This window comes from Polypterus senegalus, chromosome 9 (assembly GCF_016835505.1).
Source record: "Polypterus senegalus isolate Bchr_013 chromosome 9, ASM1683550v1, whole genome shotgun sequence".
NCBI lineage: Eukaryota > Metazoa > Chordata > Cladistia > Polypteriformes > Polypteridae > Polypterus > Polypterus senegalus.
Window position 1 is genome coordinate 57,182,029 of NC_053162.1, and position 72,089 is coordinate 57,254,117.

Genomic DNA, 72,089 nt, shown 5'->3' on the forward strand with positions numbered 1-72,089 from the left:
TGATCAGCTGTCCTTCCTGTGTCCCTGTAGCGCTGTCTTAGGCGTCTCACAGTGCGGACATGGCAATTTATTGCCCTAGCCACATCAGCAGTCCTCATGCCTCCCTAGAGCATGCCTAATGCTCGTTCACGCAGATGAGCAGGGACCCTGGGCATCTTTCTTTGGGTGTTTTTCACAGTCGGTAGACAAGTCTCTTTAGTGTCCTGCGTTTGTAGAACTGTGACCTTAAATGCCTACTTTCTGTAAGCTGTTGAGGTCTTAACGACCATTCCACAGGTGCATGTTAATTAATTGATTATGGTTAATTGAACATGCATGGAAAACATTGTTTAAACCCTTTACAATGAAGATCTGTAAAGTTATTTGGATTTTTAAAACATTATTGTTGAAATACACAGTCCTGAAAAAGGGACGCTTCTTTTTTTGCTGAGATATATTGTGGTAGCCGGCCCGGACACAGACAGGCAAACATGTTCAGGTCACCCACAACACGTTTATTATACATACTATTATTTACAGAAGTGCACCACAACCCCAAAGTTCCCAAAGTCCAGGGGCTTCATGTATAACATGGCGTAAGCACAAAAGCTGAAATTTGCTTACGCACAGAAAAATCCAGATGCAGGAATCTGTGCATACTCTAACTTCCACGTTCTTCCGCTACATAAATCCCGATCAGCGTGAAAAGTAACGATCATGCACACGCTTTACGTAACGCCCCAACTCCTCCCAGAATTACGCCTCTTTGAATATACAAATGAATATAAATCGTCCTTAAGCTCAGCCTTCTGTGAAAAGACAATGGGAACAGCATGGGGGAAAATATAAGAATTTCAGTGAATACCAAATGGAGGTAAAGTAAAAACATACTATTTGTTCAAATAAACCGTGGTATAATCAACAAAAGGAAGTTGATCAAGTGACATAGCGTGTTGGAGAAACTAGAAAGCTCACGTTCACAAAATCGCACAGTGCCGGAAATAAAAAAGAACTTCAATCTCGACATTTCCACTATAATCATGTAGTTTATTTTGTCATTAAAGTAGAACATCATAAACTTCATCTTAAAATCGTTTAATTAACTAGTTTCTCAAATCACATCGTAATTAAAGTAGCACGTTAAATGCTTTGTTTTGTATTTGATCTTCTATGTGCTCTAAGTGTGTTAATCACTACTTGCTTCTTAAACCGTCTCTCTTCCTCCAACTGGACACAGAATCCATTACATTCGTGATATTACAGCTCTCTGAATAACTAAAATACTGAGATGTATACATGATATCATTTTTATGATGATAGGAGTTAAAGCACGTTATTAAACATGAGTTTCACGGCGCAGTGATTGTGTGCGACCTTCGATGAAATAATTTATTGCAGCAGTACTCTGGGGCGGCTCTAGGCTTGTGGTGGCACTGGGCAGAGGAAGAATCGGTGGCTCCTTCAGCCCGCCAATGTCAGTAAGGTAGCTTATGCACGGTGGATGGCCACGCCCGTTGCAGACACTGCATAGCCGCCTCTTGCTCATGACATAAGCATTTAACTTTTGCTGAAATTTGTCGCTGCGTTTTTAGCTGTGTTGTTATTTTCTCGTTCTGTTTTATATTCAATATATATTGGCGTAGCCGCCACTGCAGTCCTTGCTTTTCTTTCCCCAAATACCCAATCACCACACAATCAGCTCTGTAATAGAAGTTAAGTCATCTGTAAGCTTAGAACGCAGATTCTTCAAAACGTTTAAGGAACATTGAAATATCTTCGTAGTACATGTTTAATTATTCTATCCTTCACAATACTCCCAGTGAAGAATATAGATTATTTAAATGAAGTTAAAGTTTTATCTGTATAATATAATAAACATATTTTGCTGTATTTCACCTTAAAAATTATATCGTCATCATATGTAAATTTCCTTTATAAAGTGGCTCAGGTTGTGCAATATTATAACTTGTGCAAGTTTACAGTGAGGTAATTGTACTTATAAGTACAAACAGTTCTACAAAGAGCAATGATTGAGTGCGTTTATAGTTCTTGGGATGAAACTGTTTCTGAACCGCAAGGTCCGTACAGGAAAGGCTTTAAAACGTTTTGCGTGGCTGAGACAGCGTGTGCCTGATGCTGTATACCGATAATTCTCTTTCCGATCAGCTGCTGCTGTGATTCACACTCAGATACAGTGATATAAATACTCCGAGTGCTGCAGTGAGAGTAATATGGAAAAAGATGATCCGCTGTGGCAACTCCTAACGGGAGCAGCTGAAAGAAGAAGGTGCAGTGAAAGTAACAATGCTAAAGCAGTTATGGTATTTGGAATACTATGGATATACAACAGGAGGAAAGGTGTTGGGAGGAGAGCATGCTGGGAGAGAGAAGTACTGGCTAGGAAAATCACGGATTCTCAGCAGCGTTTGACGCAGATGGCAGCTCGTTAACAAACATTCTAAACAACTAAGACACATTTACGCCAAATTTATTTACTGACAACGCAAGTAATCCGGTAAGTATAACTCACTCAACCTGGAGGTAAGTGAAGAAAATTTGGAAAGTCTACAAAATTATATTGATCAAGTTTTTGAGTCTGTTGTCATGGGGCCTAAGAAAGCAGCAGCTGACACGGAAACACCTGCTACCAAGAGAAGCCGTCCTCAGGATTCCCCCGAGGTGACCTCATCTCCCCGCAAGGATATATTAGAATTATTAGATTCTATAGATAAAAGGCTTTTGGGATTTGAGGGACGACTCCACCTGCTCGAAATTCTACACCAGGAGTTCCAGAACCTCCGACAATCTCTGGAATTCAGCCAGGATCAGGTGGAGCGGCTTGCTGCTGAAAACGAAAACTGCTCTGTGGGAGACTGTGTCTTCCCTGACAGAGGGAATGACACGGATCTCCCAGGACAACAAGACCCTGAAGGAGACGGTTTTGGATCTTCTGGCCCGCAGCATGAGAGACAATCTGGTGTTCAGAGCCTGCCGGAGCAGACGGGAGGACAACCGGAGGATTGTGAACAAACAATCAAGAACTTTCTCCAGACCCACATGAAGATACCCGAAGAAACTGTAAAAAACATCACCTTTCACCGGGTACATCGCCTTGGAGCCAAGAGAGCAGACAGCAGAAGATCTCGTCTCATCGTGGCTAAATTTGAGCATTTTAAACAGAAGGATTTTGTTAAGAGCCACGGAAAGAGCTCAAAGGAAAAAATTTTAGCGTGAATGATCAATTTCCTAAAGAAATTTTGGATCGCCGCAGAGTTCTGTTCCCACTGCGTAAAAAATTCATCCAAGAAGGGAGCCGCTGTCATTTCTGTGGACAAGCTCTACGTCAACAACAGGCTGTACAAGGAGCGAGGAGTGACAGACTGGCTTTATTAGCCCAACATCAGGTCACAAGTTTATTATTCTTATCGGGATTCACTGGGTATGAGCATGTCAGGATATAAAAAAGCTGCTATATCCGTGTTTAGATGATGGGATCACCTGTTCTCTCACCACCCACACCTCTAGCACCTTTTCTTTTTACTTCTTTTTTTCTTTTTTTAACCTTTATCACTCTTTCCTTTCCTTCTTTTACCTGCTTCTGGAGCTTTACATCCGCATGACACAATCACACAACTTTCCTACACTGTGTCAGCACACACACAACGCGCGCATACAAACACTGGATTATAATTATTACATTTTATCATACAACCACAAACACTTTTGTTTCTGTCTGATTATTATTATTATTATTATTATTATTATTGTCTGATTATTATCAGCATTAGTATTATTATTATTATCAGCATTATTATTATTATTATTATTATTATTATTATCATTAGCACTATTATTATTATTATTATTATCATCAGCATTATTATTATTATTATTTTTTCATATTAATATTATTATTATTATTTTCAGCATTAATATTATTATTATCATCAGCATTAATATATTATTATTTTATTATTATTATATATATATTTTTATTTATTATTTATTTTTTTTTTTCAGATTAAATTATACATTTATTTACTTAACTAACTCACATGAAGGCACCATACATTAGCTAATCACACACACAACTATGGGTACACTAAGGTTTGTCAGTTGGAATGTTCATGGAACTGGCTCTAGAGAGAAGAGATTAAAGATTTTTGATCAGCTTAAAAGACTGCAGGCAGATGTTGTCTTATTACAAGAGACTCATAGGTCTGCCACAGTTGCAGATGAACTTAAAACATCTGAGTTTCCCAGACTGTTCTCTGCCCCTATAGCTATTTTAATACACAAAAATACAAATTTCAAAGTATTGGACACAGTCTCAGATCCAGATGGTAGATTTATAATACTAAAACTATCTATACAAAATCAAAGCTTATGTATTGTTAGCATATACTGTCCAAACATAGATGACCCGCATTCTTTCATAATTTTTCTCTGTACTCTCCGAACACTTGGACTGTCCACTTATACTTGCGAGAGATTTTAATTTTTGGATGGATCATTCTTCAGACAGGCTCAGTACAGCTGGGACTCAGCGCATTGGCATTCCACTAATATAGTCAAACAGTATATGAGTGATTATGGGCTTTGTGATGCATGGCGATCTTTTATCCCAGCCGTAGAGAGTATACTTTTTTCTCACATGTTCATCACTCTCACTCACGTTTGGACTATTTTCTAGTCAGCAGCTCATTATTGGCTGACATTTCAGACACTGAGATACACCCTATAGTTGTCAGCGATCATGCTCCAGTTTCTTTAACTCTGTTAAATAAGAAAACAATCCCATCAGGTAAAAACTGGAGGTTTAATACGTCACTGCTTAAAGATGAAGGTTTTGTGGAATATTATAAAAAAGAGTGGGCTTTATATTTAGAACACAATGACATTCCTGGAACATCAGCATCTGTTCTCTGGGAGGCAGGAAAGCAGTGATGAGAGGTAAAATAATTTCCTTCTCATCACATAAGAAAAAATAGAAAACAAACGTATTCAGGAATTAGAAGAAATCATTAAGTCTCTAGAGGCATCCCCAGAAGAAGAATTACAAAACAAATTGCGTAAAAGTAAACTAGAACTTAAAGGAATTATTGACAAAAACACAATTTTTAGCACAAAGACTACGAATAGAAAACTTTGAACACGGTAATAAATCAGGCAAGTTTTAGCCAACCAGTTAAAAATAAACAAAGAGAAAACTGCCATATCTGCTGTTAAAGACTCAACTGGGAATATAGTATATGACCCTGAAAGAATAAACAACACTTTCAGAGATTTTTACAAAACCTTGTACTCACCACAGATTAACCCATCAGATAATGAGATCAATGAGTTTCTAGACAGGATAATACTTCCTAAATTATCAGATAGCCAAGCTACAGTCCTGGACTCGCCATTAACATCAGATGAGCTTCAGGAAGCTCTTAACTCCATGCCTAATAGGAAGGCTCCAGGTCCAGATGGGTTTCCAGCAGAGTTCTACAAAGAATTCTGGATCATTCTGGCTCCAACATTCTTCAGAATGATGAGTGAAATAGAAGAAAATGGTAGACTACAGCCAAACATGAATTCAGCCAACATTAGTCTCCTGTTAAAACCAGGCAAAGATCCTATATTTCCTACCAGCTATCGCCCAATTTCTCTTATTAATGTTGACCTGAAAATAATTTGTAAAGCCCTTGCAAAAAGATTAGAGAAGGTAACCCCTTTCATAATACATCCAGACCAAACTGGTTTCATTAAGGGACATTCATCCACAAATTCACGTAGATTACTCAACTTAATAGACTTTTCTTATAGCAGAAACATGGAAACCAGTATATTATCTCTCGATGCAGAAAAGGCTTTTGATAGAGTTAACTGGAAGTTCTTATTTGCAACTTTACATAAATTTGGTTTTGGAAACTTCTTCATAAACTGGTTAAAAATATTATACAGTTCACCAACAGCATGCGTCAGGACAAATGACCAAACATCAGATAGCTTCTGTCTTCAGAGGGGGACCAGGCAGGGATGCCCCTCTCCCCTCGCTATTTGCTATCTTTATTGAACCACTAGCAGCAGCAATCAGGCAAACTACAGTTATTAAAGGCATAAAGTGTAAGAACATAGAACATAAAATCAGTCTTTATGCAGATGACGTGTTACTTTATCTCAGAATTCTCAATCCTCTCTCTCCCAGGCAATTGAACTAATAAACTCCTTTTCAAGAGTTTCAGATTATTCAATAAACTGGTTAAAATCCACAGTTCTTCCAATTAATTTCTCTTTGTCAATTCCCTTAATACACAATTGGAATCAGGGAATATTACATACCTGGGCATTCATGTCTCTCCCAGGCTGGCAGATCTAACTAAACTAAACTACATCCCACTATTAAAGAAAGTGGAAGATGATCTTGCTAGATGGAAATCCTTACCGATATCACTTATGGGGAGGGTTGCCACAATTAAAATGATGGTTTTACCAAGAATCAATTACTTATTTTCTATGATCCCAAACAAGCCATCATCTGATTGGTTTAGATCCCTGGACTCCTCCATCACTAAATTCCTTTGGAAGGATAAACCTCCACGAATTAGCTTAAAAACACTACAGAAGACCAAAGATAGAGGAGGGCTGGATCTACCCAACTTCTATCATTATTTCTTAACCAACAGGCTCCAATATATACCAAGATGGTTGCAACATAACCCGCTGGATGAGTCCTGGTTAGATGTAGAACAGACACTTTGCAATACTATAGAGCTTTCGGACCTACCGTTTATTAGCTCAAAAATAAGAAAGCATGAAAGCTTTAAAAGTATTAATATCAGTACCTCACTGACAGCATGGTGGGAATATCTAAAAATGAGTCTTCACTAATTCCATGCAGACGCACACCCATCTGGAATAATCCTGACATATTGCAAAACAATAAAATGATGAACCTCCCATACTGGAAAAGTAAAGGAATTCTATACATGGAACACATAGTTGAAGGATTGGATTTCATTCCATTTAACAGAATAGTCTCCCAATTTGGGATAGACAAGAATAGATTTTAGAATATCTCCAAATTAAATCAGTAGTTAAAGAAAAATTTAAGCTTAATAAAGTAGAATTACAAACACCATCAAGGGTATTAGACTTCTGTAATCTCAAACACCCCAAATTACTGTCTAAAGTATATAAAACATTGACCAAAATAGATGATACAATAGCAATTCCTATAGGCAAATGGGAGGAGGATCTATTAGTTAGCTTTGATCAGACTTTCTGGTCCCAAACTTGTTTAAAAACTTTTAAAACGATCAGAAACCCCAATTTACAACTAATTCAATACAAAATTCTACACAGAGTACACTATACAGGTCATCGGATGTTCAGGATGGGATTTGTGCCATCTGACACCTGCACACACTGCACAGACAACATTCCTGACAGTTATATCCACGCACTGTGGTCATGTCCACCTGTTCAGGGATTCTGGTATAGAGTATGTGAAGACCTGTCAAAGTGTCTGAAATGTGATATCCCAACTTCCCCCTCATTTTGCTTGCTGGGGAACCTAGAGGATGTCCCGATTGAAACAAATTTGGTTCACGTGGTTCTCACTGCCATATGCATCGCTAAGAAAACTATCCTCATAAACTGGAAAAACAAAGATAATCTTTGCATTAACCAGTATAGAAATCTTTTATTGGATCATATTACACTTGAGACAGCCTCTGCCTCCACTTCAAATCAATCTCTGGGCTCCTTTGATCGGTTCCATCACATAGCGATGATGGAGGGTCATTGATATGTCCTGCGGGATGCTGTGGTTGATGTGGTGGAGAGTCTGAGCTTGGAGTATCTGGAGGATCCCTGGGGGTGGGTTCACTAGGGGGGTCTTGGGCTGGGGGGCTGCTGCCCCACTCTGGTGGTGCTTGGGTTGCCTCGGGGGGTGGACTTCTGGTAGTTGTGTGTGGGGCCTTGGGGGGTCTTGACGGTGGCTGTGGGTCGCTGCCTGGTGGCTGCATGCCCTTGGGTGGGTCTGGGTGGCGGCCTGGTGGCTTGGGGTATGAGGGCGGCCGTCCCGGATGGGGATCTGGGTGGGGTCTTGGGGATTGGGTCCTGGCATGTACGCTGCGGGAAGAGGGCGGAACATGGGCAGTGCGGGCCCTGGCTCCGGGAGCTCAGGATGAGAACACTTCTGTTCCACCATGGGGGAGGGGGATGTCCGGGAGGGGGAGGATCCAGCTTTACCTGGGTGTCTTATGTCTTACTTAGTCTGAATGTTGAGTAAATGTGGGGATGGGAGTAAATATTCTGCTGGGGTGGTGTGGGTTGGTGGCCTCGACTCCGTGGGGCTCTGTGATGCTGCTGCTTTGGGCCGTGGCTAGATGGGCTGGGGCCTCCATGCCCGGGTGGATTTTGGGAGGGAGGTGCCTATTGGGCCAGTAGGGGAGCTGGCTCCCTGGAGGGCTCAGGCCCCTCAGCCGTTCCTCCCCATCCTCAGACATTTCCTCCTCCTGCTCCTTCACATCATCACACAAACATGCACATAGGGCCTTGGGGTGTGGGTAAGTCAGGGGGTGCGGGTATGGATCCCATTTCCACAGTCCTGTGGCAGCCTACCCCCCAATTTTATTTGCACATTAAACACTTCCACAAACAACATTCCACACAAATGCACACTTAGGGCCTTGGGAGTGAGCACACTCAACGGCATCCGGTGGGGGGAAATTTCAGCCTCACTCCGAGTGCCGGTGCCCACTTCCAATTTTAAACTGCACCTAGTCACGGAGGGTTTTGGGGGGGAAGTGGGGCTGTGTGTTGGCATCAGCTGGTGTAGGCCACATGATGCCAGCACTGCCGCGCCCCCAACCACAAAATGCACCTTATCAACACACATCAATATTACATTGGAGCCGGCGGAGGGAGACTAGAGGTCTTATCACACCTCTGTTCTCAGTTAGCTGCCCGGGCTGAGGCTAGGAGTGGGAGCTGGCCGTCTGCCTGTGGTCTGGAGTGGTGGGTTGCTTTGCTCTGCGTTGGACGGGGTGCCTGCTCATTATTACCCCAGCGGAACGGGGCTAACTCTGGCGTCCGGGAATGGTTGCCTCATGCGCAGCACCGGGACCAGAGTTAGTAGGGTGTATATGGGGAGTGTGAATGGGTGTCTGGCGTACATCCTTGTAAGTCTTGGGTTGTATGTGTATGTGAGAGCATGAGGGAGGGAGTGTATGACTGTGTTTGTGTGTGACTGTATATGTCAGGTGGGGTTTTGGACTCCTCCCCTCTCCTGGGACATCTGGCAATGCTACAACATCTTTGCCTACCCTCCCCCTGCCACATATTTTTTTTTAAGCATCTGTCTGGTCGCTCCTGGTGGCTGCCTGGTGGGATCTGGGTCCCTGGGCTCTGTTGGGTCCTCGGCGGGGTGGGTCGCCCTTGGGTCCCGGGCTGCTGGGTTCCGGGCCCGCCGACTCGGGGGTGAGCGGCTGCGGTGGGCCTGGGGTTTGCCGCTGATATCTCCCGGGACTCTGCCTGCTGCTGGTTGTGGCCCCCCGGGGTGATCCTCTGCGCCTCTGAGGGGGTTGGGGCTTCTCTGGTGACGGTCTCCCTGGGGTCTCCGCGCTCTGGGGTGACCTCTGGATCTCTGGGTTTGGAACTCCCTCCATCTTCTGCACGTTTTTGGGGGCAGGTCTGTGGCCCTTCACACTCACTATTGGACGCTCCTATAGAGAAACCTTACACATACAAGCGTGCTTACACACACAGGTGCTCACTTGGTGCTTTCATAGTATGACTTGGACGTCTTCAGCACATGACCTAAGGCTGTGGTTGGCCCTAAATGCCTTAGTAATAATTACTGTGTGATTGTCACCAAACATTTTTACTTTTATATATCTTCATGTAGCTGATGCAGCAATGTTTTTGTCTTGTGGTTTTTTCCCCCCCTCTCTTTCTGCAGGTCTAGAAGCGGATTCTGGTTCATTTATTGTTTATTCTATACGAAAACCCCCCCTTCCCCCTTTACCTCCATCTCCTCCTTTTCTCTCTTCTTTTTCTTTCACTTTTGTCTCCGTGTCCAGTTCGAATCTTAAAAACATCTGAAAATATTTCTGATAAAGTTTTGGTATCAGGCGTGACGTCAGCAGAAGCTGTAACGCTCCACCTGAGAGAAAAACTGTAAGGCTAGTCGCCAGCATTCAGACATCAATTCTGATTGCTTCACAGCCGAACAGGACACGGTAAAAAAAAAAAAAAAAAGGAATACTATGGATAGTCCCTGGACCATTATATTGTTACAGGTTAATTACAATCAGATGCATTACACTAATAAACAATATGCGGTTAGTTTCAGTGTATTTATAAAGCCGCGTCAGGAAAATAAGGAGTAACCACACAGGAACAGTAGCACTGCTTTGACGCTGGGTGCCGCCAGTCTGCAAAACCGAGCGGAGAACTTGCATACGACAAGGTATGAGGTACCATGGAAAAGTGCGTGGCTTTACGCCAAGTGTAGGTTTGAACGTGGAAAAGTTCTTACGCAACATTTCTGTGTGTACGCACCGTTTATACATGGAGGCCCCAGGCCACCAATCAAATGCCTCACTTCTCTTCAGGATGGCTCCACTCCAGTCCTCCAAGACCTCGTCCTTCTTCCACCCAACTCAAGTCATCAAAATCACCCGGATGTGCTCCATGTACATTCTGACAATCTTCCTCCGGCACTCCCCAGTGTAGGTGGGGGTCCCCCGATCCTCTTTCCCCCAGCACTTCCGGGTGTGGCGGAAGTGCTGAGGTCCAGGACTACCAAGGCATTAGGGTGCCCCCTGGCGGTGATCATGGGCCCCTACAGGGCCGAGCTTCAACCAGGGTGGTCGCTCAAAAAATTAAAGGAACACTTTTTAATCAAAGTATAGCATCAAGTCAATGAAACTCCTGTGCTATTTATCTGGTCAGTTAAATAGCAGAGGTGGTTGTTAATCAGTTTCAGCTGCTTTGGTGTTAATGAAATTAACAACAGATGCACTAGAGGGGTAACAATGAGACAACACCCAAAACAGGAATGGCTTAACAGGTGGAGGCCACTGACATTTTTCCCTCCTCATCTTTTCTGACTGTTTCTTCACTAGTTTTGCATTTGGCTATGGTCAGTGTCACTACTGGTAGCATGAGGCGATACCTGGACCATACAGAGGTTGCACAAGTAGTCCAACTTCTCCAGGATGGCACATCAATACGTGCCATTGCCAGAAGGTTTGCTATGTCTCCCAGCACAGTCTCAAGGGCATGGAGGAGATTCCAGGAGACAGGCAGTTAGTCTAGGAGAGCTGGACAGGGCCATAAAAGGTCCTTAACCCATCAGCAGGACCAGTATGTGCTCCTTTTGGTAAGGAGGAACAGGATGAGCACTGCCAGAGCCCTATGAAATGATCTCCAGCAGGCCACTGGTGTGAGTGTCTCTGACCAGAAAATCAAAAACAGACTTTATGAGGGTAGTCTGAGGGCCCGACATCCTCTAGTGGGCCCTGTGATCACTGCCCGGCACTGTGGAGCTTGATTGGCATTTATACCAGAATACCAGAATGACAGGTCCACCACTGGCGCCCTTTGCTTTTCACAGATGAGAGCAGGTTCACCCTGACCACATGTGACAGCCGTGAAAGGGTCTGGAGAAGCCATGGAGAATGTTATGCTGCTCTGTAACATCGTTCAGCCTGACCGGTTTGGTGGTGGGTCAGTGATGGTCTGGGGAGGCATATCCATGAAGGGACACACAGACCTCTACAGGCTAGAAAATAGCACATTGACTGCCTTTAGTATAATATCTTTATTGTTGTTTTAACAATGTGCGAGCTGAAATGATTGTGTCACATATTTTGCCCTGAAGCCACTCCTTTGATATCTTGGCTGTGTGCTTAGGGTTGTTGTCCTGCTGAAAGATGAACTGTCGCCCCAGTCTGAGGTCAAGAGCGCTCTGGAGCAGGTTTTCATCCAGGATGTCTCTGTACATTGCTGCAGTCATCTTTCCCTTTATCCTGACTAGTCTCCCAGTTCCTGCCGCTGAAAAACATCCCCACAGCATGATGCTGCCACCACCATGCTTCACTGTAGGGATGGTATTGGCCTGGTGATGAGCAGTGCCTGGTTTCCTCCAAAAGTGACGCCTGGCATTCACACCAAAGAGTTCAATCTTTGTCTCATCAGACCAGAGAATTTTGTTTCTCATGGTCTGAGAGTCCTTCAGGTGCCTTTTAGCAAACTCCAGGCGGGCTGCCATGTGCCTTTTACTAAGGAGTGGCTTCCATCTGGCCACTCTACCATACAGGCCTGATTGATGGATTGCTGCAGAGATGGTTGTCCTTCTGGAAGGTTCTCCTCTCTCCACAGAGGACCTCTGGAGCTCTGACAGAGTGACCATTGGGTACTTGGTCACCTCCCTGACTAAGGCCCTTCCTCCCCCAATCGCTCAGTTTAGATGGCCGGCCAGCTTTAGGAAGAGTCCTGGTGGTTTTGAACTTCTTCCACTTACGGATGATGGAGGCCACTGTGCTCATTGGGACCTTTAAAGCAGCAGAAATTTTTCTGTAACCTTCCCCAGATTTGTGCCTCGAGACAATCCTGTCTCGAAGGTCTACAGACAATTCCTTTGACTTCATGCTTGGTTTGTGCTCTGACGTGAACTGTCAACTGTGGGACCTTATATAGACAGGTGTGTGCCTTTCCAAATCATGTCCAATCAACTTACTTTACAACAGGTGGACTCCAATTAAGCTGCAGAAACATCTCAAGGATGATCAGGGGAAACAGGATGCACCTGAGCTCAGTTTTGAGCTTCATGGCAAAGGATGTGAATACTTACAGTATGTACATGTGCTTTCTCAATTTTTTTATTTTTAATAAAAAAAAACCTCAAGTAAACGTTTTTCACGTTGTCATTATGGGGTTTTGTGTGTAGAATTCTGAGGAAAAAAATGAATTTAATCCATTTTGGAATAGGGCTGTAACATAACAAAATGTGGAAAAGTGATGCGTTGTGAATACTTTCTGGATGCACTGTATATGTATATTACATTATTATATTATTTTCGATTTTGTGTCATCATGTTGTAGTTTTTGTATGTTTTTTACTATGGTTACTGACCAGGAGCATGGAGATATACATTGTCTTTGTGTAACAGTATACATAGTTCCTAACCATCCACTTTCATTCATCCAAGATCGAATTAAATGTACTTTAGTGTGTGGTATTCTTTACTTTATTTTTGACCTCCTATATAAAGACTTCTTGATTTGATTGTATTGACTTTGACTTTTTAGTTTCTTATTTAGGCATTGGCAAAAGATAAGAGCAGTTCCTGTTTACAAACTTTTGCTCTGATTTTGACTATTCTTCATTCCCAGTTTTTATTTAAATAAATCTTTGTGCCTTCTCTTTTAAAGGCGCAATACAGTTAATGTGAGTCTATTAAGATGTTAAAAGAAAGTTAGTTAGGGATGCAGGATTTTGGTTTGAACTTTTTAAAGATACTGAATTAACCACAAAATGTCTGATTGCTGAAGCTGTGTTGCATATTATTTTAACGTACATAGCATTTATGTGTCAATCATCATGTAAACAAAAAGAAAAAATTAAAAAAGGTGATCTCTAGAACACTTGTGCAGCTGCTGACTAGATCTGACTTTATTGAACAAAAATTGTGTTCAGCCTTTTTTCCTGCTCGGAATTTTAAAAGCAATCTGTAAGACTTGGCTCAGGTGAGGTTTTATTGGACTCTACAAAAAGATAAAATGTAATTTTTTGCAAACTTTTAGGAGTATCCTTTCAAAGATATTTGAAAGATAATTTGTAAATCTCCTTGACTGAATTGGAAATAAACTGGTTTGGAAATAAGTGAATGAATTGTTATTCCTATATTAAAACCTAAAATTAGCAATAACAATAGTAATCCATCCATCTTCCAAACTGTTGAATCCGAACACAGGGGTCTGCTGGAGCCAATCCCAGCCAACACAGGGCACAAGGCAGGAACCAATCCCAGGCAGGGCACCAACCCACCGCAGGACACACACACCCACCAAGCACACACTGGGGACAATTTAGAATCGCCAATCCACCTAACCTGCATGTCTTTGGACTGTGGGAGGAAACCCACACAGACACGGGGAGAACATGCAAACTCCATGCAGGGAGGACCCGGGAAGCGAACGCAGGTCTCCTAACTGCGAGGCAGCAGCGCCACCGTGCTGCCCAACAATAGTAATTATTCTTCTAATACCAAAAATAGAATAGGATAAAAAGGGATGTTTAAATAATTCAATATTTATATTTTTGATACCCTATAAAATAGGTTGGCTGCAACCTTTTAACAGGGGAAATATACTAGAAAATTGATGAATAAAGAAAAATGTAATTTTTTGGACTGTGTGATATTTTTTAATTCGTATGAGTTTATTTTTAGTTCAGCTGCACATTAGACTTGTTCTCAGTGTGTTCTTCATCATGTTACTGCTATTCCATTGAATTACTTAAGGGAATTCTGTTTCCAGTGTACAACATTTCATAAATGTACCACAAGGGCTGTTTGTGTGTGACTTATGATACTGGAATACTTGGTGTTCATAGTTGATGGGATATGCATTTGCTCTCTGTGATCCAAAAAGTACAGGTTCATAGGGGTGGATGGATATATTCTTATAGACTATACAATCATTTTTAGGGTTGTGGCAAAAGTTTGTCATTGTGTCACCAAGTTTATATTTATCACAAAGTTTTTTATTTCAATGTATAAAAAATAATCTTAGAAAGTTGATGTTAATGTTAAAATTCACATAAACGGTTGCTTAATTTGAATAGAATATAAGTTTTACATAGTGGCTTAGATAATGGTATAATTATTTACCCCCAACCCCATAAGTTCACATGTAACAGAACTTTCTCAGCTATTAAAATAATGTAAGTTAGCCAGTTCGGAAATAGTCCCTCTGCTAGAAGCATTGACTGTTAGATTATCTTACAAATTAAACAACAGCATACAGTTTGTGACTGCTTTAGTCATGTATGACCAAATGACCAAATATATAGAGACAAAACAAGATATTGAAGTCTTAAACAGAACCTTTTTTATACAAGAACATTTTCTTTTTTGTGATATAAATTTTTCTCTTAAATTGGTGTGAACTGCTTTTGCTTTGAACCTTACTAAATCTTTTAAAGTGAAGATACTTTGACTGTGGAATTTTTAAATTAGGAATGTGCAATATGTATCGTCTGCTATAATATCTTAATTGTTGTTTTAACAATGTGCGAGCTGAAATTATTGAGTGTATCACACATTTTGCAAAAAACAATCAAAAACACGTCTTGAGAGACCATGTAATCACTGTCTCATGTAATCTAACAGGATAGACTACTGCACATATGCAAAGCGAGTATATAGGCATGCACGGTCAGTGCACCACAAGTTAAGCTAGCGTAGCTGTCTAAAAATGAGTGAGCAAACAGCACTAGAGGATTAAAAGGTCTCGTAACCTACTTTGTTAGATTTAATTGCAAGACGTGGATCATCCTCACTCATGTGGAAGTGGTTTGGTTTTGAAAGTCTGATTTTGCTCAAAATACGGCAATCTATAAACTACGTTGGAGACAGTTGCCATTAAAGGCAGCTAGACAACTAATTTGTTTCACCATCAGCGAACTAACTGCTGCATAGAATATGAAGAATGCAAAGAACTTCAGCAGTCAGCTGTCCACGACAGGTTTAAATCACCCAAGGTACAAGCACAAAAACACACTCTGCAAACATTAGCCAAATCATTCTGCAGAAAAGTGTCATACGACAACAAAAGCGACAGATGGCATGACATAACAAACGTTGTCACCGATTACATCATAAAAGATAGGGTGCCTATTCAAGCGGTTGTAAGGGATACACACTGCCTGGCAGACAATATTTCAGTCAAACACCTCTGCCTATATTATATGATTCATGTCACCAAACTCTGATGAATAAACTATGTAAAGTTTCATATTTTGCCACAACAACAGATTTATGGTCAAACCAAACATCTCAGACATACCTCTTCTTGACAGTGCATTTCATCTTCAAAACCTGGCAACTGCAAAGCTACTTTTTGCAAACATCCTACTTCCCAGGAGACCACAAAGATGACATCATTGTGTAAGGTCTGAAGATGCGCTGACACCACTTGTCTCTTTGATAAGAGATGGTTTGCATGACAACAGACAGCAGGGCTAGTATTGTCAGTGCACTATGCATTAACAACTGGAAGAGGCTTCCTTGTTTTGGACATAGGCTTCATATTGCCTTTGGTAATTTGAATTCCTCAATAAAATGCAATTTAAGTTAAATTGATCTTGTATAGTTGAGTGTATGTGCCCAGCAAAAAAAAAAAATCCATTCAGATGAATTATTAATCTATTCAAACAAAATAAGTAATTTGTTAGAATTGATTATTTTAATTTCTGTAAGAAACACATGCCTGTTGGGTGCATTTTATTCCACAAGCTGTCATGGTTGCCAGTCCTTGATTTCAAAGCAAATTTTTTTCTGTCATTATTTCAAACACCTGCACAGATCCCCACTTCCTATGGCTACAGAAGTTAGAGCAGGTGATAACACAAGGGAAGGAGCAAAAAAGAAAAAAAAGGCTTTGGCAGCTGTCTCAAAAACACAGGAATTCAGAGAAGGTGAGTCTGTGCACACTGCCATTGAAAAAGAGGTCAAGAGCTACTTGAAGATAAGGTGTACAGTGAGTGGAGGAAAACACAAGAAGTACATTTTCCCAAATTGAGGAAGCTTTGCTAAAACGTACCTGTGCATCTCTGCCTCAAGTTGTGGACAGACTGGTGTTGCTGTCACACAACTTGAAGTTAGTACAGGACACTAGATTTTTGTTCTTTTTTGTGTGTTGCACAATTCACCTTATAACAGAGCAGTTTATGTTTATCCAGATTGTAATGTTCATGCCCTGTAGTTCAATTGTGATTAGTATTTTATTCCCAGTGGATTCCTATCTTGTTTACATTAAGGCCGTCTGTTTAAAATGCTCTCATTATAATAGTTGTGTTGGTCTTAGAGCAATTTTGTGTAAATCCTGTAGGCCAGTATGAAATGGTTCACTCATAGAGTACTTCCACTGTTTGATCTCAGTAATACTTTGTCTTGTGATTTTAATGTTTTTGTGTTAATATACTTCAGTTTTAAATAAATAAGACTGTTTTCCTTAACTGTTATTTCAATTGATCTCATTAGTAAGCTACAATTTATGTCCTATTAACAAGACCAATGTAGATCAATAAGACTTTTACGAACTGTTGTCTAATTATTGTTCTCGTCAAAGTCCCAGAAAATACCGAGATATCATTTTTTGCCAATATTGTACACACCCTTAATTTGAACATGTGTGAGACTGTTGCCTGAATCATTTTGTGAAGTAAGCTGAAGCTGCAAAATTTTGGAGATCATTTGCAAATGCAACTGCACCATTATTATTGTGTATTAGGCAGACACCTTTATCCAAAAAGATTTACAAGATCACGATAAATTTCAATTGTTTACATGTGCTTTGACCAATTGTTGAAAATAAATGAACAAACTAGTGTTTTTTATGTCTGGACCCCAAATCACAACAGTTCATTGCCAGGAATCTTTTATGCAGAGTATAATACCAAGTATTTTCTCATTCACACCAACTGTATGCCCTGTATCAACACAACCATGTTTTTTTTACCTGTATAAGACAGCTAGAAATATTTACCTTTTCTATAGTTTTAAATGCTTCATTCTGTTTATTTGTTTGTTATTAATTTGTCATTTTTTTGTGTAATTTGCTCTACTTAACTGTATCCTAACAATGACAATTAACAATGGACAAAGGAAACACTTGGGCACACAAAAACTGCAACTACTTCATCATTAGATTCACTAACTTGCACATTCGTATTTAATGGGTTAAATAATCAGGCTACCAGGAGGGTTAGCATGTAAATGATTAAGACAGTGATGAAAATCTTAAAAGCCAAGTTAAAAAACAGTGAATTATCCCTATGTAACATACATAAATTTTGGTACATACTTAAATTTCTAGAAAAATGTATTTAAATTTATTTATTTAATTATGCTAGTTATGCTAGTTTGGAACAAAAACCTGCAGCCGAGAACTGTGTTTATGAACCACGCATTATAGGGTTATCTACTGTATAGTGGGTGTTTCTCAGAGCCTAGGATGGCATGTCAGTCCATTGCAGAACCTTCATACACCTTTATGTTACCCATGCAGGGACAGCTTAGATTCAATATTAAACCAAACGTGTCTTTCTTGAAGATGGGAAAGGAAATCACAATCTCTGAAGGAAACCCATGAAGAGACAAGAAGAATGAAGAAACTCAACAAAGAATAGTGACCAGAAAAGGAGTTAAACATTATTCCTTAGGGCCTTGAGAAGGTGTTAATTAACATTGTGCTGACTTAGAAATAGTATACAGGATACCAAACTTTAGGCATAATTTAAAAAGAGAGTTTGAATCTCCAATAAATGACATTCAGTAAAAGTTTACTCAAAGTGATCCAGAAGACTTTGTGTTTATGATAGTTAATTTCTAATGAATAAATCCAAAACTGATCTTAAAGACATCAAGTGGTGTAATTTACTACTATAACAAATCTTGCATACAGTTTTTAAAAGTAGAATGTTGCTGAAAGTTCATTTAACTTAAATGAATGAAATCAGTGTGACTACTGTATTTACTGCACATCATGTTGAATTTTGAGCTCATGCCCTGTCTTTTGGGTGAATGAAAACCAATAGCAATGTGTGGTTGAACCAGTGGGCTTCTTGGGATGCATCAACAGACACCGCGGCTAAAAAGTCTCTCCAAACCCGTGACAGTGTCTGATTTATGGGTTATTTTCTTCAGACTATTCTTATGTTCTCATGATCTTTAATAATAAGTTCTTCACAATTATAAGCCAAGCAAACTGTAATCACACAATATAGGATGGGTTCAACTCCACCTTTATTTTAGCTAAATGTGTTTTTTATAAAAATGGACATTTTTAGATGTTTGCATTTTTATCCTTAAAAGCTAGTAATTAGAGATTTCTCTGACTTTGTGTGTATATACAGTATATATATACTGTATATATATACTGTTTATACTGTGTATATATATATCTAGTTTATTTATTGAAAGCTTTAATAAAGTTTCACGTTTTGTTCTATTGAGAGAGTGCAGAAAAAACTGTATCTTTGTTTCATTTATTTGCCTATCATACTAAGAACTCAGTTACATGCAGTTACAAGCAGTTTAGGACCATGTTTAAAAGAAAGAGTGACCTATTAAATAAATGACCTTTTAGTGCTATCTGAACAAAAATGTGCAGAGTTACACAATATTTTTTTTCAGAGCAAAAGCAGTTTATTGAAGGAGGACAACTGGGGACGGTGGGAGGCACTGGCACACTGCTATAGGCATAGAAATGCTGATGCAGCAACATGTTTGCTGCCACTAGAAAGGACAGCAATGCTTAGAATTTAGACTGTTTCCAAGTAAGGTCTCCTATTTTGCAGCCGCTTTGCATTTCAGAAATGCTTACATGTCTAAAATGCAAAAACCAGTGTCATTTTGTAAGCCACAAATACCTTTAACGAATGACTAAGTAAATTATAAAAGCATTTTTCTAATTATCTTTAGCCCATTGCAATCATGTTGCAATGACCAAAACCATCTAGTAATTTAACTCTGTATTGAATTTACAAGTTTTTTTTTCCAGTCCTAGAAAATCTTCCTATAAGCAAACAATATTTTTTTTGTTTAACTGGTTTGAAAATTTTGTCTAACGTGCCTTTGCATTCATTATAGTAAAGAACTGTCAAACAACTGTTCTTCTCAAGTGTTTAAAAGAACTTGGATTCATATATATATATATATATATATATATATATATATATATATATATATATAGTATATATATTATAATTACATATGCAATGTACTCTTGTACTCTCTCTCTCAATGTGTATATATATATATACATACACACACATTGTAATGAATACAAAAGACAAGCATAATGATTTGGGGTTTCTAGCCCCGTATACTGTAAATAAAGGTCAGTAATTTCAAGTCAAAATCAACAGACAATGAGAGTGGATAGACAAACAACTTATAGGGTCAGACAGGAAATTAAACAGTGGGATGGTGGGAAAAGCATGGTGATGGATGAGTAGCTGACGCCATCAAATGGGGCCAGAGGGTAGAAAGGGACCCGGAACTGCTTTTAGTCATCTGGGTGAGATTATGGCGACGGTGCTTCGTTCTTTCTGAGAAAACAAAAAGAGAAAGGTTAGCACCCAATCGTTTTCCCCAGGAACGACTTGTCGTGGTGCACATCGGGTCCTTAAGCTGGTCCCGATGCACTCGTATGTAACATGACCCCCCCTTTCAGCCCAGACCCATCGGGTTGGGTGGCCCGAACCTAGAGATCATGAACCCGTGAGAGAGCATCAACATGGCTTGGAGGTTACCTCGGCAATAAGTGACGGTGAACTTGTACAGCTGCAAGTCCAAAAACTACCTAGTGACCCGAGGATTTGAAACCCTGTAAAGGGCCATCCAATGGAGGGTGGCATAGTCCGTCACCAGGGTGAGTCCCGGCCTAGCAGGTAGTAGTGCAGGTGAGTTACTGCCCACTTGATGGCCAAGGCTTCCCGTTCCACCACTGCATACCTTGTCTCCCAGTCCAACAGTTTCCGGCTCAGGTAAATCACGGGGAGCTCGACACCATCAATGCTTTGGCTCAGCACGGCACCTAGACCTGTGTCCGAATGCATAGGTCTGGAGGAGGAAAGGAAGAGAAAAATTCAGAGTTGTCAAAACAGGTGCTGTTGTCAGGGCCGTTTTTAAGTCACTGAATGTCCATTCCGTCAAATCGTTCAACAGCACATGCAGAGGGGCTCTTTTCTTTGTCAGATCTGTAAAGGGGGCGGCCCTCTCTGAAAACCAAGGTATAAACCAGCGGTAGTAACTCACTAATCCTAAGAAGGTTTGCACTTGCTTCTTGACTATCGGACGGGGCCATTCCAGGATGTTTTTTATTTTGGAACTCTGTGGTTTCACCAGTCCTCCTCCTACCTGGTAGCCCAAATATTTGGCTTTGTTCAACCCGAAGTAACTAGCGTCAGGAGGACAGCATAACCCTGCAGTACATGCTCCTCCCAGGTGCTGGAAAAGATGACAACGTCATCAAGGTAGGAGGCACAATAGGACTGGTGGGGCCTTATCACACTATCTACCAGGCGCTGGAAGGTTGCTGGTGCCCCGTGCAGTCTGAATGGAAGGACCTTGTATTGCCAGTGTCCACTAGAGGTGCTAAATGCTGTTTTATTCTCTTGCTGATGCCGTTAAGGGAATTTGCCAGTATCCCTTCGTCATGTCAAGAGTACTCAAGTAATGGGCTGTCCCCAGCCTCTCAAGGAGCTCGTCCACTCGGGTCATGGGATATGCATCAAATCTGGAGACCTGATTAAAATGTTGAAAGTCATTACAGAATCTCCACGACCCGTCTGGTTTAGGTACGAGGACAAAAGTACTGGACCAGCGACTATGGCTTTCTTCGTCCATGTCCAACATCCGTTGAACCTCTAGCTCCACCTCGCCTCTGGGAGACGATAGGGCCGTTCCCTGACTACCATCCCTGGGTCCATCACGATGTCATGCTGAATCAGTGAGGTCCGGCCTGGTGCTTCACTGACCACTTCCGGGACAGACAGGATTTCACTTTCGAGCTCCTGTCGCTGGTACAGAGTCAAATTGTGGCGAGGTTAAGTTTGGCTTTTTCTGAAAAAAGGGAGAGGGTAGGGCCATAGAGAGGTTGTTCTTCGCTGTCCCTCCACGGCTTTAATAAGTTAATATGATATACCCGTTCGCTCGGTCAACGGTTTGGATGACTTACCAAATAGTCAACAAGCCCTCTTCTCTCTTTAACCTGGTACGGGCCTTGCCAATGGGCCAGCAATTTCAATTGAGAAGTTGGCACAAGCACCATTACACGATCTCCCGGCAGAAATTTGCCCAGGAAGGAGTTTTTGTTATAGTTCCGGGCCTGCACTGCTTGAGCCCTGGACATGTGTTCTTTAAACTGGGGTCGAATTTTCTCTAATCTATCGCATAACTGCGCAATATGCTCTAGGATGTTAGTGGAGGGAAGTGCCTCCCCTTCCCAACTTTCTTTTAGCACGTCCAAAATGCGTTGGGTTGGGGTCCATACAGAAGTTCAAAAGGGGAAAATCCTGTGGAGGCTTGTGGCACCTCCTGGTACGCAAAAAGCACTAAGGGTAACAGTTGATCCCAGTTCCGAGCGTCCGTGATGACTACCTAGCGGAGCATCTGTTTGAGGGTCTGGTTGAATCTTTCTACTAATCCATCCATCTGCGGATAATAGACCGACGTTTTCAGATGCTTAATGCAGAATAACTTGGCGACCTCCCTGAACGTATCCAAAGTAAAGGGTGTACCTTGGTCCGTAAGGACTTCTTTAGGTATGCCCACTTGGGAAAAAAGCCCTACTAATTCACGTGCGATATTTTTTGCATTAGCAGCTTGCAGGGGAACCGCTTCTGGATATCGCGTTGCATAATTGACCATAACTAATATGTATTTATGGCCTCTCACCGAAGGTTCTAGGGGTCCTACCAGATCGACACGATCCTCTCAAAGGGTACGTCTGTAAGGGGAATCAGGACTAGAGGAACACGATCCCTCCTGGGTATCTGACGTAGCTGACAGACTGGGCAAGACTGACAGAAATGTCTGACCTCCTCGTTGATCCTGGGCCAATAGAACCGGAGCTTTACTCTCTGCAACGTTTTCTCGGCCCCAAGGTGGGAGCCTAAGAGGTGGGTATGAGCTAGTTAGCAGACCTCCCGCAGGTCCGCAGGACTAACAACATCTTCCGTACCTCACCTTCAAGTTCCGCAACTCGATATAGCAGCTCATTTTCAAAGTAGGGTCCCAGTGGTGGGGAATCTACTGACAAACTTCAGGGAATTGTCATTTCACTGTTCTCTTTTAAAGGACACCAGCGTAGACCGAAATTGATAGCCTATGCTGGCGAGCAGGTCAGGTGTCTGGTCTGGGGTAGCACCCATTCGACCCTGAACCTAATCCGGTTGAACTACCAGGTCAAGGTCCGTTGATGAAGAGGGCTCCCCCTGACCGTCCACGTCATCAATAGTTGCCAAGGAGCACGGCGTGGGAGCAGCTGGGAGGGCCCCTTGACCTTCCATAATCAGACCTAACCTAGGTTTAGGAGTGATTGCTGCTCTATCGCACTTACTTTCTGACCAGTCTTGTCCCAGTATAACCGGAAAGGGGAGCTCAGGCAGCACAGCGACGAGCAGTTGTTTGGGATTCCCCTTCCAGGTTATGAAGCACTTTGCGGACCTGTAAGACCTGGTCTCTCCATGCACACAAGTTACACTCGTTCTTTGAGCCAACCACTGTTAAGGTAGAACATAACGGCGAGCAACAATGGTAATGTTACTCCCAGAGTTAAACAATGTCACAACTGAGTGCCCGTTTATCAACACCACTCCCATATTGGTGACTGCCAGAGGGTTCGACAGAGCACAGTACGTCTCTCCTTTGGCCCAGCTGCAGTCCATCGGCTCGATGTTAAGGGGACAGGTGGTGAGGATATGCCCCACCTCGCCGCACTTGAAACAGTGTTGCAGGGCGGGCACCCTGTCCTTCGGCTTTGCCAGAGCCTACGCAACGCGACGGGTGGGCTCAGGGGTGGCAACACGTCCCTGTCAGACCCCACAAGCCGGCTTCTCAGACCCCCGAATTGGGACACCGCCAGTTGGCGCTCTAGGACCTCCAGAAGACCATTCATATCCTTAAAGGCGTGTCACTGGACCTGCTGGGCAAGGTAGTCCAGCATGGCGTTGACTAACTCCTCGCAGGCTACCTGTTCGACCACCTGGATAGCCTGGTTGACATCTGGCCTTAGCCAGCACCCGAGCTTGCCCCAGAATTTGAATGCCTGGGCTCTAGCCGGGCAGTCGGGGTTAAATTTCCACAGCCGCCATTCCCTTGCCTGCTGGCCGGAGGTTACACCGTAGCATTTAAATATTTCGGCCTTCAGAAGGTCATAATGGGCAGCTTCCTCTTCAGGGAGATCATGATAGGCCCGCTGTGCAGGGCCCTTCAAATACGGCACCAGTATGGACGCCCACTCTGTCCGCGGCCACTGATTCTGAGAGGCAGTCCTCTCGAAAATCGACATATAAGATTCTATATCATCCGACTCTGAGAGAGGGACAATAGGAGGTGGTGGAGGCCGTGTGGGCGCCGGCTTTACAGCTTCCAGCACCGCCAGCCGTCTCTTGGTCTCTGCCAGCTCTGTCTTCATGGCTACCCGGTCCAGCTTGACAGCCTGGAGCTCGTTTGCCAAAATCGTCAGAACGGTATTTAGGTCCTGCCCTTCTGACATCTTTTTCGGGCCTTTATCCTGCCGGCTGCGCCACTGTAATGAATATAAAAGACAAGCATAAAGGTTTGGGGTTTTTAGGCTTGTAAACTGTAAATAAAGTTCAGTAATTTCAATTCCAAATCAACAGACAGATGAGGGTGGGTATACGCACAACTTATAGGGTCGGACAGGAAATTAAACAGTGTGATGCTGGGAAAAGCATGGTGATGGATAGGTAGGTGATGTCATCAAACGGGGACTAGAGGGTAGAAAGGGATCCAGAAGTGCTGTGGTTCCTTTAGTTGTCCGGGCGAGATTATGGCGGCGGTGCTTCGTAATTTATAAGAAAACAAAAAGAGAGAGGATATTACCCCGCCGTTGTCCCCTGGCACGACATATCACGGCACACTTCGGGTCCTTAAGCTGCTCCCCACGTGCTCATGGGTGACAACATATATATATTAGGGCTGTCAAGCAATCAAAAAGTTTAATTGCGATTAATCGCATGTTTTTGTGTAATTAATTGTGATTAATCTCAAATGTATTTTTTTGTATGTTGAAAATTTACCACAAAGATTTATAAGCGCAATCAGTCCATATTAAGAAGAATGGACACAACATAATGACATATAAATGTACTTCACGTGTTCAGGTAACTGGAACAAGAGGAAATAAAGACAAAACTTCAACTGTGAAGAGGTTTTATCCACTCATACACTAGGGCTGTGCAATGCTGAACATAGAAAACAAACAATTGGACTTATATTGTAAAACAGATGACATATATTTAAGGCATGTAGTCTCATACTGCAGTCTCCATGTATTTCTCAATAATCTATACTAATAAAAGGCAAAGCCCTCACTCACTCACTCACTCACTCACTCACTCACTCACTCACTCACTGACTCATCACTAATTCTCCAACTTCCCGTGTGGGTGGAAGGCTGAAATTTGGCAGGTTCATTCCTTACAGCTTCCTTACAAAAGTTGGGCAGGTTTCATTTCGAAATTCTACGCGTAATGGTCATAACTGGAAGCTGTTTTTCTCCATTTACTGTAATGGAGATGAGCTTGAACGCCGTGGGGGCGGAGTTTCGTGTGACATCATCACGCCTCCCACGTAATCACGCAGTACATAGAAAATCAGGAAGTCCTCCAAAAAGTGCTGAAGAAAACATGCATTATATAATTGAGAAGGCAGCGAAACAATAAGAAGTGAGCGAGTGACATATACAACCATATTGATGAGTTCTGCTACTTCGGAAACAAAGCACGATGTAAACCTACACTTTAAATTAAGTTCATAGACAGGCTGCGCTGGCGTTTGTAATTTAGTGCCTGCCCATATAAGGCCGTCCGTCAGCGGCAATCCAATAGCAAACTCCCACTAAATATTCACGGGTTAAGGACTGTGCTTATGCAGAGGAAGATGAGATGGTCAGCGTGGTGTTTGGCACAAACTCAGCGAAACTGCGAGAGAAAGTTTTAAGTGCCAGGACTAAGGTAACATTAAATACAGCCATGGACATAGCACGAGATGGCACCAGCACAACTGGGGAACTTCGATGCATGTACACCGAAGCTCACGTGAACTGACGCAGTGCACAGATAAAAGCAACAGTTCCAAAGCGCTGAACAAAAACCGAATTACACAATTGAAAAGGCAGCAAAAGCATATTCATAAATGCAGCTACTGTGGAAACAAAGCACACGGTGGAAAAAGTCAATGTCCCGCTAAAGGAAGACAGTGTAAAAAAAAAACCCGTGCATGCAGTGTGTCAGGTCTCGGATAAAGAAGAAGACGAGCTGTTTATTGATGCAGTAAGAAATGAATCGATGAATGAAACCTGTCATCTTTACAATGATTGACAAACACGGAATGTAACTTGAACACAACACATACAAATACGAACCTGATTGAAAGAAATAATGATAATCAAATCATTGATGACAGCAACACTCAGTAACACTCACAAAACAAATACTGTATATTGACAGTCATGTTACGTTATTTTTAAAATGTTCCCTTTTCTTTTTCTAGCTTTTTTAACACACTACGTCTCCGCTGCGATACGCGGGTATATATATGTGTATATATATATCCCGATCTACATACTCAAATAATGGATACTTTATTCGCCATCAATGATTGTTTTGGTAAAGCCATACTCAGTGTATTCATTAGATGAACGGTAAAAAAGTAAGAGCGAGGGGAGGATGACTTATTGAGGCATGCAGGCTGTAGTGCGCCAACTCTATCTGAATTGCGCGATCACATTTGAAAAATATATCTTTTCAAGTTCTATTTAGTCCATATGTGTCAAACTCAAGGGCGCGGGCCACATCCGGCCCGGCGTGTAATTATATCCAGCCCGCGAGATCATTTTATATACTGTATTATTGTTATTAATGGCCCAGGTATATGAAGCGCTGGTAACACAATAAACTACAGATCCCATAATGCAGTGCTTCAGCTGCCTTGCCGAACACTTACCGCGTTAATCAAGTCTAGCTTATGATGCTGCAAGTTATTGCGAAGCTAGCTCACACGATGCTGAAGAGAAAAGTTGATTCTGAAAATAGAGCCTTTAAAACCGATGGGAGGCTGAGTATATGTTTACTGAACCTGTGTGTCTCATTTGTGGAGCTAATGTGGCTGTAATTACAGAATTTAATCTAAGACGGCACTATGAGACAAAACATCAGGGAGTTCTGTGTTGTGGAGATTCTCAGGATGGATTGCAGGTGCTCATCAGTGAGGCTGAAAGACCTGAATGCAATGCAGAAGATACAGAAAGCAGAAGAATTAAATAAGAATCTGACACTTCAGCGGACGTTTTTACCCGTGCACAATCACAAAGTGATTTCAAGTGAAGTTGCTTTTATGGGAGACACAAATGCACCAGTGCAACTTTCCCTGTTGCCAAGTAATGTTAAACCAAGTCGTCACTACGGTGTTCCCAAATCGCACTTTGCTGATAAACCGAGCGCACTGAGTTTGCATGGCGCTTTGGTGACTTTGAAGAACAAAAAAAGTCCATCTACATGCGGCTCGAACCTTGTGCATGTTTGGTAGCACATATCTGTGTGAGAAGCTCTTCTCAGTGATAAAGAATAACAAAACAGCACACAGGAGTCGCCTCACTGATGAGCACCTGCAATCCATCCTGAGAATCTCCACAACACAGAACCTCACATCAAACATAATGAACTTGTTGCCAAAAATAGATGCCAGGCGTCCAGCTCTAAAATGACATATGAGCAAAGACAACTGAATGATTTGATTTGTTATTGCTGAAAGGAACACATTTTATTTATATTTCCAGGTTTTGTTATGCAGCATGTTCATATTTGAATTTGTATAATTTTGAAAGGATATATTTTTATGGAGAGCAAAATCTTTTGGGATATTTAAAATCTAAGTTTATTTTTTATATAAATTTACATAAGAGTAAAGAAATTTGAATGTTTGTTCTTTTAAGTTATTTAAGGTTTGAGTTGATTTATTCACGAATAATATTCCTGTCTGTTTTTACCATTCCTACCAAAGATATTTCTGTCGACTAAATAAAAATTCCTTCTATTTAAAATTTAAATAGAACTTGAACAAATACGATAGTTCATAATATCCACGTAAGAGCGGGAGTTATCCGTTTTAACAAGCAGCGTATTGCACTGATACGAAATAGCTGTGTGTGTATATATGTAGATATGTATGTATATGTATATATATGTTTATATATGTGTGTGTGTATGTATATATATATATATATATATATATGTATGTATATATGTGTATGTGTATATATGTGTATATGTATAGATATGTATATATATATGTTTATGTGTGTGTGTGTGTAAATATATATTTGACAGCAACACTCATCACTCACAACAGTGACAAAACAATTACATTGACAATCATGTTACGTTATTTTCAAAATGTTTCCTTTTCTTTTTCATTGCTTCTTCAACACACTACTTCTCCGCTGCGAAGCGCGGGTATTTTGCTAATGCTTAATAAATCTCACTCAAAACCAATACAAAAATTCCAGAAACAGGATTTTATAAACAGAATACAATTCAAAATTGTTAATCTAGCTAGCCAAGTTCATTTCTCAGCAGAATCAGCAGGTTGGACTTTTGGGTTATTATGAATAATACACTATTTCTATTTTATTAAACCAAGCCAGTTGCTTAAATATAAAAATTTGGTCACATTTCCAGAGGACAAGGCAGCTCTCTTTTTCTGCATGATATGCTCAGAGAGTGAAAACAACACCTCGCAAGGCACTGATGTGGCAGGTGTTGCCAAGTACTTGTGAGCAAGGCAAGCTAGCTCTTTGTATACCAGAGCATGTGTGGACCCCCACTTTAGGGGGCAATTCTCCATGCTGATGACAGGCTCTGCTTCATACCGCTTCAGACATTTCTGAATACAGTCCTCCTCTAAAAGAGATGCTTTCTTCTGTGGGGTTTCTGATGTTGCACCCAGCACTGGTTGCTGTATCTCTTCTTTGAGGATGCCAGCAATCAAAGACCACACCTCAACTCTATTTGTTTTTTTCATCGAATTTGCAATTAAAAACATTCTTTGTGGATGTACTGTAATATTATATCACAACATTCACAGAAGAGAATAGGCAACGAATAGAGGATGGCAAGCCCCCCTCCCAGTCCAACTTAAACTCTGTCCTACTACAGTTGCGTCATGTGAGTAGGCGGCCCCTACCATTAAATGTCTCATTATCTGACACAAAAAACATACCAGTTTAAAGCACAGTGGCTATAAGATTTCCCAGTCTTTTTTTATGATCAAGCCAATGTTTTGCAGGTAGTGATAAGCATCGGGAGAAATGTTGCCAGGCACAATGCCGTACATTACTGGAAACCCGATTTTAAAATGGAATAACGTATAAGCATAGCTTTTCAGAAAACAAAGTAAATAAAAAAACCCACGTGGCATTTCGTCATCTGTGACCGCTGCTATTGAAACACAAAAAAAAATTGAAAAGTTAATGAGAAGGTTCTTAAAATCAAAGTGAACATTGCGTACTGTATCACAAAAGATGAACATCCCTTCACAAAATTTGGCCCACTCATATTTACTGTATAAAAAATGGCATAAACATGATAGCCGACAGTATGAAAAAAGAACTTGCTGCTAAAGTAAGAGACTTCACACTCCCACTACGTGTATTTAATGATTGATGGAGACACACAAATTTCAATAACAGCATGCGAGATTGCTAGAAGATAAAAAAAACGGGTGTATTACCTGCTGGGCTCGAGCAATGACTCCAGCTTCTGAAGTTTCTCCAGCTCAGCATTTGTTTGCTTGACCACATTAGTTTTAGGTAGGGCTAGTGTATCTCTTAGTGCTTGTTCATTTCTTTGCACATGCTTCACCATCTCCAGAGTTGAGTTCCATCTAGTCAGCACTTCTTGTATGAGTGTCTCAGTCTTCAGGCCATGTGCGACTTGCTGTTTCTTATGTTCTGCAGTACTGTATTTGATGGACTGTGCTTGAAGTGCCCCACCACCTTTCGGCATTTAGAAAGTCCACCGTCAAATCCACTATTCTGCAGAGACACTGTGACATAATGTTGAATGCTGTGGTTTGAAACTGAACTTCCCATTTAATGGACCTATTTCCATCGCTCAACAATTAGGAATATGGAGTGACTTCTACGAGAAATAACTGGAAGACTAGAGTGGCATGCATTCAGTTTGCAGGCTCAGCTTGAACTACGGGAATTTCACAGGGTCAAAAAGAACCCGCGTTAATGGCACTATTTTTTTTAACGACGTTAAAGTTAGAGTGCGTTAACGTGTTATTAACGCGCTAACTTTGACAGTCCTAATATACTGTATATAAACAGTATTTATTATATATATAAACGGTATATGTAAATTATATACCGTTTGTGTGTAAAAACCAAATGGCTACTTTGTTAGGTACACCTTCCTAGTACAAGGTTAGTTCTCTTTTGCATCATAAATTGTGTGAGGTGCTGAACATACTCCTTAAAGGTTTTGGCCCTTGTTGAGTTGACAGTATCACATAAATTTCTGCAGATTTTTCAACTGTATATTCTTTCTGCAAACCTCCCACTCCGCCTCATTCCAAAGATGCTTTATTAAATAAATACCATGTTGTTGTGTGTGCAACTGTATATGACAGTGGTGTTTACATGTTAGAGTAAGAGAGTAGGCTCTGGCAATAAATATATGCACAAAGGTGAGGTACAGTAAACACAGGAAAGCATTGCAAAGTGTTTGGGCAGCACCTACTTATTACATAGGATGCATACTGTTCAGTTTTTTTAGACTAGTCACTAGTGATGAGAACCTTATATTAAGAGTAGGGTTATATGGTAGCTAGACCAGAAGAGGTGTGTGGTAAGGTGGGTCTTTAAAAACATTACATGTTATTAAGGTCTTCCTGGCTGTTAAAGCTGTTATCATTCTTCCACCTCTTTCATTGTCTCTATTTTACCTCAGATTCTGGGAGTGTGTGCTCCAGCCTCCCTCAGCTCTGACCTAAGAGGCAGAGCATATTTGACCAACAAAGTCTTGGACTCCAGAAAGGGAGTCTGCTTAGGAGTGCAGACTGACCTTCTGTTGTTTTACAGTAAACTTGTATTGCTGCAGTTCAAGTAAACCAGCAGGTGAGCTTTCAGTTTGACCACCTTCTTGGCTGTGATCACATATGGCTTTAGCTAGGACCAGCTTTAATGCAGACATTTTAATCATTCAGAGGAACGCCCTTTCTTGTTCTTTGACAGAGAGAGCACAGATACCTGAACTGGCGGGACTTCTTGGACTTTCCACAGTAGGTTCTTTAACCTCCGACAAATGCCATGATAAAAATAAGAAATGGAACACCACAGGCAATCACATTTAATGAAGGTGTTTTTCTTTTCATTGCTTTTTACAAAAAGCATTACAAGAATTACACTTCTTTTGGGCTTGTCCCAAATTACAGTCTCCTGCTAGTTCTGCACTGTTCTATTAATAAATTTTGAGGGAACCCTGATTGGTATCTCACATATGTAGTGTAAAGAATCCATAATCCAGCACACAGACACATCCTTACTAGAAATGCAGGTATGTGTACACCACAAGAACCTTCTCTCTTTTGTTCCTCAAGGACTCACACCTGCATAAAGTGATTGTGATCTTCATAGTCCCACACGTGCCCTTCATGTAGCAATCACTGTAGGTCAATTAAGATCAGTTTCTTCTACAAGCAAATTCAATGTTAAGATGAAAGTAAAAGGTCTATTATGGTATATGGGGGGATGAGAGAAAGAGAGAAGGAAATCCACAAAATGATAATCTTAATGTCTAATGCCCAGTAACTTGTGTGTGTGTGTGTGTGTGTGGAAATGCCACCAGTAAATGCAGTATACAGTCCCTTTCAGTAGTATAAGCCAAAGGATTGCTACCCATCACCCTTGATGACAGCTTGGAGTGTCCACATGGCAAATGCTGCGAGCCTAGAAGTAGAGCAGCCTCCCCAATAGCTTTGTAGGGTAACACAGTAATGTGATAATATACAGGCCCAGAAACAGAAATGAGAAGTGAGGTGGATTAAAAAGGCAGATGTATGGTCAGTATAAAGAAAAATGTAGTTTATAATTACTTTTCTGCTTAGCAAATCTCAGTTCAAATAAAAATATAACACTTTTCATTTATAAGACCACTAACTTTCATCTTTGCCAATAATTCCTCTACAATATTAATTAAAAAAAATTAGTTATGTAAATAATCTCATTAAGATAATAACACAGCCATACTCTTTATATAGTGGGGGCTGCCAATACTGAGATAGTGATATTTCAGTTTTTTTTTCTATCCTGTCATTAAGGGTGAAAACCACATTATTACTTGTTAACAAATTGAGCATTCTGCTGCCCGGAATTGGATCATTGTAATATACTGTATATAAATGTAAAAACATAGCTTTGACAAAAAGAGAAAATTCCATCCACCAATTCATTTTCTTGACTGATTTTTTCCTAGTGGGGATTTGAACAGTGCAGGTGCCTGTGTCAGTTTCAACAGTGCAATGCAGAAATTATTACAGGATGGGATATCAACTTTGCTGTAAATCTATCAATTGTATGAGGAAGCTTGGATCTTTGTGGAAAATACACATAAACACAAGAAGAACATGTAAGCTCCACATAGTAGGCATGTTGCCGAGTCATATCAGAACTAAATCATTTAGAAGTTGAGAAAAGCTGTAAATGGGCGGCACGGTGGCGCAGTGGTAGCGCTGCTGCCTCGCAGTTAGGAGACCTGGGTTTGCTTCCTGGGTCCTCCCTGCGTGGAGTTTGCATGTTCTCCCCATGTCTGCGTGGGTTTCCTCCCACAGTCCAAATACATGCAGGCTAGGTGGATTGGCGATTCTAAATTGGCCCTAGTGTGTGCTTGTGTGTGTCCTGCGGTGGGTTGGCACCCTGCCCGGCATTGGTTCCTGCCTTGTGCCCTGGGATTGGCTCTGTGACCCTATGTTTGGATTTTGGGTTGGAAAATGGATGGAAAAGCTGTAAACTTCATGTTGAGCATTGTTTTAATTTGGCAAAAGAAAACAAAGGTGCTCATAAAAACAGTGACTTTGTGGAAAATCTTAAACAAAACTGTGGAGGTATGACATTACAAAAAATAAAAGTGTGAAATAGTGTAAGACACCCTAATTCATTAGTTGCACAGAATATTTGAAATTTTAAAATGGTGCCCTCAGTTAAAATTTTTAAAGTCTAAGTATTCTCGATTGTAATAGAAATGTGTAATTTTCCAACTTCTGGTAGAGGAATAGATCCCTGGTAAAGGATCAAAAATCAATCTGTCCTTCTGATCATTTTTGCAGAAGACATCTACTGTTTAATGGCATAAGAATGAAAGAGCCAAAAATAGGGGGAACCCCATTAAGGCTGATGTCTTGCATAACTAGACATCAAGATAAGTCAAATGGTATAACATATGTGGGTTTTTTTCAAACAATTGAGTCAGGAGTTACTGGCCTCGAAAAAACTGATTTCAAAGTATCCCTATGTAATCCTTATTAACACACACACAAAAAAAAGAAATGAAACAATCTTAAATGTACTTCTGTTTCATTTCCCATGGTCTTTTTGAATAAATGATTCACTAGGAATGTTGCTGAATCAATGGCCAAAAGTATTTGGACACTCCTCCAAATTACTGAGTTAAGTTGTTTTAACCCAACCAATGATAAAACATTGTTAACATTGTTACACAATACAACCACATTTCCATGAAATGTCAATTGATAGACATTGGAATTAAATTGGATTGTATTAAAGAGCTCAGTAACTTCAAACATGGCACTGTTATAGGATGACACAAGTCAAAATGTGAAATTTCTGCTCTGCTTGATCTACCTCGGTCAGTTGTATGCCCTATTATTGGAAGTAGAAGTGCCTAGGAGTGTGACGATGTGGGTTCTGGCTCCACACTCCCTTTGATGTTTGGAAGCACTTGAACCCAACACCGTCGATAACGTAACCGAGTGAGCTAGTCAGTGAAGGCAAATAAACCCTTGAGCAAGGGGTGGTGCAAAAAGTGAATAGTGCTTTTATTTAAAACAGTCAACAAAACAGGTGTTCAAATAGTGCAGTTCTCAAAGTTCTTTAAATAAATAAATAATCCATTAAAAGAACATGGAGGTAAAACCAATAAATAGAAAAAAACAATCCTTAAAACCAAAGGTTAAAATCTTCTCATGGAAGCAGTCTTAAAAACAACAAACAAGCTCGGTGCTTCTTTTCTGTTAGCGTCTCACCTGCTTATCCCGTTTGGGCTTAGCAGCAGGCACGACGCTCTCTGCAGCTGCCCTCCTCTACACACTTAAGACTGGAGACCTCCCGATCCCTGGCTTCGGTATGGCACTCATCCCAGTCCCCGAGACTTGATTACCCCAATGGCCAGGACGCACACATTGGGGACTCCACCACCAAGCCTCCCGACTTCCGCTGCCTTTCCGCGGCCTTCTGCGGCTCATCGCTTTCACCAGGTCACTCCCGCTACATGGTCGCTCAGCGGGAGCAATATCCACTCAAACACCCGGGTGACGGCCTTACACCCAGCTTCCTCACAGCTGCCCTCGATCGCGCGCTCACCACACGCACGCACCGCCTGCTTCCTCGCTCCCTGTAACCTCCGTCCTCTTTTCCTCTCTCTCTCATTTCTCCTCTTTCCATTTTTCCACCCTCACAACCGACTCGCACTTCTTTTTAAATGACGAGGGCCACAGCAGCTGCAGCATTAGCCACGGGACAATCACGAATGTGGGCAGTTCCTCACCTGTGAACTAGGTGAGAAACGCCCACACCCTATGGATCGCCCCGCGGCTCGCTATGGCCCAACGACTCCTCGCTAAGCCGCGAGCGCGTCGATTATTTATTTAAAAATGGCCTTTACTCAGTGAGCTGTGGCCCCGCTATACCACAAGGAGCAACAACAACTCAGCCATGAAGTGTGAGATTACAGACACTCACAGACCGTGGCCACCATGTGTTGAAATACATAGTATGTAAAAATCATCTATCTACTATTGCCTTACTCACAACAGAATTCCAAACTGCCTCTGAAAACGGCATTAGCACAAGAACAATGTATCCAGCATTTCATTAAATGCGTTGCTATGGTCAAGCAGCTGCACACAAGACTAAGATTACTATGTGCAATGCCAAGTATCAGCTAAAGTGATGTAAAACACACTGCTATCAGACTCTGGAGCTGCAGAAACGTGTTAACTGGGGTGACAAACCATGCTTCACTAATTTGGCAATCTGATGGACTAATCTGTATTTGGTGGACGCCAGGTAAATGCTACCTTCCAGACTGCATAGTGCCTGTTGTAAAGTTTGTGAAAGAGTATAAAGGGTTGGGGTTGTTTTTCAGGCTTTGGGCTAGGCCCCTTGGTTCCAGTGAAGAGTACTGGTAATATTATATCATACAAAGACATTTTAGACAAGTGTACACTTTCAACTTTGTGACAACAAAATACCCTTTTATGTTCCACTGTGACTGTGCTCCTATGTATTAAACAAGGTTCATAAAGACATGGTTTTACAAGTTTAGTGTGGAGGAACTGGAGAGGTCTGCACAGAGACCTGAGTTCAACCTTTGCTATGAAATGGAATGCATCTTGCAGGCCAGGTCTTCTCCAACTTCAGTAGTTGACCACACAAATGTTCTTTTGGCTGAATGGACATACATTTACAAAGATGTTCTCCAAACATGTGGAAAGCCTGCCATGGGGATTGGAGGGTGTTATAACCCTAAGGGGTTTGGGATTAGGGGGAAAATGATTCCTGGTTTTGGAATGGAATGCAATGGTCCACAAAGTTTTGCCCATATAGTTTTTTTCTTGTAATGTCATTCCTATGACAAACTCATTTCAAAACATGTTTCATTGACTTATTGCTGACACCAAGTAATAAATATAATAAAAGTATCTCCAAACTAAGCACATTACATATGTGATTTATTTTGCTTTTTGCTAATTTTGCAGTTAATAATAAGAGCGAAGTGACACAATCTAGCCTTATCTTTTACATATTGTCCATGTTCAATTTATCGACTCAATTCTGCTTATTCATTGTGTATCCATTCATCAGTTTTCTCGGTCCATATTACTCCAGAGTCTGTCTCATCTAAAGTGGTTGCAACACAGTAGTAAATCCTGTACAAAATGAGGGTCTATCACAAGGCACACTTCCACATATTACTATACTCATTCAACTCAAGGTCAGTTTGCAGTCTCCAGTTAATCTACTATTTTGAATGTGAAGGAAACAGGAATACCTGGAGAAAACTAAGGTGAACATGTAGAGAGTGTGTATGTCATATATTGTAAAATTAAAAAACTATGTCACTATGGTAGCTAGAGCATTTGAGACAGACATAGGAAAGTATCCAATTAATGGACCCATTAACATTTCTTATAAGATTACTGTATGAGAGTGAAACTTAAATATCAACAAGTCTTTGATATTAAAATTACATTTGTTCTTTAACTTTTTATTAAAAATCAAACTGAATTATCAGATATTTTAGCAACATTCTTTTTATAACAGTTTCAATTCTGCTGTTGGAAAGATATCCAATATTGTAATCCTAAGCACTTTTAAAGAGTGCAAGTAAGCAATATTTCTGTAACAATATTAATGAGCGGAAAGCTCAATCCAAAGCTTTAAGAAGGTGTTATCTATTCTGGTTAGCATGGATATTTTGGGTGGCTATTTCACTGAGTGAGATATAAAGGTCTCCTCACCCCAAACCACAAAGGCACTGCTGATCTGTGCACGCCAACATCCATCTCCATTGTCTAAAGTTAGTGCCTGGAAACTTGCCCCATCTCTACGCTTAAGGTTTTTACAATGCATTGAAGTGAACTTGTGACCTTCCATCAAAGGCAGTCAGTATCATATATTAAGGCTGCAAGTTTGTTCTGCTGTTGGGGCAGGGAATCAAATGAATACATCTGTATCTGAAAATCAAAACAAAAATCCTCTATGTCTTTAGAGGAAGAACACATTCATTGATCATGTAGTAAAAGCTTAGTTCCTCCCTCAGAATACAACAAAATCTTGACTTTGAATATTTTACAGTATCTCATATTTTAATTTTGTAGTCGCATTGCAAAAATAACATGCACAAATACTACCTTTAAATGAATACTACTGTGTAGATAAACATTTGTCCAACAGTTATAAATATGCTTTATAAACACTAATGATTACCATGTTGCCACTCAGAATACAACAAAATCTTGACTTTGAATATTTTACAGTATCTCATATTTTAATTTTGTAGTCGCATTGCAAAAATAACATGCACAAATACTACCTTTAAATGAATACTACTGTGTAGATAAACATTTGTCCAACAGTTATAAATATGCTTTATAAACACTAATGATTACCATGTTGCCACTCGAGTTTATGAACCCAAGATTTAGAGAATCAGGTCACTCTTTTAAACAAACCGGTCAGATGAGAGTAATGTTTATAATCATAGATGGACAGATGCTTCCTTGGGTGGCTTTTACACTTATAATGACCTTCTTTTTTTCCTCTTTCAGTGTTGGGGTCAAGGTCAGAGAATGTAAAGAAAACAAAGAATAAAAAAGATTTGTAGTGCCTTATCATTTTTATGGTGACATAACGGTTTTGACCCAGCAAAAAATTGTCTGCCTGTGAAAATTGCTTTTGATCGTCATTCTTTGGAGCAGATATATGTCCATTAAAAGTGTCTGAATATTTTAAATCTTACTGAACTACCTACATAATGTTAATTTCAGGAGGAGAGATGTTTATCACTGTCTTGTAAATAAAAAGGAGACCATAAAAAACCTTTAAGTTGTTTTACTTTTGAAAGCATCAGTAGTGATCACCACATGACAGTAAAAGTAGTGCTTACAGCAGTCAGAAGCTAGTTGGATGTTTTTTGAAGGCTCTCCAGTAGATTTAGCATGACAAATCAATCATTTTAAAATGTATTTTATGCAAAACACTTAACAAGCACTTTCCAAATGTGAGTGCTTTCTTAGAATGGTATTCTTGGTCAGAAGAAATGGATTAGCTTACAAAATTAATGCTAAGTTATGTACAGTATATATATATATATATATATATATACACTGTACTGCTCTTGTACAGTGCAATCAGAAAGGGATGGGCATGGTCAGCAACAATACTTAGGTAGCCTGTGACATTTAAACGATGCTCAGTTGGTACTAAGGTACCTAAAGTGTGCCAAGAAAATATCCCCCAAACCATTATATCTTCACCACCACCATCTTGAATTGTTGATACAAGGCAGGATGGATCTATGCTTTCAAGTTGCTGATATCCAATTCTGATGCTGCCATCCAAATGTCACAACAGAAATTGAGGCAATGTTTTTCCAATCTTTTGCTGTCCAGTTTTGGTGAACCCGTGTGAATTGTTGCCTCAGTTGCCTATTCTTAGCTGAGAGGAGTGGCACCCGGTGTGGTCTCCAGCTGCTGCAGCCATTCTGCTTCAAGGTTGGATGTATTGTGTGTTCGGAGAAGCTCTTCTGTATACCTCGGTTGTAACGAGTGGTTATTTGAGTTACTGTTGAGTTTTTGACAGCTTGAAGACAGTCTGGCTATTCTCCAATGACCTCTGGCATTAGCAAGGCATTTTCGCTCAGAGAACTGCTACTAACCAGATATTTTCCGTTTTTTTGAACATTCTCTGTAAACCCTACAGATCGTTGAACTGTGGTAACAGACCCCCTTCTTTTTGACATCCACTACACGCCCAACCTACCTGGAAAGGGGTCTCTCTTTGAACTGCCTTTACCAAGGTTTCTTCCATTTTTTCCCTACAAGGGTTTTTTTTGGGAGTTTTTCTATCACTTCTTAGAGAGTCAAGGCTGGGGGGTTGTCAAGAGGCATGGCCTGTTAAAGACCATTGCGGTATATATATATATATATATATATATATATATATATATATATATATATATATATATATATATCCTCCTTAATAAAACCCCTGTGTGTGTCCAGGGTGTCCGTGTGTGTGTGTCTTCTGGAGAAGTGCGCATGCGTGGGGCCACACGGCACGTGTTCAGTCTCATCCTGTGCATTCCCCTATGCAGAGAGAGAGACAGACACACACACACAGGTGCACACGAGACAGACACACACACACAGGCGTGCGCGAGAGAGAGACAGACACACATGCACACAGGCGAGAGAGACACACACACACAGACACAGAGGCATGCGCTTAAGAGAGACACACACACGCAAGAGACAGACACACACCCACATGCAGGCCCGCGACAGAGAGTTGCACACACACAGGCACGCGTGTGCATTGTTGCAATGTTACTTTTCTTGGTTGTTTATTAAATTACGGATTCATTTTTTTCCCTGTGCTTAAAACTCATTAAAAAAGAGTGTTTTTAGCAAGCGGGTTGTAAGGCTATAGCGCAAACTCTTGCAGTGTTAGTTTTCTCTGTTGTTCAAGGTTTTCTTAGTGTTATTCAATGTTTCTACATTTAGTTTACTATTACGCTGTGCATTCAATGGTATAATTAACTATATTTGTGCTTAAAACCTTAAAATAAAACATATTTACATACAGTTCATATGGTCTGGAACGGATTAATTATATTTATTATAACAGGCTTAATATATATATACTAGCAAAATACCCGCGCTTTCCAGTGTCAAAGTACTGCCTTAAAATTTTTATTAAGAAGAAAATGAAACCTTTTTAAACTGAGGGAAAATATACTAATAATTATTTGTTACGGATCTCTTTGTATACCACATTATCATTTCGGCCCTCCGGTTGTAATATGACCTGTTGGCCATGTGAACAGTAATCTTGTTTCAAATCTCACAGCTTGGATTGCTGCTTTCATAATTGGTTTGAGTTTCATGGTTTGTTTCAATTACGACATTATTTGCAGGACTTGTGTTGAAGTGACATTCGGCATCTGTCAAGCGTTGTAAGCATACAACCGGTTTCATCAATAACTTTGCATCCAGCTTTTGAGAGTTTAAACATTTATAAACATCAAAGTGTCCACTACTCAAATCGTCACCTGTGAGTCTAAGATGTTTAAGAAGCATTGGCGGTTGTCGAAAGGTGTAAAATATTTGGCCATTTCGGTACACTTGTAAGTGACCACCGAACAATTTAGCTGCAGCCATCAATTCACATGCAGAACCATAGGTGAAGGGCTTAAGTATTTCACTCTTATAGTGCTCCTGTGTAGTATAATTATCTTCCATACCGTCATCAGTCCACACTTTGAACCTGTCCCAGTCATTCAATACATAAGACACAATGTTCCTCCGGATATCAAGAGTGAGCCTGATATGGCCGTGCAATATGTAACAAAGAGAATGGAAAAGGCAGGTGCCATCTCCAGGCATGGAAACCACTCGATAAGTGACAGTTCTTTGATTGATGGTGATCACCTCGATAGACATGTTAATGGGGGTACGGTTGGAATGATAAAGGAAATGGGTACCTGAACAATGTAAAGTAAGTCTAAAATACCTACACAATAACTATAATCGTAATAAACGAACAATAAAACAGCAGAGAAGCTGTGGATTAAATGAAAAGGCTGTAGTTATCAGCAGGGAGACGTGAATCCCGTGGCGAAGCAAGGAAGGGAATGTAGAGACCGGAGCAACGGACAGCCTTATATAGGCAGGCAGCCAACAACGTGGGAGGTGTTGGGATGGGGGACCCAACGCCGCCTCACACGGTGACCGAGCTGCAGGCTATGGACGTATATATGTATGTAAGTAGGATTCAGTTAGCGTTGGGAACCCGCGTACCAAATTTCTTGAAGATGGACCCATAAGTAACAAAGGCCGTTAGAAAGTTCAATATGGCGGCCAACAGTGGTGTCATACCACCGAAATAAGTATGTACATTGGTTTCGGTTAGCGCAGGGAAGCTACCTACCAAATTTCATGAAGATGGGGCCATAAGTAAGAAAGTTCAAAATGGTGAACATTGTCGACCGTTATGATTGTTACACGTAGAATTTCAAAATGAAACCTGCTTAACCTTTGTAAGTAAGCTGTAAGGAATGAGCCTGCCAAATTTCAGCCTTCTACCTACACGGGAAGTTGGAGAATTAGTGACGTTGGAAAGTTCAATATGGTGGCCGACAGTGGCGTCATACCACCGAAATAAGTACATACATCGGTTTCGGTTAGCGCAGGGAAGCCGCCAACCAAATTTCGTGAAGATGGGGCCATAAATAAGAAAGTTCAACATGGCGGACGTTGTCGACCGTTATGACCATTACGTGTAGAATTTCGAAATGAAACCTTAACTTTTGTAAGTAAGCTGTAAGGAATAAGCCTGACAAATTTCAGCCTTCTATCTACACAGGAAGTTAGAGAATTAGTGATGAGTGAGTCAGTGAGTCAGTCAGTCAGTGAGGGCTTTGCCTTTTATTAGTATAGATATATATATATATATATGTATATTTTTTTTCCCAAAAAGGCATCTATTACTTGTCTTCATAATAGCCCTTACCAAGCGTAGGTAAAGTGAGTATTAACGTGGTCTAAGTGAGTCGTATTTTGATATTGCATACTTCAGAGTAAGACTTTTTAATCCTTCATATTCACAATTAATCTTTCTAGCATGTCACAAGCTCTTAATATGCCACATTGCACAGAAATTAATTACAACTTTTTTGATGCTTGTAAGTGTTACAAAGACCAAATGAATTTTGTTAAGGTCTTATTACATAGTAGTATGTGAGTAGGAGACAGGTTGTGGAACAAATTAAAAGTTAGGAAACTGACTGGGTCATCCCACTTAACGAAAGTAGGCCAACAAAAAAAAAACTCTTGGCATCACTGTAAATAGCTTCTCTGGAAAAATAACATAATATTTGTCTCTTTGCCACAGAGTAAGGGGTTGATCACTGGACTTCTGTCCAATGGGTTACTCTTTGTGCAAAAGATGCCTCCTTCCATGCAGCTGGGCTCCTTATATCACACAAACTGGAAGGGCAGGGCTAAGTGACCTCATTGGGTGGTTTCTTAATGATGCGGGGAGGGAAGGAGAAGAGAATGTTAGCAGCAACACCCCTCTCGCACCAGCAGGTTATCATATACCTCGATCAAACCCATGAGATGATCCTCTGATGCGCATACGTGACTATCCATTGTTGTGGTATCTAAAGTCTTACCATATGTATTTATACAGTATACTGTATATATATATATAAATTAATCCAAATGTGGAATAGTCAGGATCAACATTGACAGTTGTCCTAAACAATGAAAAATTGAAAATACACTAAATTATAAAAATATGGAAAACATTACAGAACTTTAGCATACTACATTTTTAACAACTATCAGCTAATGCAGAGTAACCATTTTAGGTTTATTAAACAAAGCTCTTAGAAGCCTGCTTCTTGTACCTGTATGCAGAGTAAAGGATTGCAACAGCCATGTCACTACCATGATACTGATAAGTGGATCTTTGTGCTTTCAAAGTTGTATCAATTGCACAGCTCCCAAATGCTTAACAATATATAATCTTTCAGAAAAATAATCCACTGCATTCATCAAACATTGAGCGTCTCATTTTTCTTAAAAATATGCTGCCAGGATCACAGAACAATTTGTTCACAAAGACTGAGTCAGTTTTCATTGGGATTAAAATTCAAAAGTGTTTTACTAATATATTTTTTAAGTTATCCAACACAAATTAAATCATTTTATTGCGCATCTTATTGTGCTAAGTAAAATTTATAAGTACATTTATTTCAGAGTAAAAGGGAAATGGTATTAAGTTTAGATTGGTTTAATCATTAATAATTATTTCATTAACTATTATTTACTAAAATAGTTTAAACATTTAAGAAAATATAGACCAGATTAGGGCACAAGACATGGTTATCGTGCCTGCTGCCTGGTTGATCCATGTCTATATTAACCTACTTCAGCTTACCCTGAAAGATAATTAGAGACCCCCAATAGGCTCAGTCCAGAGTTGGTTTATACCTTGCTGGAAAAGGTTTCCTCCAACGGTGTAATACAAAGTAGGTTAAGGAAATGGGTGGTGAAACCAGAACTGACCATCTTTGCTATTGGCAAAACATTAATCACAGTTACATGCCAAGGCACAACTTTGGAAGATTTTTTGGCACTTTTGGCTTATTACCCCTGTCATACTGCTCTCCAAACTGAAGCACCACAAGAAAAACAAAACATGCTGGATTTTTGTAAGGTCAGCCTTGTGCAGAACTGCTGTATATATTCAAAAGTGGCGACTGTAACATGAACTGCATAAGGTTACTGTAGTTATGCTTTGTAGCTTGTGGATTCATCCATCCATTTTCAAATGTGGTTCAATGAAACAGTTTTTTAGAAATTCAAAACCTAGCAGTATTAGAATCAGAATACAGGAATGAAACTCCTACAGGGTGGCAGTCAACTGAAGAGTTACTCATAAAATACAGTAAAACTGCAATGGCCAAAAATGACCATAATAATTTATATAACACATCAGTGTATTGTTTAGCTGTAGAAAGTGAGTAAAAATGTAGCCTTTCTTGTGCCACAACTTGTTAGGCTACTGAAGTAACAGTTTTGACCAAAAATATTCTTAATTACATGTCTGCTGTAATCAAAGTGTTTTCTAGCAGTCTATGCAGAATCTATTCCACCAGTTTAGAGTATAAAGAAGGAACCAGCTATAAGCAGGACACACATAGTGTTTATACACACACACCTACACTCACGCCTACAAGACCAATTTAAAGTCACCAATTAATCGATCATGCAATATTTCTCTGTGGGAACATACCTGGAGACAATTCAAGTGAACACAACCAGCGAATGAGCAATGTAAACAAATACATGATAAAGTATTTACTGTTAGAAAACATAAAATCTCTAGGCAGCTGCTGAATTTACTTTTACACTAGTACGTACAAATGCTTGTAAGAAGTTTCATTTGGTGTACAGAGCGATTTGGAGCATACTATGGAAGTGGCAAATGAAAAAGAAAAACATGGTCACTTAATTCCCCACCACTTTTAAAGAAGTTGAGTTTACCCCATCCCTACAACTCCTAAAATGCACAAAACAAATATGAAACTGGATTTACACATGAATAGTTGGCAGTTAACACATAATTGTGACATTAAGAGCACATTGCAGTGACTCTATCAGATGTTTGAACACTTTCCTGATGTTAATAAAACTAAATTATATTTTCACTGCAACAGATCAGAGCAATATTTTGTTTAGACATTAGACATTTTTTGTTTATGCCATTGTATATCATAATTTTAGGATTTGGATGGTACTGAATACATTTTTATTCTTTCATTATTATTAATGTTGTCTTTTTTATGAGATTATTGCAACAAAAACATGTTGTTTTTGAGTACATTGTATGTTTCTAAGTGGTTGTGCGTTTTTTGTAAAAACGTCCCATTGACATTGTGTGCTTACTAGAATTTACAGAATGTGACGCCACTGTTCTGCTGCTATTTATGATAATGGTGTGCTATTTTCAGCATTAACATTTTTAGTGCAATGTCAAATTTCTACTGATTTAGCAGTTAAATCTTTTCAAGGAGTTAGTCCTGTTTATTTGACTTTCGATTTTTGGTTAGCATTTTGAGTCTGGTTGCCTAGTATTCTTTATTCTTTTTGCTTTTGACCCCCTGCTTCTTCTTTTGTTTGATTAACAATTTTTAGGACTTCATCTTCTAAGTCCTGGTGTTATTTTATCCTATGTTTTGCCACTTTTACCTTGCAACATTACATTGTGTTGATGAAATGGTGATAATTGTTTATTTGGATCACAAGCCCGTTTCAACCAAATGTTAAGTAATTTTTTTTTTATTCCTATTTTATTTTATTTCTATGGATAATAGACTATCTTCAGAGCAGATCTCAGTTTATGAGGCTCAAGGACTGTCTCTGATATGGAAGTCCTGTCTCCTTTGCTTTTTACCCAATACTGACTATAAATCTAACTCCAGACCATGTGACTTCCAGAAATTCTCAGATGAATCTGCACTTATGGGGTGTATCAATAAGGAGGATGAGACAGATTACTGTATAGGAATCATATTTATTTCTTTGTGCAGAAAAATTTGTTTACATCCTAACATCAACAAAACCAAAGAAATGTTATTCGGATAAAACCAAGGAACTGTTTAAATTTTTACCACACTAAAAAGCCTCTATGTGTGGTGTCAACATCAGTGATAGGCTGGGCAGGTCTTCTAATACAGAGAAACTACATAATAAAGGGGCGAATTGACTCTTTTTTATTAATGTAAGTAATGACATCCTTTACATATTCTACAATTCTGTGATGGCCAGTGCAATTTTCTGCGCTGTGGTTTGCCGAATTGGTAATTTCAAGAGAAGCTCACCAAACCAACAACCTAATTAAAAAGGAGAACTCAGTTGTGGCAGTCATTCTGAACCCCTTAAAGATGGTAGTGAAGGAGAGAATTAAAACAAAACTGTTGGCCATTATAAGACATGATGCACATCCTATTTCTGATGCACTAATACTGAGGATTTTCAGCCAACAAATTATTCAGAAGACGTGTCAAGAAACGCTATTGGGCTTTTTTATGCCAACAACAATAGACCTTTGTCATGCCTTAATTTGACTGAATTTTTAATAATTTTGGTATACAGGTATATTTGAGGAGCATTGTTGTTAACTGTTATTCCCTATTTTTTGCATTTACTGAGCTTTTATAAAAAGGATAGTATCTATCTATCTATCTATCTATCTATCTATCTATCTATCTATCTATCTATCTATCTATCTATCTATCTATCTATCTAATGTCACAAAAACCAGATACATGAGTAATAAAGAAGGTTTGGGACAGCCACCCTTATAATATTCCCTGGCTGAAAAAAGGGTAAATTAATAGCACTGATGTGCTCAGAATGTTGTCCAAAACCGAACTGAGGAGGGAGGAAGCGGAAGGGTCCTCTTCCATAGGCTCAGACTCAGACATGACGTCATCAAAAGTGCCGGAACCGGAAGGCTCTATGTCCATGGGCTCTACACCGGAAGTGACGGCATTGAGGCCAGAACCAGAAGTGTCGTCATCAGGGCCAGGCAGAATTTCCCGTGAACGGTCTGCAGGAAAGTGAGAAAAAAGGTTAGTGCACTCTGCCACCCCCTGGTCCAACGTGGAACTACTCTCATTTAGACCCTTTAGATGCCTCCCATGCACACATGTGTGACACTAATATGAAAAAAACATCTGGACGCAGTACCAAAAAATTAGGAATATTCTCTCAATAGTAAAAAAATAAAATATACTGTTAAAGTATGCCAGAACAAAATGTACACCAGGTTGTCACTATTCCTTACAATCTATACTTATCATGCAAAGCAATGCTTTTTTAAACATAAGTGAACTTCTAAACAAATACAAAAGACATGATGGCATTGGATATACATCTTGCTATATTTATGTTGTGTTGTGTAGTTCATATTTATATATGTGTAAGGTTTTAGTACATTATGCAATAACTTTAGACAACGATCTGAAGATTGAATTAGCATCAGCTAGTTAGGTTAATCTCATTATAAAGAACTTTTTTGTCAGATAAAAGTTTGTTACATTTCAGCTTGGAGACCTAACGTTACAACATTTTTAGGTGACACTGACATTTATTGGAGGACTTTTTCTTTAATAAAATAGGATATGCTTTTATGTTGGAGTGAATATTGTGAAAAAATTATCATTTAGTAAATGTTTGCTGGCATGCAGAAACAGATGGTTTTATTCTAACAGCAATTTCTTTTTATCTCTTAAACTGAAAGTGAGAGATAACTTAATGTGTTATTGTCATGATTGCCAGTCTGTTTACACTTAAAGTTATGCCATATTTTCTGCTGCAGAACCTGACTGAAATGAATGATTAAATTCTTTCTGATCCCACCACTGCCTCACATGCTTCAAGTTTCATGGCCGTGAAGACAGCCTAAAGTGTCTCCGAACAGGAAACAAAAATGAGAACATCAGACAAAGCTGCAATAAGAATCTCCTGTATCTGTTTGAACCTAGCCTAAGGTGCCCACTATCTCTTACACCATTTTCCACCATCCCCATGTTGAATTAAGGTAAAGATTTAGAATAGACTATCAAAGGGACATAAATTGAAGGCTATAGCCTATGCATATATTTTTATCTAGTCCATTTTTTTTTGTTTGATATACTTTGTTAATCTCCAAGTAAAAATTGTCTTTTCACATGATCTTTGGGAGTCAGCCATTGTACAAAGCTCCTGGAGCTATTTTCAGATTAAGGACCTTGCTGAAGGGCCCAACAGAGTAGAATCCTTTGTGGCAGTAACAGCAACCTTTTAGATACCAGTGCAGATCCTTCGCCTCAAAGCAACCACTCAGCCTTAATAGGTGTAGCTCATTTTATGAAACATAGGTCATTGTGGGAAAAGTGAACTGTACATAATTGATATAATTTATTGAAAAACATTTTTTTTTCTTTTCTGCGTATATTTCAACTTTTCTTTATTAGTGGCTGTTTTCATGATATAACAGAAATAAAGAAACAACTTGTCCATGAATATATTTGTATACTATTCATATGAAAAAAATTGAAATGCATACTTTATGCATTTTTAACATACAGAAATTAGCACTCAGAAATAGTAAAAACTCTTTTTCTTTACCAATCTGGTTTAAAATTACACTAATTTTCAATAAATCTGTGACTTTAATTAAAAGGAAACATGCTTGAAAGATTCCATTTTATATTTTAAAACAATGGGAAGAAGAAGAAAAAAACATGATGCTTTGTTGAATATTTTGAAGCTGTAAGAATAATTCATATCAGATGAGAAAACTTTGGTTCAACAGGTCCCTTGGGTCACATTATGTCTTCATGCCTGTCTTCATTGAACAAGTTTGTAACTAAACTTTAAAGTAAGTAATGTTACTGAGAAAAGGCTCAGAATGCTTTACAAACCATAAAAATGCGCCTTGCATAGGAGAAGGGAGGTATATATGTGGCCATGAATTTTACAAGCATGGACACATTTTTTGTTCTTTTGACTTCAGTAATTAATGTGAGATTATAGATTAGATAGGCCATTGGAGGTTGAAATGCACAAAACGCATGTTATTTACGGTTATTAAAAAGCATTCTTAGACAAATCTAATGGCATGGGTCAATCATGCATTAACATAAATTAAGACATTTATGAAAACAGCTAAAACAGTAAAATGCAGTCCCAAACCAAAAGAGGCTCCAGAGTAAGCACCAAGAAACGGATATAAAACATCACAGACACATAATACTATCAATGCACTAAAGAACCTTTTAGACAGATATACTCCCTAAAAGCTCATATAACTGTTGCTTGAAAGGGATGTTATTTATAAAAATTCCAATGAAAAACAGCCCTCATCACATTGTAAAATAATCTCTTTAATCTAGTATCCAGATGCTTTTTGTATACAAACATTCTTGCAATTTAGTTTTAATAACATCTGCTAGGTAGAAACTAGTATAAATTGAAATAATCTCATCTAAAGATGATACTTTTGAAATATACCAAAATTAACATGTAAGGGATAATCCAAGGGTTGCTGCTGAGAGATGCTTCTTTTTTCAACAGCCTTCATGCCAAACATTCACTGTATAATCAAAAAGCCTAGAAACTCTTGATTTATGCATGAAATACATTGGAGTAATAAGATGCAACTTTTTAGGGGATATTCATATTGGCCTAATAATTCAAAATCTGCTTGTTGACCTGCAGTCGGTCTGAATTGGTGTTGTTTTCAGAAAGAACTAAGAATCCACAAAGCAAAAGTTAACAATTGTAATGATAAATTGAAACTGCAGTTGTCAAGGTTATTAGGGCACACAACATATGCTACTTCCTAAGGGTTAGGAAACTCTTACTACTGTACATCTGTTGGAAGAACTCCAAAATCTGTCCGAGAAACACCTGGAAGAATCGAAGCCAGAAATTATGAATGTCTGGCATGTACAAAAGTGAGAAATGTTGGTATTGTACAATGAAAATTATAGTTGAAGATTTCTGGTTTGATTATTGTAAAGGTTTGGGATGCTCTAAGACATCAGATTATGACAGTTAAATTTGTGATCTAAGCAACATGATCTTCAGACGAATAAATGGAAGAGGCTCGACTGTTGCAAAATGAGTTGATTTTGTATATAAGGTAACAAAAATATATTCAACAGGCTCCAGAACATGAGTAAACCAGGAGAATGTGTGCATGAAGCTCTTCATGAGTGAAGGATAGCAGAGTTTAAAACAAGCTCTTTCCATTTGTTGATATTATATTTTAAAAGTTGTTTGTTCCACAATAATAGCAACTGTTAATTATAGAAATTAAATTATGTAATACTACAGTTAAAAAATTAAATTACATGCAAAGCATACAAATACAATGCTAAACACAAAAACACTTTACAATATGTACATTGTATGGTCAAAAGTTTGCTGACACCTGAACAGCACACCTATACAAGTTTATTGGACAGCCCTTTTAAAAACATGGGTGTCTCATCCCCATTTTCCAGGTATAGCAGCCTCCACACTTCTGGGAAGGCTAACCATAAGACTTTACAGCATGCCTGTGAAATTTTGTGCCCATTCCGACAAAACAGAATTTGTTAGGTCAGGTGCATGTTGGACAAGAAGACCTGACTCACAATTCATCCCAAAGGTGTCCAGTAGAGTTGGGTTTTAGGTTCTGCACCGGCCACTCAAGTTCCTCTGCAGTCTACACCAAACTTGTCAAATCGTGTCAATATAGTCCTGGATTTGTGCAAAGGGGCACAATCATCCTGGAACAGAAAATGAACTTCCCCATGCTGTTGCTACAAGGTTGAAAGTGCACAATCATCTAAAATGTGTTTGTATGCGGTAGCATTAACAGTACTCTTCACTATAGCCAATGGGGTCTAGTCTAAACCCTGGGAAAACAGCCACAGACCCATTATTCCACCTACATCAAACTTTAAAGTAGGCACTATGCATTTTTGAAGGTATCATTCTCCTGGTATTATCCAAACCAAGATTTGTCCTCCAGACTTCCAGATGGCAGCACTTGGCTATGTGTATTCTGATCTTAGCCTTGTGTGCAGCTGCTTGGCCATGGAAACCCATTTCATGAAGCTCTTGATGCACAGTTCTTGTACCAGTGTTGTTTCCATAGGCAGTTTGGAGTTCTGTATTGAGTGAGTCAACAGAGGATAGGTGATATTTACTCACTATGCATTTCAGCACTTGGAAGATCCACTCTTTGATCGAGGCAGAACTAGGACAGCAGAAATTTCACATTCTGACTTGTACCAAAGGTGGCATCCTATGAAAGTGCCACATTTAATGTCACTGAGCTCTTCCGTATAACCCATTCTACTGCCAATGTTTTTCAATAGTGATTGCATGACTCTGTGCTTGATTTTATGCACCTGTCAACAATGGGGGTGGCTGAAACACCTGAGCTCAATAATTTGTAGGGATCCCCATATACGTTTGGCCACATAATGTACATTGAAATATAGCACACACATAAACATACAGTATTATGCCAAGGAGTGACAAATATGAAAAATGATGCATTAAAATAAAGCACAATAAGGTGGAAAAAACAAAAATATATTTACATGGGGTTATTCATCCATTCCTCTAAAAAAGAATAAAGTAAGGACTTCTTACTGTTATGATAATCAATTTGCTTGGAGTCACTAAGCACTCTAATGCAGTATGTTCGATATATACTTTGTATTTACCGGTATTTGTTCGTTTTCTTAAATTTAGGATAATGCCACAGTCAGTATGCATTATAATATTGATAATATGCATAAGCACTTAACTATGCACACATGATTTGGCCAGATGATTGTGAAAAGTAGTTGTTTTCCTCATACTGGATTATGGTCAATAATGAAGGAGTCCGAGGGATTTCGCAGAATTTAACTACTCAACAACACTCTTTCCCTCTAATCCTCTCCAACAAAGGGTTTACAGACTGTAGCATTCACTCCATGTTACTGTTTGCCAAATTCACAATGTCTTTTTGCTGCAGAAGCAAAGATGAAGAAGAAGGTGATGGTGGCAAACTGTGATGCTTCTACAACAGAAATTAAAGGATGTTGGACAATAAATTGGAATATCTAAAAAAGAAGGAAGGAAATAAGCAGCATAGAAAAACTGAGCAAGAATAAAGTATTTAGCTGGAGACAGTGGAAAAAAGTAAAGCCAATTAACTAAACCCCTTCTTGTCAAAAGATAGCTGTTGAAATAGGCAGGGAAATCAAATGAAGCAGTAGCAATGTTGATGTTTTTATTCATTTCATTGATACAGATAAATCAGAGCAGTGTCAAACATCTGCACCCCTCATAGTATTCTTAAGATTAATTAGCATAGTTAACAGTCATCCCTGCTTTTGTATGTTCTAAATACATTCTTTTATTCTGTTCCATCCATACATTCATCAGCCCTAGCCAAATGATAATGAATAACACAGAAGAAGAAGACAGAGCTAACTAGAGACAAATGCAAGAAACATTTCTAAATCTTCTTAGACAGATCAGACATACTGTATTACCCTAAAACTCCATGTTTAATCTTCAAGCTTTGCAAAATTTAAAGTGTTTTGAATCATAATTAATACTGACATCATTTTAATATTAAAGCCCAGCTCTATCTCTCTGTCTGAAACACAGCACTGAATACTGCTGGTCCACTGTTGGTATACTACTCAATCTCTTCATAAAAAATCTGTAGCAATGTTTGTTCATTAAGTAAGGAAAAGATGATTAAAATACACTAAGCAGGAAGAAAAACTTGACGGCAAACAAGGATTAGGACACTAGAGTTAAGAATTGTTAGTCATAACTTGAGGGGTACAGTGGCAGTGAACAAGAACAAGCTGATATAGAATATGAGCAAAGAACAAGGCTGCTGCCACACAGCTACAACAGTCTGGGTTATCTTAGGTCTCATGGTGTGACTGTTTTTTTGGGGTTTTTTTTTGTCAGGCTCTGTGGATTTCTTTCACATCCTAAAGATGTGTTTCGTAAACTGGTGACTGTGTGCTGGTCCAGTGTGAGTGAGTCCTGTGATAGACTGGTGTTATATCCCGGCTGGTATCTGCCTTTTAGAACTTGTATTCACTCACCATTGCACTAAAGTCGGATTAGGAAATCTAAAATATGGAGTTTGCATACAAAACTGTCAGAATCTTTACTAAGAATGATGTTTATATAAAGGATATAATCTTTAAAATTGGTATTTTATGAGATTAGATGAAGTGCATTACACTGACTCCTATACTGATTTAATATCCTAAAATCAGTAGAAGTAAAGGCATTTTATCTTTTTTTTTTAGAAATTAAACAAATGAAAGCATAAGAAGGAGAGAGAGAATAAAAGATGCAGTCTTTCACACACACAGGAATGTCTCTCTGCCCTAAAACCTATTTTTAAGCTTTGTACTTCAGAAAACACTGAGTGACATATTATATAAAGTTTAAATCCTCAGATCCCGAACAAAAAGGAAAAAAAAAATGAAAGAATAACAGTATAGAAGATTGCACCTTGTACATGTATATGTGTGCACATTAAAGGAGCGGTAACTAAAGCTGATCCATTCAACTTGCTGCAACATGATTTTTCTTTTTGTATACAATAACTGCCTCCTTTTCCACCTTTGATCTGAAATTCTTCAGTCTTAGGAATTACATCAAAAAGAGGTGCAGACAGTAGAATTTTGTTTAGTGTTTGGCACAAATATAGCAATGTTATTGTTTTGGTTCCATAAATGATCTGTTGCTGTTTAAAATAACAATCATATTAATATAGGTGATTATTAGACCTTTTGCTTCCTCTGCCAAGCTAAGTACTGAATGTGTGAGGGCTTGAGTGTAAATTTTGGCACTTATACACAATTCAAGTACTGGTATAAGGGGAACTCCATCCATCCACTTTCTGATTCCATTCCTTTCTTGGGAGCTGGAGGCTATCCTAGTAGCATTAAACAAAAGTCAGGAAGCAATCCTGGACAGGATGTCAGAATATAGTGGGAATAAGGGGCACTGCATTTAGTTCAGTTGGGTTATGGGAAGCCAAGGTAAGAGACAACCATGAATGGCATGATGAACTGTTTTAGATCATACTAAGGCACATACCACACTTGTGACCTAATGTACAAGTATTTGAAATATCAAAGGAAATCATAAGAAGACCAACAGAGACACAGGAAAAACTTTTAAACTTAATATTAACTGTGACTTGGCCTGGAAAAAAAACAAGATACCTGGAGTTTAGTGGTACATTCTGTAGTACCACTGTGCCTTTTTCACAATGAATTCAAATGTGGGACAGCCTACTCAGGTAAAATGGCGCCACACTTGTTTTATACTGTAGTTTACAGTATATCTTCTACCTGGTTGCTGTCCTTGTGGAGTTTACACATCCTCCCTATGTATACATGTTTTTTCATCCACTTTTCCTAATACATCTCAATGATGTATGCATTAAGTTAATTCACAAATCTAAAGGAGCCCAGTGAATATCTAGTGCCCTTTATATGGCTGCTTCCTGTTCAATGCTGGACCATGGAATTTTAACATACTGTATTGTAACCATTTTTTAAAATATGTATTCAGGGGTTTATATCAAGAGTAAGATGTTCTAAAATCGTCATGGTTTACAGATCAATGAAGTAGATAAAGCAGTCTAAACAACTGATACATGGCGATGTCATGTTCACTTGGCTGCAGGTCCATGATGTTTTCATCTGGAATGCTTCCTAGTTGCATGTGAATCTTTTTATCCCAGACTCCTTCTTGCCTCCTCCTCCTTACCCATAGTGATGTGTCATTAACTGATGCTGGCCCTGATAACTAATTGTATTCCACATTGCCTCCAGGTTCATCACATCAATGAACTCACTGTCTGTGTCATGCTGCATAGCTCTGGAATTTCTAAAGAAAGTTCCCAAATGCCAAAACGTTGCTCTTTAAAACGCCTCAGAAGCCCTGTGGACTCATTTTTATAAAACCATTTGGTATTTATCTTTGGCTTTTCCTTTCTCACCTTCCTGTATTCTGTGATTATTAAATCCACTCACTCACCCCTAACCCACTATGGACTCCTGCTGCTTTTATGTTTGTCTGCACCTCCCAATTGCAGTTTTTTTAGCCTCATTAACTCCTCCTCATCTACCGTCCTTCAGCTTCACTGCTCTCTTATCTCTAATCACTCATTTACTGTGATACTCTTTTAACTTTTATCCTAAATGAAGAGATTTACCTTTAAATTATTTAATGTACCTTTTTTATATTTGGTTTCTCCTGCTTAATGGTTCAAACAAAGACTAAAGCTCCAAGTTTTCAGCTACAATCCAAAATGCGTGAAACAATGTACATTATTATATAGTGTATTTCATAGTAGGTGGTATTTTAAATTGCAAACTATCTATTAATTTTCTGAACTATTCTTTTCCATTAAATATTCCAAATGCATCAGAATAAGGATAGAAATCAACCTAGTGCATGGCAAAAATACAAACCATCCCAATAAGCAGTGGGCAAATTAACAATTAGCTATAAATAAGGATGTGGTGCAATAAATATCATAAAGTCAACCTATTTGAAGATTCAAAAAATAATTTAAAAAGTACTAACATTTAAATTAAGGATATAACATTTGATTTGAGGGAAGTTCATGAGCTCCTACAAAATGAAATTTGGAGATCTTCTGCTGCTACACAGGACTCCCAGAGGATAACAATTCTTATTGCATAAATATTAAAAGAAAAGATTTTGAAAAATTAATTTAAGCTTCAGTTTTTCTCTGGATTTGTTCCTAAAGCACATTATGTCTTAATGTAGAACATGCATTTTTTTAAATAGTCACATCCATCTGCATAATCTCTAGCTGTTGAAAATGATGCTAACATATAGTAATGGTGACTGTGAAATAATTTACTTTTAATATTGATCAAAGACACAAGAAATTCATGTATTTCATTTTTGATGACAGTAAAAATGCCAGTGTCATGTCTACAGCACAGTTTTGGCTAAACACTTGGGTGTTAAGTTATAAATCACTAAACACTTACCAAAATGGCACTTGTGAATAGCCCATTTGATCACCAGAGCTTCCTCTTCTACAGCCACATACCTGGCCTTGTGTTTGAGCAGTTTCCAGCTTGAGTAAATCAAGAGGTGGTCAACACCAGCAATGTTTTGACTTTTCTTGGCATCTAAGATTGGTGCTCACGCAAATCACTAAATTGTGCGTCACCTTGAATACCCCATTACACCATGTTTAGATTGTGTTTTTGCACCAGATTAGTCAACGGCACCACTCTCTCACCACCTCTAGGAAAGCTTGAATCTGCCACTTATTTTGTAGATAGGGCCAGATCATAATGGCAGAAACCTTGGAAAAATGTGGCTTAACCAGTTCTCCACCCACCATGTAGCCTAAATATTAGGCTTCATTTTTTTCCAAAAAACATTTGTTTGGATTAATCTGAAGCAGAACTTCACAAAATGTGCAGAGGAAAGCCGTTACTTGCAGCATCTATTCCTTCCATGTACCAGTGGATGATGTCTTCCAGGTAGGTGGCACTATAGGCATTAAGGGGATATAAAACTTTATCCACCAGATGTTAGTATGTGGCCAGCACTCTGTGTAATCCATATTAAATGACATGATAATGCCAGTGCCCACTAAGGGTGCTACACACAGTTGTTTTCCTTAGCACATATTGTTAAAGGAATTTGCCACTACCCTATTTTCATATCAAACATGGTAAGAAAGTAAGCATATCCCAGTCTTTCAAGAAGTTAACATACACACATACATACTTTTTGTCATGAATCTATATATGTTCTTTTGAATTGTCCCTGAATCTTCTGAGGCAAGTGTCAATGGCCCAGTACCTTTATAGAAGAAAGGTGTGAAAAGTAAAACTGTAGAGAATGTTCATGGACTTTCATAATCATTTCTAAGTCAGTGAGTGTTGTAAATGTCTAGATTTGAAACCAGCTGGGTTTCGCAAAGTGCTGTGCCACCTTTACCACTCCTAGCAGTTCTAAGTGCCACATGAATGTGATAGGAAGTTTGTGAAAACATAAAGAGGAATGCAATGTCTTTAAATGTTTGAGAAAGTAGGCCAGAATATATTTTGTCCACTTCAGTTTGTCAGTGATAGTCACTCCAAGAAATTTAAAGATGCTCATCCTCTCAACAGCATACCCCTAAATAGAGATGGCAGTGAGGTCTGCCTTTTGCTCCATGAAGTCTGACCAGCTCCTTTATTTTGTTAATATTAAGGGTGACACTGTTATCCTGGCATCACTGAGTCTCTGAGTTTCTGTAAGCTATCCCACTGTTGGTGATGAAGTGAGAAACTAAATGAAATGTTCAGCACAAATAACATTTATCTTCCCAGTATGTGTATGGCTGTTGGGAATGTCAGCAATTGGTTTGTCTTTCTACAGCCTTTCCTTCAGCACTGTCTGTCTCTGATTGGCTTCCATGACCTGAATAGGACCTGTTAGTACACTTGCAGTCATGGCCATTTCTACATTCCTTAATGGTTCTACAAAGCACCTTGAAATGTTACCAAGTGATGCATATCTCACGTCAAGGAGCACTTTAAATGTTTAAAGGCTGTGGGATTTTGTCATCTGATGATGTCATTTGCCACCACTGTACTCATGATCTCTCCAATATGTTAAACCTTCACAGAACCAAGAGCAGAATTAGGCTGTTTAGACTCCACTATGAAGCTGCCTATAGGCTTTAGCTATACTGGTACAACTTTTAATCACAGTTGTCATGTGTAAATCTTTAAAAGGTTTACATTCATGCTTAATCTCAAGGGCTTCAGAATAAGGAAATGTTCTAGAGTTGGTCCAAGCAAGGCATCAGTGCCCTGCGTTTCTGAGAGCCCATTGGCATGCATGCTTAGCAGCACCTATGCAGGAGATATGCATTCAAGTGTAAGTGTGTATTTTCAAACCACAAGCCAGATGCCAAGAACGTCCTTTCTCTGGAACATGCTATAAATCTTTAAAGTAATTTCCTTTTGTGATTGAGCATCAAGGTCTTAAAACTGGCAGCACTGTACACTGAAATATTAAACATCTATGCCTAATGACACCTTGATTACTGTGTTCTAACTTGGTGTCATTTTTTCAGAGCTTTTCAAAATACTTGTCTCTGCTAGTAGCTCTGTCTGTGAGATGTATTGTTGTCCTGTTCAGGATTGGTTCTTGCTTAACCCACGCTGACCTAATCCCTGAACTAAGTGAGTTTAAAATGAATGGATAGATTTTAGACACTTTAAATACCGGGGAGTTTAAAAGAATTCTATGTTAAAATGCTCAGTCCTGTTTCAATGCACTCATTTATTCTTGATATTTCTGTGTCTTTTCTTAAATTCTATTGGGGAAGCATTGTGGGTTTTTTTTTTTCTTTCTTTTCTTTTTCTTTTTTGTGTTTTGGCATCCCATGCAGTAATCTGCTGAGTTACATTCTGCTGAAGAACTCTGCTCCCTTCTTTTCTAAAACTGCTCAAGTAAAGTCTCATTTTTTCCAGACACCTCATATATAAATCAACTTTCTCCAGGCACACATAGAAGTAATGCAGTATTTATGTAAATAAAAAAGTCATTAATTAAAGGAATGCAGACGATTTGTTCCTGGTTTAAACATGTCCACTATGGAAAAAAAACAAAAGAAAAAATTAGAATGCAATCATTCAAAGTGCAGACTTTAATCAAGAGTAATGAACTCAGCAATATCCTGCTTGAATTCAAGACTTCGGTGATGACATTGGAAAACTTGTGCATTCCCTGACATTTGTCTTCTAAATTAAGCTATGTAAGTCATTTTGAAAAGGCAGGATTTAGAAATATATATCAGACTGTGAATTTATTCATGTATGTGTGCCAAAGATCATACAATCAGATAACTTGCTCTGACTTAAGTCAACGTAACCTGCCTGTCTTTTCTAATTTGCACGATTCCATTTACGCTAGCCATATAAAGTACAATGCAATTTAGAAAAAGAAGAGAAAAAAAAAGCCTGTACAGGTTATATTAATGAGACGCAACAGCCTGAAAGGCCACAGTCTGCTGACTGGCCCTATGGGCTCTCTTTTGGGTTCACTTGGATTTACTATCGTTAAAAACGAAAAGCAGATTCCATTGATTTAACACACTGCATATACTATAGCTCTCTTTGAATTTTAATGCTAGAATATTTCAGGATATATTTTACAACCAATTGTATTTAAATTTTTTTTTGAGAAGCTGTCATTCAGAGCTAATAAAAATATAAACAACATGTACTCATCATTCTTTATGAAAACTTTCTTTTTTTCTTAAATAAACATGTACAGTTCTTCACAATGAATGAATAGTTGCAAATTTAAGATTAGGTACTGCAAAAAAGATCTGCAGCTAATAAATGTAAGATTTGCAAAGAAGACTTATATAATGTTTGTTAAATACTTACTAATAAATGTTACTTCAGTGTTACCAATAAATTAATCATCATTTAATAACAGTTATAACTGTGTAAATATACATGAACAAACAATGTGTTAATGTTTGTTAGTGACATAATGAAAATCATTATAAAGTGAAACCAACTAATGTATACATTTCCATCCATCACAGGTTTACAAGTAACTGGAAACATAAACATCATGCACCAGGCAAGAAGCAAATCTGAGCACACTGACTCAGAGTACACAGAAGTACTGCACATATCCACATTCAAAGGTGCCGGACCAGTATGGTGATGCCAGTTAAGAATCAGAACGTTTAGTCTCTGGACTTGTGAGGCAGCTGTATCTACTGCTGCTGCCCTTGTACACACACACACACACACATGCACACACACTCACATACAGTATATACTTGTTTTCCACTTGTTTGTATCAGTATTATTATAACCTGATCAGTCCAAACGCCAAAATGAATATTCACCTTATAGTTAATCAACAATGACCACATCCAAATACAGAACAGCACTAAAGTGGAAAAACGCATGCTTTCACTGTATCTGGTTAATGTATATCTGTCAGTTGTTAAACCTATTACGTACATGTAGCATTAACAAATACTAAAAACATATTTTACTATCTGCCAGCAATGAGGGCCAACATAAATGATGAGGCTCAATGTTTGAAATCACTCAAGTCTAGTTTGGGATTTTTTCCTGTCTAATATAATTGAAGTTTCATTCATGATCTGGCATACGATAATGTAATTTTAGTCAGTTTTACTGTAATTTTAGATAATATGGAGAATTATTTCCAGAAAAAAAAATATTTAATTTTAAAGCCGTGTGTTTTCAAAGCACAGAATTTCTTCAATTAAATGGTCATTTTAAATATGTGAAATGATTAAAATTTGCCTTATACCAAATATGCTCCACATTCAGTTTATGATCATAGAAATGCTGAAACCAATGAGGTGGTGATTTCTATATGCATAATCAGTTAACATATTTATAATTTTAAACAAGTTTAACATTGGTAGGAAGCATAAAGGCAATGGAATCTCAGTGTTTGCCCACTTTCTAATGAGCCATTGAGTAATTAAATTCATTTAATGGTTTAAATTCTTCCGTATTCTTCCACAAGGAATACTTCTATCTCCATTTCTCTTCAGTCTGTGTGCCTCAGACTATAACTTTAACAGCAGGTCAGGTCACTTGCAAAAATTCTCAAATGATTCTTCAGTATTAGAGTGTATTGATAAGAGGGATGAGACAGAGTAAAGGAGTCAGAACTTCGTTTCTTGATGCAAAGAGAATTGTCTGCTTCTTAACCTCAGCAAAACCAAGGAACTGGTTATTGACTTTCACTGCACCAAAGCACTTCTATGTCCGGTGACTATTCAAGGAGTGGATGTAAAGGTGATCCACTCCTACAAGTACTTGGGATTCCACATTTATGACAGATGGGACTGGTCTCAGAACAGAAATGAACTAGTGCAGGCAAATTAAAGGAATCCCAAAAGCCTTGTGTGTTGCTGGACTTGTGCCTGGTGACTGTCTGTGTCGGTTTTGGGGAACTGGTCCTCCCCCTGGTGGCAACACTATCTATCTATCACATTTAGCAAATCTACAAAAAGCTGTAAGCTACAAAACAAACATATCAAAATGAGTTTTTCCCTTTAATGTAATTATTTAATTTGCAATATTTATATTGATTTACTTAGCAGCAGTACCTGAAAAAAGTGAAAACATTTAAAGCATTTGAAGACAAACAGTAGGGAAACCAATAAATATCTTAATTGCTGTACCACTGGTTATGCATATGTTTATTTACACAGTAAGTGACTAGCATCAAAATAACATTAAACATGAGTTCACTGAGGATACTAAATGTGGAAATACATAAACAGGTAAACAGAAATAGGTAATAACTGAGTTAGATAAAATCTGTGTAAGTCTTTGGTTGTACATGTACAGTAATTACATGTATTGTATTTTTACATATTTTAGCATATCAATTAAAATTATTTAACGTTAAAGTAAAATAATCTTATATGGGCAAATACATTTATTTCTGAAAATCACATTTGGTAAGTTTCACATTACGCATGTGAAAGAATGAACATTTAAAAAACTCAAGACATACTGTAAAGGAATTAAAAAGGAAATAAATAGAATTTAAATAAACTTAATATTAGCAATGTTCAAAGTGCACTTCAATTGCCATAATCTGTTTCTCTAATTATATTGGTTTCTAATACATTTTACAAATGAATATTTCTTGATTTCTTCATTGCAAACTTGAAAATAACTAACACAAATACAATCAACACCAAAGGCAATGATAGCCTCTTCTTTGTCACTGTCAGTCTAAGATAAGACTTATTCAATTTTAGCTTTGGCTATCCTCACTGGCATTGCAAGAAAGATACTTAATGAAATCCAGATGTTGGGGAAAATACCTTATAACAGTGAAGTATGTTTCTTAAACATTTGCTTAATGAATGTAAATTTAATCAAATCTGTGCTAAGTAGATCTAAGTTTCAATTGTGATATTTCAGACGTCTTTGAAGTTGAGAAGTCAGATATATATTTTCAGATATTTCCATGTTTTCTAATTTCCAATCTATGACAAATGAAATTTGTTAATGTCCCCCAAAATGTAACTTATACATATCTTGTGAAGAAATCATAAGAAGAACAAGGAAGGTTTGGGATAGCCACTCTGTATACATGAAAATTATAAAAGAAATGAAGCGAAATAGTGTACTTTCAGACTGAACTCAATACAGAACTGAATTGCAGTAGACAAAATGGTGGTTATATTTAGTCAGTGGAGGGAGTGATGTCAGTAGAGCCAGGACCGGAAGTGATGTTGTCAGGTGGGACTTCCTTTTGATGGTCTGCAGATGAGAAAAGCATTATCTGACAGTGCCAACCCCTGGTCTAGTGGATAATAACACACTCACACTCATTCAAGCCAGTAAACTGTCTCAGAATCCTGCGTGTGTGGCTATATATATATATATATATATATATATATATATATATATATATATATATATATACAGTGGAACCTCTAGATACAAGTTTAATTCGTTCCAGCACTGAGCTTGTATAGCGAATTTCTTGTATCTAGAACAAAACAAAAGCTTTCGAGGCAACTCAGGCCCCTTCTTCAGGCAAGATGTAATCAAAGCTTGCATATTGTAATCTTTTTAGTTAGCCAATAAAAGGTGTCATTTTGCTTGGCTTTTCTCTACATTCATAATGGCTAACACGGTACAACACCCTAGTACTCCTCTTCAGGGCAATCGTCTCCTATTCTCCGTCTGCATGTCTGCAATATTTTTGGATACACTTATACGGCGAACTGCTAGAGCGAAACAATGAAATCACAAGCGCACAAACGTGTAGATCCTCACGCTACGGGAGAACAAGGAACACTGAGTGAGCTGACGGGCTGGCAGCGTCAACTTGGGTGAATCCCCGAGTCAAGGCGGATTGGGAAACGCGTCACGCATAACCACAGCCTGGCTCGTGGCTTGTTACGCAAGCCAATGCTCGTATTTACTGTAGATCCGATCATACTTTCCTCTTACTGTATCTTGAATTTCTCGTATACAGAGGTGATTGTATCTAGAGGTTCCACTGTATATATATATATATATATATATATATATTTGTGTGTATGTGTGTGTTATAAAAATGTTCCCAAAAAATTTACATGGTTTCATAATAAATGTCTAAGAACTCAGGAATTACTAATTCTTAATTATTAAGAAAAGTAACATAACTTAGGTGATATTCATGCCATATGCAAATGTATATGGATGAATAAAAGCCTCAGCCAGCAAATCTTATTGATCATATTTTAGCTTTAAGTAAGTAGTTTTTCACCACAACAGCAATGGCAGCACTTATCAGTTGAAGACTTTACTAATACAGCAAAGGGTGTGTTATCAACTGTAATATACTGTAGTTTTGATGTCAGATGCATAGCTTCAGACAACTGGAGTGCAGCTAGATGGATTCCCAACTAAGCAGTCAAAGGCCTAGTCATTACACTGCATGTAATCCAATTTATATTAAATCTTAAGTCAATTTTTCCATGATTTCTGAAATTACATTCCTGAGCTACATTACAGGCTGCTTTCCTTGCCTTCCCATAAATATTTAGCTAATTTAGACTTTGTATGAAGTAAGCATGAACCAAAGGACTGCTTTAAGATCCAAATCATAGTTAAGCAAAGTGAAAATTAGAATGACTCAACTTATTTAGATATCTTGGCAAATTTGGATTTCAACTTAAACTTTTGGGTCTCCATTATTAGTTAGGTAAATGTTCAAAAAGTAAAATTTTAGACAATCAATTCGAGCTAGAAGTTAACACTCAATAGCATACAGTATATACTGTAGTAAGACCCCACAAATACAGCAGTCATGATTACAGATTCTGTAAATCAAAATTTTAAAATTACTAGCTGCCAAACATGCAAATGAAATGCCTTCCTGCCTTAAGAGTACTTGATATTAGGCCTAAATTGGACACTATTTCAGGTTCTGAAGTTTTTTCTTTTGTCAGCATTGATGGTTTTTATTTTCTGCTTCATGTTGGTGTGCATAATGTAAAAAATAATATCAAAATCTAACTATTGGTGTTCATTTGTTAAAGTCACATTTTGAAAATGTAATATATGTAAAATGTGCTGCTTCTTCATAAAGTTCTGGGGCCTCATGCATAAACGGTGCGTACGCACAGAAATGTTGCGTAAGAACGTTTCCACGTTCAAATCACGATGTATAAAACCTACACTTGCCGTAAAGCCACGCAGTTTTCCACAGTACCTCATACCCTGTCTTACGCAAGTTCTTCGCTCAGTTTTGCAGAATGGCGGCACCCAGCGTCAAAGCAGTGCTACTGTTCCTGTGTGGTTACCCTTTATTTCTTAGAACCACATTTCTGACGCGGCTTTATAAATACACTGAAACTAACCGCATATTGTTTATTAATGTATTGCATCTGATTATAGATTACCTATAACAATATAATGGCCCAGGGAATAGCCATAGTATTCCAAATACCATAACTGCTTTAGCGTTGTTACTCTCACTGCACCTTCTTCTTCTTTCAGCTGCTCCTGTTAGGAGTTGCCACAGCGGATCATCTTTTTCCATATTACTCTCACTGCACCACTCAGAGTATTTATATCACTGTATCTGAGTGGGGAATCACAGCAGCAGCTGATCGGAAAGAGAATTATCGGTATTACAGCATCAAGCACATGCTGCCAAAGCCACATTAAAACATTTCAAAGCCTTTCCTGTACGGACCTCGTGGTTCAGAAACAGTTTTATCCCAAGAACTATAAATGCACTCAATCATTTGCTCGTTGTAGAACTGTTCGTAGTTATAAATACAATTACCCCACTGTAAACTTACACTACAGTTATAATATTGCACAACCTGCACCACTTTATAAAGCACGTATTTACATATGATGACAATATCATTTTTTGGATGAAATGCAGCGAAATATGTTGATTATATTATACAGATAAAACTTTAACTTCATTTAAATAATCTGTATTGTTAATAATTAAACATGTGAGGACACAGTGCCGCAGCGCTAGCAAGTTCATGTATTGTTCCTGCCTTGTGCACTGTATATTTGCTGAGGCTGGTGCGACACTGGAAGGATAGATGGATAGAATAATTAAACATGTACTATGAAGATATTTCAATGTTACTTAAAAGTTTTGAAGAATCGTCGTTGTAAGCTTACAGATGGCTTAACGTCTATTACAGAGCTGATTGTGTGGCGATTGGGTATTTGGGGAAAGAAAACTAATGACAGGAATTGGATATTATTATGTTTGAAAGAGACAGTACTGCTACAATAAATTATTTCATCGAAGGTCGCGCATGGCGCAATAACATCTTGTGTGAGACATGAACATTCACTTCGCCATCGTGTTCCCATTTTTAATAACATACTTTCATTCCAATCATCATGAAAATTATATCACGTATACATCTCAGTATTTTAATTATTCAAAGAGCTGTAATATCACGAATGTAATGGATTCTGTGTCCTGTTGGAGAAAGAGAAAGAATGGAAGCACATAGTGATTCATACACAAATACAAAACAAAGCATTTAACGTGCTACTTTAACTACGATGGGATTTCAGAAACTAGTAAATTAAATGAATTTAAGATGAAGTTTATGATGCTCTACTTTAATGACAAAATAAACTATGTGATTAAAGTGGAAATTTTCGAGATTAAAGTTGACATTTGGTGCTTTTTTCCCACTGTGTGCCTATTTTTTTTTTGTCTGTACCCTAATAAGCTCAGACGGTAGGCTGCAACTCACCTTTTCATGACGGCTTTGATATGTGGCTTCTTTTTTATTTTGGCACTGTGTGACTTTGTGAACTTGAGCTTTTGAGTTTCTCCGACACGCTATGTCACTTGATCAACTTCCTTTTGTTGTTTATTCCAATATTTAAATCAACAGATAGTATGGAAGTTGGAGTACGCACAGATTCCTGCATCTGAATTTTTCTGTGTGTAAACACATTTCGACTTTTGTGCTTACGTCATGCTATAGTGCGAATTCTACGCACGGTATTATGCATGAGGCCCCTGGTCAGTGATTTAGTGTGTAAACAACAGCATATCCATTTTATCTAATATATATCAAAATATCTATTTTTGGGAATGGCCTGGTTTTTTCACTAAATTGATCAACTTTGTTTCTGTTGTGCCTTGCTATGCAACTTGTTAGAGGATATTACAGGATTCAACATGTAAAACATTTGTACAGTTAAATGTAATCTAGAAACAACTGAGGAAATCACAAATCATCAAAGTAAAAAATCTAATGCTATGAATAAAGCATTCATGAATGTCGATTCCACAAAATCTAATTGCATTCAGGTATTAAATGATGTTTGTTGGAATGTCATTAATCTCAATCACAAAACTAAAGAGGGTAAGGACATCTTTGTTCATTGAAGTCAGTTGGAACCTTCTTACAAGAAATATTTCTAATATGAAATATCAACTTAGGTAGAAGAAAAGAGTTAGACATGTATTTCATTCCAGTTATGGCAAAAAATACAAAAATGGGAATAGTCATCTATAAGCAACCTTTTTTGTCATCTTTAAGGTAGTCTCTGATTCAGATGGTATTTAAAGGGAAAACTGAACTAAAGCAGTCTTATTATGAACAGTGTTTATGTACCTGGGGTAATAGTGAATTTAAAGTTAATCTTTAGTCTTTATAGGTTTTAGCATTGTTTTAACGTCTGCTTTAGAACTGCAACAGTATTATCTAAAACTACCTCAACATCTGACATTTTTAACTGTTTTATTCACTGGGGCTACTTCATCAAAATTCTTTTTCTCTTTAGTGCACCATAGTGAATCACAAGTTGATTTCTGTCATGGATCTACCTTATAGCTTTTTTGAAGCAGTTTGCTACGACTTTTGGAATTACAATTCATGTATTTTTAAAATGTATTTTCATATTATAATAGTGACATCAGTTTGACACCATTTTTATACTGTTTTTATATGTTTGCCACCATTTTGTGACTGATTTGCATGGAGATAGCCATACTGTTTCTGGTCGCTATGCCCATCATATGATGGAGAGGTAATGTGATGGTATAGGTTTTCTTATCCATCCTATAAAAGATGGTGGTACACTGCTTTTGTATCCTAGTAATACATAAGATTAAAAAAATGAACTGTTAGGGCAAAACTCTCAGTTAGTTTAAATTTATAGGCTTCAGTCATCCTTGTTTAACAACTCTGTTTCTGATACAAATTTTGCTATTGGTGTTTAGGTCTTGTTTAGTCTGTTCTAGTATTCAAACATCTAGCCTAAACTCTAATTACACCCTTGTCTTTGCCCTAAAGGGGCTTCCATTAATTGCTCAAAAATTGAAGAAATATTTAAAGTTTTTGATTGCTTTCATTTCCAGGAAAGTTATTACAAATTTTACCTATCATATCTTTATTGATAATAACCTGCTATACTCTGCGAAAATTTGTAAATAATCATGCATATTTCTGACTGTTATCCACCAGTCCTGTTCCTTAGAATATCAGGTTGTACTAAATGACATTTACAGTTGTCAATAACATCCATTATTAGCAGATGAACATTTTGTTCAATTTATTTAAACACTATTTTACTCAAACTGACATATCTCCAGAGAATTGTGCCAGAACTCTTTATAGGAAAAAATTAAAACATATCAGAAGAGACAGGTGGTTTCTTCTGTGTCATGCAAAAATAAACTTCAAACCAGAATCACAAAAGCATTAATCACCAGTCATCAGACCTCTGAAATAGGCAATGAATATACAAGAGTGGCCATAACTGAGCTAAGAAAAAAAGACCAGCTTTACAAAAACAATTCACTTTACTGATCACAAAAATAAGGGAATAACTGTTACTGAAGAACTTGAAGAAAAGGAATAAAAGATGCTAGCTTATCCAATACATATAAAATAAATTTGGAACTGTACAGTAGAGAGTCTACAACTACGTTTAATTAACATAGAGAGAGAAGTAGCATGTTTAAGGAGTATTAGAAGATGTTTTAATCATTGTACTATAATAACTGTAGAAAAAAATACCACAGCTCTGTCCAAGACGAATGCTCTAGCTGGATAAACCCATCAAAACCGCACTGCAACAGCTCACATCCTCAAGAACAATAATTACACAATAAAAACCTGTTCTGATTTAACTTAACAACTTGATGGAATGTGTTACACAAGAATATTCTTCCAAATTGTTCCATCTTTTTCAGTGTATTTCAATATACAAACAAACAAATCCTTTCTTTGGAAAGCTGTACACAATTTTAACTTCAGTCATTTGTAATACAAAGAGGCTACAGATACAAATAATTCTTTAATGATCTGAAGCATGTCACTCCCTAATTTGGTCTATTACTGGGTCTACAATTATAACCTGCAATTATAAAGAATCACACTTGTGCACTTGGGAGTCAACCAAAGGGACCAGAAAATGCCAATTCCATGCCAGGCCAGGGGACGGCACATTGCACTGAACCTCTCTCTTTTCTTTTTGCAGACCAAATATGAACAATCCTGCCTGTATCCAATTTCACTCTGAGGACATCACTTTGTGTCCCGGCTCCGAGGATATTACTTCCTTTGAACTGCCTATAAAATCCCTCATCCTCCATACTTAAGCCTTTTGCAGACAGGGAAACTATATGGGTGACTGCCCCAAATCTTCATTGTGTGTCCAGCTGGTTATTTCACAATAGGAATAAATTTGTATTCTGTTAGATAGTAATGACAAAAAAATTGTGCTTTGCTCTGCTCACCAGTCACAATTATATGTAATCAATAAAACCGAAATCCAGTGGTGTGGCACACTTTCCAAATATGATAATAGTCAAGGATATATTTGAAAGATGAGATGTCATATGAACCTTTAAAAATAATCATATTTCTGCCTCCTTAAAATATATAGGGCATATTGAAATGTACCTTTAAAACCCAGCCACAGGGTATGCACAAACCAGTGTGTTTCTTCGTGTCGGTCCCAAGCCCGTATAAATTGGGAGGGTTACGTCAGGAAGGGCATCCAGTGTAAAAATTTGCCAGATCAATATGCGGACAACGATACAAATTTCCATACCGGATCGGTCAAGGCCTGGGTTAACAATGGCCGCCACTAGTACTATTTTAAGTAACATGATAGTTATAATTGGAAACTAACCATCACCTATTCTGTTTGGTATTCAAATGTGGGACTTGATGCCACAGCCCACCTGCCAAGTTGTTTCGCTTGCCTAAGGTAAAGTCATCCCTGATTAAGGATCGCAGGAATCGTGAGAAAGAGGGGTCCTTTCATCAGATTAGCGCTATTTCAGCTGTGGAATGGCCAAATGGGGGAGGCAGCTTGATGAATGAGGTCTCCAGGAATCTAAACAAAAATCCAAATCATATTGTGTGATATCATCTACTGTTAAATCCTACTCCGTACTTCTAAAATTTTTATTTTTATACTGTATTGAGGATTTGTTCTGTGTATTGTATTGTATTGACCCCATTCATTTTGACACCCACTGCACGCCCAAACTACCTGGAAAGGGGTCTCTCTTTGAATTGCCTTTCCCAAGGGTTCTTCCATTTTTTCCCTACAAGAGTTTTTTTTTGGGGAGTTTTTTCTTGTCTTCTTAGAGAGTCAAGGCTTGGGGGGCTGTCAAGAGGCAGGGCCTGTTAAAGCTCATTGCGGCACTTCTTGTGTGATTTTGGGCTCTACAAAATAAGAAAATGTATTGTATTGTATTGTACTGTTAGCAGGGTGCTACTGTTGACTGAAGAAGGAGAAGAAGAGGGGGGAGACGTGTCCAGAGGCAGAAGGACAGGAAGAAGGTAAAGAGTGGAACTGGGTAGGAAATTTGAATGTTGGCAGTATGACTGGTAAGGGAAGAGAGTTAGCCGAAATGATGGAGAGAAGGAAGGTTGATATATTGTGTGTACAAGAGACTAAACGGAAGGGAAGTAAGGTCAGGTGGATTCAAATTGTTCTATCATCGTGTGCATGGGAGGAGAAATGGGGTAGGGACTATTCTAATGGAGCAGTATGTCAAGAGTGTTTTGGAGATTAAAAGAGTGTTGGACAGAGTAATGGTTATCAAGCTGAAGACAGGATGATATGGAAGAAGATGATCCGCTGTGGCAACCCCTAATGGGAGCAGCCGAAAGAAAAAGAAGAAGAAGTTTGAAATGTACCTTTAACCAACTGCGATCTCTGCTCTTGTGTTGAAGTAAGGAAAGATTTTAATGTAAATCCTACTTATACTTTTCAATGTTGTATAGGATGGCCGGCTGTTTATCCCGGCCAATATCCCCAAGCTGCCAGGTGGAGCCCTCCTTGCAGCATGGAGGTTCCCAGAAGACCAGCAGGGCATCACGGACAATGGAGTTTTTATGCATCGCCCTGCTGGATGCCATGGGGGCCACGAGAGGGAGCTGCAGGGAGGACCGAAGAGTTCTTTGTGCCCTATGACCCGGAAGTTCGACGGGCTTCCGGGTTGAAAAGAAAAGGACTATTTACTCTGACCCGGAAGGAATAAGGACTTGTGGACTGTTGGGCAGGAACACCTCTGGGTCAGGGAGTATAAAAGGACTGTGGGAGCTCCCAGACGGCGAGCTGAGTTGGGAGGCAGGGTGGCTAAGCGTCTGGGAGATTGGAGGATTTGGTTATTGGTTTATTGAGTATTTGGGAGTGGAGGATGCTTTGTGCACTTTATTATTATAATAAATAACTATTTGGACCTTTATCTGGTGTCTGACGCGGTGTCTGAGGGTGCAAGGGTGCGAGCATACCCTTAATCTACCACAATGTATTGCCTTATACCTTTGGCAGTTTGTCCAACTTCTCCTACCAGTTTAATAATTACTCTTTATTTTCCCTGGTACTGTTTTATAATGTACACCATCATATACCATAGAATATTACCATAGTATTGAGGGAGGGGCTGAGAATGTATAAGAAAGAAAGAAAGAAAGAAAGAAAGAAAGAAAGAAAGAAAGAAAGAAAGAAAAAAAATGAAAGGGTATGTACAATTGAGGGCATATGTTTTTATATATATTCTACATATATTCTTTATAAGTCATGGCTGATGATAAATGCTTGTTAAGCATGAACTATAATTTGATGATTATCATATTTTTGGTCCTCTGGTTTTCCTTAACATTTCCAAATATGATTCTGAAATGGACAAAAAGTAATGAGTGTGGGAGTAGTGGAGAGTGAATCATGATTTGACTTTTAGAGCTTATCCGTGCCCTGTAACTAGTGCTGCCAGAGTAAGGTATTGATACCTGAAAGTTCTATAATGATAAGGCGTTTGCTTAAAAAAATGAAAGCAAGAGATGATATTAGTATACTTTGTATATAAATATATATATATATACTAGACGTTAAGCCTGTTACAATAATGGGAGCTAGAACAGTAGTGCATAAACATTAGTAGGAACAGTCTATATTAAATGGCAAGGGACCTTGACCTCATTCTGTTTCTTGTCTTAATTTTTTTTTGTCAAAAATATTTTTGCAAGAAGCCTAAAGTAAAATAATAATAAAAATAAAATAGAAATGTATATGACAATACAGTAAGTATAATTCATATTGCCTTAGTGTAAAACTTTGTAACAATCTGTAAGACACAATATCTGAAGAAGATATTTAGGTAAAATTTTCTATATTTTTACTTCATGAAATGTTTCTATACAATTTCATTATAGACAACATTTCTTGTAAATATTCTGTCTGAGTTTGGCAACAGTTTGCCTTGTTCAGGAATCTCTACAACCTTGACAACAACATCTGGAAAACTTCTAACTATTGATAATGCAACATATTACTGACAATGGCTGAATACTGGTTCTGGCAAATAAATGCCAACTTTTTCTAAGGTTTGCTCTTCTGAGTGTTTCTCTTTTAGCGTTTATCTGATGGTCATTTTCTTTTTCTTCAATCGATCTATTTGCTCGCATTTTTCTTTGTCTTTCAGCCTTTCTTTTGTTGATGTTTACTTGTTGAGCTGACCATTCTTCAAGGAGATGTTACTTATATAGGATTTGATTGCCTGTGTCTTTCGTCCTACTTTACGTGTCCTTTTTTTTGGGTGGCATGTTGTTAGTAGATACGTCCGTAATATTTTCTCCTACAGCAATACTGGCTTGTATGTGGCTATAATATGCATCACTGTATTGTGTGTCATTAATGTTCTCTCGCAGTAATACTGGTTTGTATTTCCATAAAATGCCTGTAATTTTCTCTGACAGTAATACTGGCTGCTTATAATCGTGCCTGTGACGTCTCCCCAGCAAGTACTGTTCAGTTCTCCAGCAAGTATTTTAACCTGTGGGGGCGTGCAGCTGATTATTTAATGTGTGGCGTCTCCCCAGCAACGGATTTTATGTGCGCGGCCGCGACTACCAAATCAGCATTCTCCCCAGCAATGGTGTCCTTTATTTCTTATCATGCGCAGCCGTGGCAAGGCCATTTACCATGTGCCCAGCTTCCAGTGTGTGTGCTTTATTTGCTTATCATGCATGGCAGCGGCTAGGCCATTCACTGTGTGCCGAGCTTCCAGGGTGTTTGTGTCCACGGTGCCAAGCGCATGGGCGGGGCACGGTGCGATGTGCGGTGCAGCCCGCGCATGCTCACTTCACCAGAAGACACACACACACGAACACAGAGGTTTTATTAAAGAGGATGATATATATATATATCCATCCATCCATGTGATTTCTCAGTTTTTTTATTTTTAATAAATTTGCAAACACCTCAAGTAAACTTTTTTGACGTTGTCATTATGGGGTGTTGTGTGTAGAATTTTTAGGAAAAAAATGACTTTAATCCATTTTGAAATAAGGCTGTAACATAACAAAATGTGGAAAAAGTGATACGCTGTGAATACTTTCTGGATGCACTGTATATACAGTAT